Raw genomic sequence first — 72,089 nt, 5'->3', positions numbered from 1 at the left:
AGTGTCGCAAGTGTTGTTTTCAGTCATAGAAGAGAATCTAATTGTTCTTGATAGTCGATTACACTGTTACTCTTGTATTTGATTTGAATTAGTAGTTTTTCAAGTGTTGAAAGCAAGTTTTCAATTCCAAATCACAAAGTGTCGTCATTGTCTTCATTTTGTCTTGAAAAGAAGCTTGTTAGTATTGTCGCTTTAAAAAATAATTCACATTTACGCTTAGCTTTCTTTTTATCATTCACACATTAAGAAGGCTGAAAACAAATACATGCATGTGCATTTGCATTTAGACTGTTTGTTGGTTTGATTTAGGACAGTGCATATAGTGTGTGCTCTCTACATTATGTTGAAAGAATATCATCTCTCCTTCTTTAGTAGCTAGGATTTTCATTGCAAAAAGAAGATTAAACGATTGTTTATCATCTTAGATTGCATTTAGGAATTTTATATCTACATCACGCGGTGAACCTGAAAGGAAAATTTCTTAAGCAAGATCAACTGTAAAATGAATTTAATGAATCTAAAAACGCTTTGGTACCTAACGCACAACATTTGGAAGTCTAGGCTAGAGACGTATTCCGGCGTCGTAAAGCCTGGTAACTGTTGTTTTCATTGCTAGTTGGGTGATTCCTCCACTTTGAGACGGTAACTGCCAGTACGGACTTCTGCTCCCCCATACCGTCGAGTATATATTGGGAGACCACAATAGGCTTTATCCTTTATCCATAGGAAGCCATGTCTGTCGCCCTATCGATCGCAATGCACTGAACACAACATTCAGGAAGATTGACTGACGTACCGTAAAAAGTATTCTGCAGTTTTGCGATTGGTTTGGTAATCCCTCTGTCTAGATTTCCAGAGTAGTCTCTTTCATTTCTTTTCAGACTCCTTAAAGGAAAAGGTACATCTGAGCACTTGTCACTTCAAGCTCATTAAAAATCAAAGGTGACTAGAGCCATCTTTTGTTTTTTCTTGACTCTTAAAAATTGAAAAAACAAGTTGTGTCAAAGCGTCTAAAATTTATTTTAATCGGAATAAACATCACCTTTCCTACGTTGGTCTTAGGTTGAGAAAAATGGAGTCCACCAACCAAGGATTTACCCTTGGAGGAAATCCTAGTCCTTTCTCCTCTTGGGGAGATGTTGATGCACCCCATATGGCCACATTGTCGCTTCCAGGATTGACAATCGGCTTGCCCATATGGCTCTTCTCGACCTTTGTCATTCAGAACATCGTGATTCTGGAACAATCAAGTCAACAACTAAATGATACCAGAGTTACCCCCCAACCTTCTACTTCGTCCAATTCTCCCTCTCCTCCTTCCTCTTCGCTTGATGAAGCTGGTAAAGCCAAAAATCAAGTAACTGAGAAGAAGAAGGAGAAGAAGAAGAAAGAGAAGAAGAAGAAAGAGCCAAAGGCGAAAAGGGGCAACCAGGCATCGTCTAGCGAAAATCCACACACTGCACCATCTAGGCCTAAATCACCTTGTGTCATCTGCAAAGGAGACCACTATCATCGAGATTGTCCTTGCATCCCTCGGATCTTAAGGGACTGGTCTCCTCGTTTGCACAATCCGGTGTCATCAACCTCTGACGATCATGTTGAGAATACACCGTCAACTAGTGAAAGTGAAGCCCCTGGACAAAAAGGAAAATGTAAATTTCCTTGTAAACTGTGTGAAGGCGATCACGCTGTCCACCGTTGTCCCTTCTTAGATGAGGCTAAAAGAGTTTTGGACGACCGTTTGGTTTCACCATTATGGCTTCCTCCTGGATATAAGAAACTCTTGCCGAGTCCGTCACTAGTTGAAAATCCGACTGACATGCCATTATGGTCGGCTGAACCTTCTATCATTGAAGATGAATCCTCTGAATCCACTCCAGACGAAAGTCAAAAGGTCGAGGCAGCAGTTGACCCGGTCTTGCCTTTAGAAGGTCCATCTTCAGATGATATAGTCACCGGAGAGAACAAGAATGACACCGTTCAAATTCTCTTCGTAAACATAGACTCCGATGAACATGGGGGCAGTCTACCTATTCCTTTACCGCAGGAAGGAAGTTCGTCAGAGTCGTATCCGGCCGTCTATTCGGTCCCACCTCCAAGCAACCTAGTTGTTTCCTTCGATTGGAATCTACTAGGCAGACCCCATTTACCGGCTAGCGTACCATTTCGAATCATTAATTAAATATATAGAATGGTCATGGCTGGTACCATCATAGATGAAGGGGCTTCTGTGAGTATCCTTTGCTCAACTGCTTGGAAAGCGCTTGGTTCACCATCGCTTTTGCCTGAGATGAGAAATCTAACAAGCTTTGACAAAGGAACCAGTCGACCGTTAGGGATCCTTCCCAATGTGCCGATAACATTGAGAATGAAAACCGTTCACATGAACGTAATGGTCATCCAAGGACCCCTGGATTATAATATACTCCTTGGAAGCGACTATATTTATTGCATGGAATCCATTGTCTCCTCACTATTTAGAGTAATGTGTTTTCCGCATGAAGGAAGAGTGGTCAAGCTCGTAGACCAGCTTTCATTCCCCGGTTCACACATAGAAAATAGTCAAATACCATCCCTGAATGGTCTTTTCATGCAAGGAATTTCTCATCAATCCCCAGTCCGTCCACCTAATGAGCGCAAGTGATTCAGAGGACATGACTGAAACCCAGGGGGCATGCTCCTTGGCCTGTTTCGACAGGAAAACCTTGGGTATAGGGTAGGTTTCCGCAAAGGATATATGACTGGTTTATGAGATTAGACTGGAATAAGATTCCTTCGTCAAAGTTATGTGCATGGATCCAGTTGCGCCGCTTACCTTTGTCTATTTCGGTAGACATCGCCGAGGAAGTGTTTTGTCTGAAGTGCAGATAGAACAGTCTTTGGTAACCTAGAAATTTTTCGCTATACCCGGCGGCATGCAAACCTTTTTGCGTGCAAGCGAAGAGTGACCATTTCTTTTTTAAATGTCTAGGTCCTCTAACCCTTTAAGCTCGTAGGATTGGTCGTTTCCTAACTTGCATAAAGAAAGGATGCGGGGCAAAGATTTGAAAAAATGCCATTTTAAATGAGACATCCTTATTATACAACTGGATCGAGCAGTTTTAATGCAAAATTCAAGCTTGTTAAAAAATAAACATAAGCAGTGAGCAAATGTTTCCCCCAGAGTTTAAGTTCATTCATTAAAAAATGAACCAATTTCCGGTAAATAACCATCGTGAATGCATTATCATCAGCCTTTAAAGCCTTGGTCGTGTTCTCATCATCACCTCCACTCTGTATTGGCCGATTATTCACCTCCATTTGATTGTTTACCCTTTTTGAGGAACGACTGTGAAGAGTGATCCTGTTAGCCATCCTTGTGACACTGCCGTGATTGGAAAATTCCAAACCTTACCTGGAATTAGTTGCTACCCGAATTTATCACTCGTTCATTGAAAAACGAGTCTCCTTTAAGCTCTTTTCATCTGACTCGTAAAATATGAAAAGATTGCCGAGAAATTGGCCTCTCTAGATCATTAAAGTCACCGGAAGTGCTATCCCTCCTTTAGATTTTAATGTTTTTGGACCTGAGGGATTATTACACAAAAAGATCGAGCGCTTGTTTTGTTCGGCTTGTTCAAATTACTGAAAATTCATCCCTTTTGTATTATTTTATACTTTTTCAGACTCAAGGGATTATATGACAAAAAAGGATTGTTGGAGTTTTCTTTACGTCCCTTTCAGACTCTGTAAAATTGAAAAGGACCGATTTATCTTTGGCGTTAAACTCGTTAAAACCGAATAGCGACAAACTTGTCCATACAAACAAGAACGAGTTTCACTATCACTAGGCTCGTTGAAACATAGCGATGGGTTTGCCCGAAGGGAAAATTATAGAACAAGCATATGTTATCCTCCTCAATCTTGAAAAAAATAAAGAGGTACTGGTCAGCAATGACTGGGGAAAAATTGGGAACAAAACTTGAAGAAACTTTATTGGTAGCAAGTTGCTCTTGAACATGACACTTTCACTCCGCATCCGAGTCAGGTTGGGTTGTTTCATTCACTGGTTATATCACCATTGGTTCATCACACCATCCACAATTGGGGTTAACGCTACCAATCCATCATGTCGGTGTCGCCGATATGTTCAAGAGAAGTCGCTCAGAGAATTCACCTGTGTCTCATCCGCTGCAATACATTTATGCTCCATTCTTTCATGACTTCCACCCTGAACCTTGTATCATCAGATAATTTTCACCTCCATTAAAATCATTTGCTCCATTCCGTGTCATAGATGTGGGATTCACTAAGGCCCTCCTATGACGGATCGCTTCTTATCGACATCAGCTCATTATCGAGGAAGTCAATCTAGGAACAACCCTTTCAGTACTTTAAAGCTTGCATGCCTCAATGGCAAGTTTCTCACTTCCGGCGACAGGTTTACATCAATGGTCTTCAACCGAAAGATTTTGCGTAGTGTTTGACGCCAAGTCCCTTATTCACACCACGTGAATTGTATTGTAGTACCTTGAGGGTCATCATCATTATCGGTGATGTTATCTCAAAATCAGGCCCTGGAAGGCTGCATACCAGGAAGACTTCAAGTAACTATTTCAAACCTACTTTAGGCTGAGGCTTAGCCTCCCCAACTTGAGAGGGCTCTCTCAAAGGATTAAAGGTTTTTGATTATGATAAAGATGGCTAACTCTTGTAAAACAACTAAGAAATGAAAATGGTGGAAACACAACTAACAAGTATCCATTAGGCTTATGGAGTCATATATGATTCAGTATTAACAGCAAGGTTGGCTTTGCATAGAAGTCAAGGCATTCAGATTTCAACACACCAAACACATAGAAGGCAGTTTATGAGTATATGAAGGAAATTAGAGCACTGCAAGCGATTTCTAAGTAATCAGATACTCATAACATTGTAGATAACACGAAAATATAACAAAAGAAACTCATTACATTGTACTCTTTATGATTCTTGAGAAGCATAAGCCAGTACTGTATTACCAAAAAAAAAACAGAGTCTTTACATAAGCCAAATATTATAGCTTTTAGTTATAAATTTCCAACCCTTATTACATTGCTCTTTCTCCTATATATAGAGCTCTTCTACCTAACTGAGATTCCTCCTCAAACATGATGGGAATTCGAAATCTACTTCTAACGACACCTATTCAGATTTTAACTGCCTATTAAACGTAACAAACTGCTACTAGACTTTCTAGAGATCTAAATCAAATAGGAGTCTAACTCCATATTATGCTAATAATATCCTTAATTACAATCATTCTCGTTCTTTGACAATTTGTCTTTTTTTTAGTTTGGCTGTGGTGGATGTTTAAAGCTCCATAATGGTCCCCAATGTCACATCTTCTCCATTGCCCCTAAAAAATAGGAAACTGCCCCTGTTTATCGGCCTTTGGTTTTCCTCAAAGATGTTCAAATCCAATGAACAATGCCCTTCATTGTTGATTATACAAAATATATCAGAATGCCACGTCCTTGATGTGCTATCAACCTTTTCCATGTGTGAAGACAAAAGCTCCTCCAAATTGTCTGACATATCTTGGACTGTAGTAAATGTGATCACTTTATAACATAAAGTTTAGAGTTGGATTCAAATATATGTTTCCTCCACCTGTCTTGACCTTGTTGAAAGTTGATACCTTTAGATGATCCCTTGAAGATATTCCTTTTTCAAAAAATTTCCCTTTGTATTTCAAAATTAGCTGACTGAGTTTAGATTATGTAGCTTCACCAGTTTCGTAGCGCGCTAAGAAACTGCTGTGCATTAGTCATCTTCTTCATCATTTTCGTAGCGCGCTACGAAACTACTGTGTAATTCCAAAAACACAGTTTCAACCCAAAATTTTGCTATTTTGAGCCTCTTGCTATTTAAACATCCTTTCAACTGCTCCAAGGCTTTTCAAAACTGAATGGAAATGTATGATTCTTCGAGAAAGATTATAACAAGCAAAACCATCAAAATTTGAAACATAGCCCTACTTGATGTGTGACTCACTTAAGCAAATTCTTTCTGCTGGCTTAACTATATATTTAAGTCTTCAATTTGTTTCTTCATGACTCTGATCCTAGCTCTCAGGTTTGAATTGACCTTTCTGATGAATTGTGCTTCCTTTATGGCAGGGAGAGTCCAGCTACAGAATTGAACATTAAAATCAACCACCTCGGGTATTTGAAATGTTTTTTCCTCCCACCGAGCTTGCATTTGGTTAAAATAAGCCTCCTTGATTGCAAATTTCCTAGAAGCTTTCTTCAGTCTAGCAATTTCAAAGTTTGCCAATTCTAACCTCCTTTTCAACTCTTCCACATTATCTTCTTCTTGAACGGTAACTGCTTTTTCTTTATCTTTTCCTTCATGAGGCTGTGTCACCTCCCCTGTTTCATCTGCTCTTGACAGTACCTCCTGTATTTATTTAAACTTCCTCGTTATGGGTCTTCTGGGCTTGCAGACAAATTGATCAACCTGATCATCAAACTTGATTTTTTTCGAGGCTTTGACTCTCTTAGCCTTGTCTTTTCCTGACTCTATCACATCTACTTGAACTAGGGGAGATTCTTCAATATCAATGGCTTGCAGTAAGTCATTTAAGTCTCCCTTTGAAACAGGGCTTTCTTCAATAATCAGTTACTTGCCTTTTTCCTTGGCTACCTGGCTCCTAGTCCTTCTTCTTTGAAGTCATTCACCTGTGCTTGATTCATGTGCACTTTCTTTGACCTGAGTTTTCTCTTTAAGGGGCTTCTGGGGTGTATCCCGGATAGTCAGTGGCCTGGTGGATTCTCTTACTTGTTTCCTATCCTTCAACTTTGAAAACATCATGGATCTTGTTTCTGCCTGATGACCAGTTGTTGTTGGAAGATATTTTGCAGCTTGAGGACTAAGACCAGTCTCGTTCTTAAAACCAGACATGAATATGAATGTGGGCCAGTCCCGACCTACTCTATGGAGTTCATGTAGAACAATCAACTTAATTAAACTATGGTGAAACAATGAGGTCTAATAGGCTTCTTTCTTTAGCTGCACCTTATCACACATTTTACTTAAGCTACGGAATAAGTAAAAAGGTAGATCAATGGATATCTTTCCTGTGAAATGTAGCAGAAGCTTGAAATGATATGAATACACCTTGTTATATCTGCCTTCACAAGTAAGGTACCTCTATATACAGGTAAGCAGATTGGCATATGAGTCTTTGACATAATTTCTAGGCACAGACTTGTTTAAATATGAATCAATGTATTCTGGCTTCAGAAACTCTTTGCAGGGAGTCATATCAAATTTTAAATTCTTAAACCAAGTTTCTTGTCCCCTTGGAATCTCAGTAACTGTGGATATTACCTCTGGTGAGACTTGCAATTTGAGCATCCCAACCTTTGAATTCAGCCCTGTGAAATTCAAAGCAAATTCCTTGGTGGTTTGTGCATGACCTCCCTGTAGTTTCTCACAAAAATTCCAACATCCAACCTGCTTGAATGCATGCTCAACTTCTTTGTGTTTCAAGATAATGTCTACACCTTCAGGTTCGTTTCTCAAACATCTGCCTGATCTGTGGTCTTTTCTTTCTGCCAATCCCTCCATGAAGGTTTAGTGTAATGGAGGTTGGAAATGCTAGCGCTGCTCAAACTTCAATCTCTGCCTCGCTTGAATGGCTGCCTCGCTTGATAACTGCCTCTCTTGATAACAATGCATTCAAATTGAAAACTTGCAGACTTTTTCCTCATGTAACGAATCCAATCATCATTAAGACTGTGAATACCTGGCTTTTCTTGGAACTTGGAATCCGTGTGTACCAATGTACCTAGCGGCTGTAATGATGGAGATAAGCAGTTGGACATGATATGTGGAGTGTATAAGCTGACAGTGAATGATGCAACCATAACTGAACTTGATAGATTTGAAAGTTAGGAAAGTTTCACTGCGGATTGCACGAATCTCTGATTTTGTAGCGCAGTCAGTGTAAATTTTGAATCATGCACTACGAAATCACCTAAAACATGTTGCGCTGCGAAACTGCTAAAAAGGATTTATGCACTGCGAAAACACTTCAAAATGATTACATGCGCTACGAAATCACCTAAAGAGATTTGTGGCACATAGTAACCTTTAAACAAAACTGACATATGGTTATGAAACTGGTGATGAATGAGAATCACTGGTGATGAATGAGAATGCATAGTTGACTCAAGACTCCTAAGACTCAGACTCTAAGGCAAACAAAAATCAAACTTAGACTAGCACCGACCTTTACCATCAAACCAATGTGAGAAATTTTGTCATTAGAATTCTTAAGTGATAATAGGTGATTCCTCTCGCGCCTATTAACAGCTTACATCATTGGCTGGTAATCAGGTAATGTCTTTCCATGTTCGACTCCAGAACATCTCTCACATGGATCGACTTGTACTTTGAGTGAAGATCGAACGAGATTGAAGACCACGGATCTAGTTTCATCCATCCGGGTTGCGACATATATTCAGGAAAATAAAGACATAAAATGTACATCATTGCTACACAGATAATCATCCAATCTAAGGGATGATGGCTCTACCAAAATCATCAGTCTGCACACAGACGATTGTCTGTCTTATGTACATGAAAATGAATTTATAAAGCTGAGCATGGGAATGCCCGCCTCAGCTAGATCATGAAAATATTATGAAGATAATGAATTGTATTGTATCTTATTACAGGTCGCCTTCCAGCTCAAAATAACTTTGGATCCTTATGATAAAGAATTTCACCCGACATCAAAAGATTAACGACCTCATGCTTTAGGGGGCAACTGTTATAGACATTTTTGGGCACTGCAACCCCAATCATAAATGTCCATAATCCAAGGGCTCCTAAGTCCCTAAAAGTGTTGTTCCAACCCCTAAAAGAACAAGGTCAACTGATTACATCATCTCCCAGAAGTTATCCATGAAAAACTACTGAGAACTAGTCAAAGTTGGACCATCTCACTTGCTCCATGGTTAAAGTGCGCTGCATCCCACCTAAATGCACATGGGAGGTGCGATGCATATTGAAAATCCCTTCTATGGGGTGTGATGGGCGAGAGTGGACAAATGGCAGAGTCAATTTGCGAGGTGGAAGATCATGGAATCTTCCATAAGCTTCTCCTGTGACACTTGCCTCTATGCATTCGCCCAGGGATGAGTAAGAGATCATCAATCTCCAAGTGGAATCAAGAACTATCAGAGAGAGGACACTAATCAAAGCTCAGAAGCTGACTCACCCCCCTTGCAAACATCTATATATGGATCCCTCATCCTAGAGATCCAGAGGCTGGAATTTTGTATCTTGTAAGGAAGTGCTGCTGGTTTCTTGGTGTAAAATCATAGTGTTGGGTGATCTAAGATTTTTATGAGGTGAAGAAGGGCTTTCTTGCTGAGAGGATGACGCTGGGTCAGAACAATTGGTTGTAATCCTCTTTGATATTCTTGATATTAATAAAGCTATTCAAGTTTTCCTCCACATTCTTGTATGATTGATGATATATTCTTTTGTGTGGCCAATATATATCTGGTCCTATATTGTTTATGATAGTAGATCTCTATTCTTGTATAGTGTTATGCCGCTTTGATTCTACAGGTGCTCTTTGAAGCTGGGTAGACGAGGAAGCGAGTGGCAAAGATCTATCAGAAGGGAGAGGAATCAAGCTAGGAACCAAGTGCAAGACAGAGGTTGGTCTCCTTTGTTCCCCTCTTATCTGCTTCTCATAAAGGAAAACGAAAGTGGTTTTAGTTTGTTTGTTTCTAAGGTAGCTACCAGCCTTAGTGGGACTAGCAGCTCTGCATAGACACTAGATTTCCTGATAACAACAGCTAAGTGTGTGGACCCCTGATGCTGAGTGCGTAGGGTGGAGTCGAGTCTGTAACCAAGGAAGAAGAATAATAAAGAGAAGTTTGATTCCAAATCTTGTGTATCTATTTTGAGTTATTATATGGTTGATATCTTTTGCAATTATACTATTTTATTTATCACGTAGACTGGTATGAATGGTGAACACTATTAAGTATAACTAAACACATGCAGATAAGATAAGTGATCAACTAATATCGGGTTAATAATAAGGAATTTGGTACTAATGTGGATCGAATCCCGAGTAGGGCTGCGCAAAGACAGTATCACCGACTACGAGGTATTGATAAGTGTGCGTAGTGACATGCACGCAGGGTCAAACCACAGACCACTAAAAATCATCAAACATCTCTAGGGTGCGGAAACCTAGTTCTAGCATCCTCTCATACTACATCCGGTGAGACCTCACCCCGAACCTCACGGGCTGTTGCCGAAAGGGCGAATAGTACCGGGATTTGTTTGGCTAAATCACCTATGAACCTGGATCAGTCCCTTACAAGCCAACAAAGATCAATATTATTTTTATCATGGTCATGACTGTGTATCTTGGAAAGTGTCTCACTTCCTACATGTCATGAAAAGTAACATCTTTCTTAGATTTTTTTAACATATTCTTAAATATCTTGATCAACTACACAAATATCATCATTGATTTGTTGTTTTTATTTCTTGGTCTCACCTGCATTTTCTTTGTATTTGTCTTTGTTGTCTTTGTTTTCCTTATATATTAAATTTGTAAATTGTTGTTTTATTAACGTTTCAAGATTTTCTATATATACTAATAGTACTTTATTGATTATAATTGTATAGTATCGGCCCCCTAGGGAATTGCTGGATGAGGAAGAGGTCGTTAGAGTGCAAGTGCCTGTTTAAGAACATGGATTGATTAATATTGAGGATCAAGCTAATGATCATATAGAAGAAGATAATGATGATGATAACATAGTTGAAGAAGATGGGACAAATAGATTGATCCAAGAGACATTTAATAATGTTGGAATGGATGATGATGACAACCTGTATGATGACCGTTATTTTGATTTCCCTATACCAAGGAGGGAAACTAAACCTCTTTATGAAAGCTCAAAAACATCTCTTCTCTCTGCTGTATTATTGTTGGTCAACTTAAAGGTGGTGAATGGTTTGGCAAACACATGTGTGACACAACTCCTAAGTTATGTAATATATTTTGTGACATTTAGCACTATATATATACATGATAAATAAATTATTTTTCCTTTTTTTTTTAATGTTAGAACATTGATCTGCATCATTTCATTTTTTTGTAACATTTGGATGCAATATGTACGATTAATATTATTTAGTACATTAACCACTACTACTTTTTCATGTTGTAGATTATTAGGTGAAATTTGGTTACCATTGTCAAACTTTTTACCTCATACATACCGAGATTTACATGCCATTATGAATGATATTGGAATGGAGTATGAAGTTATTCATGCATACCCTAATGATGATATTATCTATTATAAATAACATGCGTTAAAATATAAATTCCTAAATTGTGATGAGAGTATATATCAAATCGATAAAGCAACAAAAATGGTTCCTTGAAAGGTTCTTTGTTATATTACCATAATTCCACATCTACGACAATTGTTGAAGTGAAAATGTGTAGCAAAACTTATGGATTACCATGCAACAAATATAACTGAATATGGTGCTCTTAGAATTCTTGTAAGTAGATCTGCATTTAGGAATATAGAGGAAAAGTGGCTACACTTTAAAAAAGAACCTCATAATATTAGGCTTTCATTAACAGCTGATAGTGTCAATACATTTGGAGAGCCTAGATCTATGTACTCGGTGTGGCCCGTTTTTATTATCAAGAATAACATTCCTCCAGGGATGTCAATAAAGAAGGAGCACATAATGTTAACAATGATTGTTCTAGGTATGTATAATTCATGCAGAATAAATTTTTTAGTTGCAATAACATCTCATTTATATTGTTTGTTTCATAATTATGTTTTATACTTTTTTGTTAATTTAGTCATACATGTTGAAGTATGCCTGATTATAATTATGTCTTATAAAGAAATTTATTTACTCATATATGTAGTAATTATGTATTTTATGTTAAATCAACTAGTTAAGTACCAAGTCAAAGGTATGAATCTATATATCGAGCCTCTTATCTATGAGTTAGTAGAGTTATGGAATGTTGTCACTATTTATGAGATCTCTAGGCTAGTAGTTGCACAAAGGGAATTTAAATTCCATGCAATGCTTGTATGGGCAATTCATGATGCCCGAGAGATAATACATTTATGTTGTATATTATAATATTAACTTGCACTTTATTAGTGTTTAATTTTATGAATTTCATTTCAAGTATGTTTTTTAACTAGCTCAACCTTCATTGTATATACTTAATATAATTTATATAAAAATTATTCCATTTCGTATAGGTATTCAAACAAAGGGTAAATTTTCTTGTCCATTTTATGGTCCTAAGATGAAATCTTGTCATTCATGAAGCTTATGAAAGGAGGTGTTTTATGAGTATAGGTACTTTCTTTCTAAGAACCATTGGTACCGAAGTATCGAAAAAATAATTTTTCAATGGGAAAGAAGATATTGGAGTAAGACCACGGAGAATGGCACCTCATGCATGGATGTTCCAAAATAATCGTCTCTCAAGGTATCGATCAAATTGTCTATGTATCAATCTAAATGATATTTTTGGATTATTTTATCTTTTTATGACATTTTATTCATTGTACTAATTCATAAGATATATTGTTGTTATAATATCTTTAACTATGATTCACATTATAGGTCATCAAGGAATTAATAATAGGGAACTTCCAAGAAGAAGGAAAAGTTATCCTGAGTAATTCAATACTGTCCCCTACTTTGAGCACCTAGAAATTATTCATTTGTTTGATAAAATTCACATTGGGAAGAATGTAACAAAGACAATATGGTGAATCTTAGATGAAAGGGGAGATAAAGAAAAAAATGTCAATATTTGTAATGATATTAATGAGGTCTACCATGAGTTAGAAAGTGAAATTCATTCAAATAGCGATGTAGACAACCAAAATATAAGAAGCCTTCCATGGTTATTGATAGAGGAGCAAAGAAATCATGTTAAAGAGATTATTGAAAAAAATAAATTTCCAACTGGATTTTCTTCAAACATAAAGAATATCCTAGCAAAGAAAGGTGGATTAGGTGGCATAAAAAATCATGAATGAAATATGTTCATTAAGGTCATTATTATTGTGTATATATATTTTAGACACTGGTGCGTGAAACATCTTTTTAATTAGTATTTTTTTCGTACTAATTTGGGACTAAAATAATGATCGATCATTATTTTTGTTATGGTATGTTCTACCTATATCTCTCGCAGAAAACTTTAGCAACAAGTTCAAACAAGTTATATATGATCTTGGAAAATACATGAGGTAAGTGGAGATTTATGTGCAAAGTGTAATTCGTTGAATAAGTTGTTGTGTTGCATGTTCTTTATTGTATGTGCTTTCCTTGTCATCATGTACTATATTATACTTTTTTTGTTAAAACGTTTGATTTTATCACCTCATATGTAGATGGTTGTGATCCAAATAAATCTATGAGGAAGATATAAAGTATTCAAGAAAACAAATTCCTCATCTATTGTGTGAAATGCAAAAATTTCTACCTCTCGCATTTTTCAATGCATAAGAACACTACCTCGTAAACCAAGTCGAGGAGATTGAAAAGTGTGGACCTATACACACAGGGTCAATGTGGATGGTTGGGGTGCACTTTAAATCATTGAAGGCTTTGGTTGGACAAAGAGCATGTCCTAAGGGTTCTATGGTAGAGGGATATATGGTATATCAAACCATGGTTTATATTTGTCAATATAGTGATGAAATAGGAAAAAGTATTAATGTATTGGATCACATTTGGGATGTCAACTCTGTGGATGATTTTGAAGGGTAGAACCTATTGGGGAAAGGTAGAATGAGCAAAGTGAGATGTAAGTAGATAGTGGAGATTTATAACACATTTGAATTTTTTGTTTTTATGTATATCATAATTAAATTTTATTCTTTCGCCAAATCTATTATTATGAAGGTATAACATGGTAACTAATTACGTATATGTGAATTGTTTTATTTTAATACAACCAGTTGAGGGTGGGATGCAATAGATTTACACATTCTAAGCAATAAAGATTGGATGAAGGTATGGATTGAACAATGGAAACAAGATAATAATGGTAGGTTCTCATGGTATGATGTGTCTACATTGGTCAAAGAAGCTCAACGTAGTGGAGATACCAATATTACATAGAGGGAAATTGATTTAGAATATGGTTTAAAAGATTATCATGCAAGCATATTCACCCATACTACTTAGGTTTTTTTATAATTATATTGATGCATATGGTGTGTTTTTTCTTCATTTTCAAAATTTGCAAGTATAAATATGCATTCTTATCAATTGATAATGCATTTTTTGTGTGTTTGACGTATTGTAGTTAAAACACCAAAACAAAAGGTGGTGTAATGGTCGCAAATTTCACAACAAAAGGTTGGATGAAAAGATAAAAACTTATGATAATGATATAACTACAATATTTCGAGTTATTGATGTTTCCTCTAAAGGTGATAGACCTCTAGAACTCTCTCAAAATTGATATTATGCGTATATGCATGATATAACTGAGTGTGACTTTGAATCCATCAAAATAATTGTGTTCGATGTCAAATTGTTTAGGCTATGATATAAGGAATGTATATAAAAATGTTAAGAAGTACAAGGAATGTATTTATATGTTTTCAGTTGGTTTGTTCTCTTTCGTTCACCTTAGATTTTTATTTTCCTAGTTTTTATGTTTGAATGTTAGAGTGTTTCTTTCAAATATATTATAGTGGAGAGATTGGGTATAGGGGAATTGAAAGTGATGTGGGTGGACGATGGGAGGGGGGCATAGGGGCCATATGAGCTTCCACTTTTGCGTGGTTGGCCTTGTTAAGTAGAGAATATATTATTCTTGAAATGAAGAGGAGCTCATTTGTGTTTATACGATCGTTTCCGATTTTGACTTTGGTTCGTTAAGCAGACATACCGGGTGGTGGGTAAACCAAATGACATGACAGTTGGGAAGACATGAAAATTAAGGTCGACCCATGACTGTCGATGAACTGATTTCCCACCATGGTGTCTCATAATGATTTTTAGAAAATTGACTAAATCAATGTTTAGTTCTTAAAAGTGAGTTTATAATTGATTGATTATCTAGCATGGACTTGCTAACAAATGAATAGTTCTTTTACCATTGATGGGATAATGATTTTTTTTCATTGATTTGCATAGCATGGAAAATGTCCGTGCCCTGGGTGTCACTACCCAAAGGAGAGCCATGCGGGGGTCACGTGTTGGGCACACTAGGGCACCCATGCGGCAAGTTGGTTGGTCGACCCAGCTTGGCAAGGGGTGTCATCAGAAAAGAAGTAATGTAAGCCCTCAAATCTCAATGAATAGAGTTCCCACAAGGGGGTCTCATAATGATTCTTAGAAATTGACTAAATTAATGTTTGGGTGTTAAAAGTCAGTTTATAATTGATATATCATGCAACATGGAAATAAAAAATGATAATATTTTATTTTCATTACTGAGCTAATGATTTTTGTTCACTGATTTTTATAGTAGGGTGAATGCCCACACATTGGGTGCACCTGCAACAAGGCGAGGTGCCCGGGAGCCCATGGGGGCGTTGCGTGTTGGGCATGCTAGGACATCCGTGTGATGAGTTGGTGGGTCAACCCAACTTTGAATGGGGTGCCTGCACAATAAAAAGGAATGTTGGCCCATGGTTTTCCATGAACCGATTTTCCACAAGGGTATCTCATAATGATTTCTAGAAAATTCACTAAATGAATTTTTAGGTTTGAAAAGATAGTTTATAATTGATTGATTATGTAGCATGGTACTAAAAAACTAATAATATTGTTTTGTGATAATTGATGAGCTAATGATTTTTGTTCACTAATTTGTATAGAAGGGAGAATGCTCATGCCCTGGGCGTGACTGCAAGAAATCGAGGCGCACGATCGATAGGGGAACCCGTGTGAGTAGTTGGTGGGTCAACCAAACTTGGAAAGGGGCACCCACCTGCAAAAAAGAAGTAATTTCGACACATGAATTCCAATGAACATAGTTCCCACAAGTGGTTCTCATAATGATTTTTCGAAAATTGACTAAATTAATGTTTGGGTGTTAAAATTCGGTTTATAATTAATTGATCATGCAATATGGAAATAACAAAGGATAATATTTTTTTGTCATTGAAGAGCTAATGATTTTTGTTCACTTATTCACATAACAAAATATTTAATTTTGGCCCATGACTACCCATGAATTGAGTTCCGACAAAGGGGTCTCATAATGATTTTTCGAAAATTATGCAGCATGGTGCTAACAAATGATAATATATTTTTGTTATCATTGATGACCTAATGATTTAAGTTCACTTATTTACACATCAAGGTGAACACCTACACTCTGGGCATGTGTTATAGACAATTTTGTGCCTTGCATGAATTGTCAATAATCCAAGGGATCCAAAGTCCCTAAACATGATGTTCCTACCCCTAGAGGAACAAGGTCAGCAAACCAACAGCTCTCAGATCAGTTCTCCACCTGAAAACACTCAAAAACAAGCAATCCTGAAATCAAAGCAGGTGCTCCACTAGGCTTCTGCGCTGAAACTCAACTCCTCCATGGTGTACCTGCGTTGCAAAGCAAGTGGAACAAAGGCCACCTGCGCTGAGCGAGATGGGACAAGTGGCACACTGAGTCATTGCTCTGAATCTTCCAAAAATGACACTTGGATCAGGGATTTCGCCTTGTGATGAGTCAGAGGCTCTGTTTCTCCAAGTGGAAGCAAGGTTCTCCAAGTGGACTCAAGAACTGAAGATCAACTGAAGAGAGAGAGGACACAAGGCAGCTACACATCAGTTGCAAGCTGACTCATCCTTTCTCAATTCATCTATATATTGAGCTCTCTCCTATGAGCTCAGGAGGCTGGAATTTTGTGCAAAGTAATTATATGCTGTTGGTTTCACTATAGAGCTATTGGGTGATAGCTTGAAGGAGGTGAAGAGGAGAAATTCTTTCTGCTGGGAGGTGTTGCTGGATTGGGGCCTTCAATGGTTGTAACCTTCTCAGAACTTTACTTCTTCATTAATAAAAGCTATTGAGGTTCTTCTATATGCATTTGTTTCAATGATGTGTTGTGATAATTGTATATTTGATTTATGCTAATCCTTGAATCAGTTATGATTGCATGCTTCTTGTAGTTTCCTTCTTTGTTATTTTGCAGGATCTCATTGTAGCTGGGCCAGTAAAAGAGCAAGGAGTTGGGAGCAAGCAGCGAAGAGAAGAGTTTGGATTCGACATTAAGCGCAAGGCAACGGTTAGTGCATTTCCTCACTCTCTCTTGCTTTCGTAAAGAAGTAAACCTTAAGTAGTTTTCTTTACAGTTGTTGCTGAGGTACTATCACCCTTAGAGTGGGATAGGGTCATCCGAATCGGATACTTTTCCCTACAACAAACTGGCGACTCCGCTGGGGATCGTATCTATTTGATTGTTTGTAGTATTTTGCTATTCATTTCCTGAACAAAAGAGTACCAAATCGAAAAGCTTTTGACTATATCAAAAGCGAAGTAGAGGGCAGCTACTCTGGCTCATTTCTGAGCATGTTCATGATTTGAAGAGCTGATCTAAAAGGATCCTTGTAAGCTCTTAGTGATAGCTTTTCATCCTCCTAATCATCCCTTTGTGTGTGCTTGACTGATTGCTTCTGATTTGAGCAAAAACTGTGCATTTTTTAGAAAATTGTGACCCGGAAACTGTGAAAACTCAACTTTCGTTTTCCAAAGCAGGTAGTACACAGGCTACCTGCTTTGCAACGCAGGTCCCGAAGGGGCTACCTGCGCTGAGAGCCAGACTGGCTGAGCAGCACCTGCGTTGGCCCAATTTTGCCTTGAGCAGTTGGGGTTTCCTCCCTTTTTCTTGTCTGTTTTCACTATAGATTTTGCAGCCAGTTACCAGTCTTGTACCTGTTCTGAAACCAACCTTACTTGCCATCATTCTGCCTCTGTTATATAACGAAATTGTATTTGTTCTTTTGTATTTCTTACTTCATTTACAATTTCCCATAACGAAGAGTAAACTAGTCTTGCTTTGGCCTCTTAGATCTGAACCTGTGTTAGGCATTTTGCTGGTCTAAAGAGTTAGCTTGTTGGCTGTCCATAGCTGATTAGTCTTTTTACTTTCGTCATTATGGTTTGATTTCATGTATTTCCAGTGATTAAAACAAGTAAATCTTAAGGTGTCTTTTGATTTTGGACAAGCTTGTTTACTTTCGCTTTAAATCGAAATCAAAGTTATATAACAACTTTCTTTTTGTAACCCATCAACATTAAGAAAGGGAAAAGAAAATACATGCATTGTGCATTTTGCATTTGACTGTTTGCATGATGATTTAGGAAATTTTGCATTAGTGTGTGCTCTATGATCTGTGTGAAAAGATTTGCCTTTCTTTTCCCTCAGTAGTTAAGATTTTCAAAGTTGAAAGATTGAAAAGTTTGCTTCTCATCTTAGACTGCATTCAGGAATTTGTTACATACATCTCGTGGTGATCCTTAAAGGCAAACTGCTAAGCAAGATCAACATTAAAATAAATTCAATTTACATAACAACGCTTTGAAACATAACGCAAACACATAGAGGTCTAGGTAGAGACGTGTTCCGGCGTCGTTAAACATAGTGACTGTCGATCTCTACGAAGGTGGGTGATTCCTCCTGAGAGTCGGTGGCACTAATACGGACTTGTGCTCCCACGTACCGTCACGTATATATTGGGAGACCCCTATAGGAACAAAGCCTTTATCCATAGGAAGCCGTGTCGGCCGCCCTACTGATCGCGATGCAGTGAACACAGCATTCACGAAGATCGACCACCCGTACCGTAAAACGTATTCTGTGGTTTCGCGAAAAGTTTGGCACACCCTCTGCCTAGAACTCCAGAGAAGTTTCTTTTGGCCTTTTTCAAACTCTATAACTGAAAAAGTCCATCCGAGCATTTGTCACTTCGGGCTCGTTAAAACATCAAAGGAGACTAGAGTCATCTTTAGCTTTTTCTCGACTCTTAAAACATGAAAAAGCAAAGTTGTGTCTAAAAGCGTCGTTAATAAAATTTATTCTAATCGGAACATAATCACCTGTTATTCCCACGTTGATCTTTCAGTTGAAAAGTATGGAGCCCACCAACCAAGGAAGTCACCTTGGCGGAAGTCCCAATCCCTTCTCCTCTTAGGGAGATGTTGGTGCGCCTCATATGGCCACATTGTCACTTCCAGGATTGACAATTGGCCTACCTGTATGGCTCTTTTCAACTAATGTAGTTCAGATCGCCACTAATCCTGAGCAGTTGAATCAACAGTCAGACCAGTCTAGAGCTACCCACCAGCCTTCCACTTCTTACAATTCTTCCTTTGTTCCTTCATCTTCGCAAGGTAGAGCCAGCAAAAGTCAGCCTCCCACGGAGAAGAAGGAAAAGAAGAAGAGAGAAAAGAAGCAGAAGGGGCCTATGGCGAAGGCGACTGGGGGCAAGCAAAAGACATCTGACAAAAATCCACACACTGCACCGACCGGGCCTAAATCGCCATGTGTCATTTGCAAAGGGACCCACTTCCATCGTGATTGTCCTTGTATTCCCCGGATACTAAGGGACTGGTCCCCCAGGTTGAACAATCCGGTAGCATCAACCTCTGATAGTCATGTTGATTGCAGTCCGTCAACTAGCGAGAGTGAAGGACGAAAAGGGAGACCAAGATCACCTTGTATGTTGTGTGAAGGCAATCACGCCATCCACCGATGTCCATTCTTAGATGAGGCGAAGAGAGTTTTGGAAGATCGTCCGGTATCACCGTTACGACTTCCTCCTGGATACCAAAAACTCGTGCCTAATCCCTCGATAGTTGAAAATCCAGCTAGCCCGCTCAAGTGGTCAGCTGAAGTGTCAGTCATTGAGAGTGAACCTGCTGAATCCAGACCAGACGAAAGTCTAAAGGTCGAAATGGCAGTTGACCCGGTTCTCCCTTCAGAGGTTTCATCCTCAAATGACTCCGTCATTGAAGACCCATCTTCAAATGACACCCTCACTGAAGAGGATAGGGATGACACCGTCCATATTCTTTTCATCAACACAGACTCTGATGAGCATCAGGGCAATGCGCCCATTCCTTTATCGCAGGAAGGAACATCGTCAGGGTCGTATCCGGCCGTGTATTCAGTCCCACCACCAAGCAACCTAGTTGTATCCTTTGATTGGAATCAACTAGGCAGACCCTGGTTACCAGCCAGTATCCCATTCAGAATCATCGTCCAAATCTACAGAATGGTGATGGCTGGAACTATCATTGATGAAGGGGCATCTGTGAGTATCCATTCCTCTATTGCTTGGAAAGCACTGGGTTCCCCGGCGCTTTTACCTGAGATGAGAAATCTATCGGGTTTTGATAAAGGAACCAGTCGCCCATTAGGGATTCTCCCCAATGTTCCAGTTACATTGAAGGGGAAGACAGTTCATATGAATGTCATGGTCGTCCAGGGACCCTTGGTTTATAACCTACTCCTTGAACGAGACTATATATATTGCATGGAGGCGATAGTGTCCTCACTCTTTAGAGTTATGTGTTTTCCGCACGAAGGAAGAATGGTCAAGCTCGTAGACCAACTTTCATTTCCAGGATCACGCATCGCAAATAGTCAAATACCATCCCTTAACGGTTTATTCACTCAAGGAATGCCTCCACCCCCAGTTCTACTTCCCGATGAATGCGAGTGATTCGGAAGAAAGAACTGGGACCCAGGGGGCATGCACCCTGGCCTGCCTTGGGCAGAGAAAACCTTGGGTATAAAGTTAATTTCCGCAGAAGAATGGGACTAGTCCGTACCCCGTCCGAAGGAAGGAAGAGAGGGTTGTTCTAGGATAAAGTTCTTTTGTCAAAGTTATGTGAGCAAAATAATTGGCTCCCTTTGTCTAGAAATTAGGCTCTCCTGAGGAAGGAGATCCATTTGTGGCGGCAAGTAGCCACCATCTTTGAAGTCAAGCCTCACCCATTAAAACATATGTTTTGAAGGATAAGTAGGGGCAGTCTCCAAAGAAAGAGATGAAATTGTTGCAACAAGTAGTCACCATCCTTAGCAACCTAATAATAGACATCGCCGGAAAAAGAGTTTAGTTTGCGGCAGCGAACAAAACCATTTTTCGGATAATAAGTAAGAGGCAAACCTCCCTCCGTAACGCCAATGTTTTATCTGTTGCGATCTTGCAAAAATCAAAAAGTGAACTGATGGGAAGACAAGTACCGTCGGCACCGAAAAATAACGAGAAGACAAGTATCGTTAAAAATATAGCAAGACGACAAGTAGAAAAACAGAGGTGGGACAGAGGAGGGGTAGCCTTGAAATTATACTTTATACCTGGGGGCATGCGAACCTTTTAGAGTGCAAGCACGGGACGACTATTTATTTTTTTTAATTTTTAGATCCTCCCTTTAAACCTGTAGGTCTAACCCGTTAAACTCGTAGGATTAGTCGTTTTCAGCTTGCATAAAGAAAGGATGTGGGGCAAAAGTTAAAACTTGCCAAATAGGAGCATAGCTTCGTGAGATAAAGCTCCTTAAAAAATAGCTATCTCACCTGAGGCGTTTCTTGTATTAAGACTGGTATAATCGAGCAGTTTTAGCAATGTTCATGCTCGTTAAAAAATAAACGCAAGATCCGAGCAGTTTTAATACATAGTTCATGCTCGTTAAAAAATAAACATAAGTTGTGAGCAATCTTCCCCTAGAGTTCAAGCTCACCCAGAAAAAATGAACCGGTAAATAACCTTGAGAAATGTAACCTTTGACTGCCATATTAAAAGCCATTGGTTGTGTTTATATGCCATCACCTCCATCCGTTCATTTGGCCAATCGTTCATCTACATATGTTTGTTTACCCATTTTGAGGAACAACTGCGAAGAGTGATTTCACTTAGCCATCCTTGTGACATTGCCGTGATTGGAATATTCCAACCTGTACCTGGAATCTGCTGCTATCCCTGTTTATCACTCGTTCCTCAAAAGACGAGTCTTCTTTGAGCTCTTTTCACTGACTCGTAAAATGTGAAAAGTTTGCCGAGTTTTGGCCTTCCAGCTCGTTAAATGACCGGAAGAGCTATCCCTCCTCTAGATTTTAATATTTTTGGACCTGAGGGATTATTGCACAAAAAGATCGAGCGCTTGTTTTGTTTGGCTCGTTAAAGCAATCGAAAATTCATCCCTTCTGTATTGTTTTATACCTTTTCGGACTTAAGGGATTAGATGACGAAAAAGGAATTCTGGAGTTGACTTTATGTACCTTTTCAGACTCTCTAAAAATGAAAAGGACCGAGTTATCCTTGTCGTTAGACTCGTTAAATTCATTAAATAGCGACAAACTTGTCTTTAGACGAGAACGAGTTTCCCTATCGCTAGGCTCGTTAAAACATAGCGATGGGATTGCCCGAAGGGCAGGTTATAGAACAAGCATATGTTATCCTTCTCAAGCTTGATAAAAATAAAGAGGTACTGGTCAGCAATGACTGGGAAAAAATTGGGAGAACCTCACAGCTTTAATGGTAGCAAGTCGCTCTTGAACATGACACTTTGTCCTCCGTATCACATCGGGTTGGGTTGTTTCATTCACCGGTCTCATCACCATGGTCCTCGCCACACCATCCACATTTGGGGTAATGCTACCAATCCATCAGATCAGTGTCGTTATATGTTCAAGAGATGTTGTTCTGCAGAGAGTCAACCGTGTCCCATCCACTGCCATACATTGTCCTTCATCCATTTCATGACCGCCACCCTGAATCATACATCACAGTTTGTTTTCACCTCATCACAATCACTAGCTCCGTTCCGTGTCACTGATGTGGGATTCATTAAGGCCCTCCTTTGACGGATCGCTCCTTGTCGACATCAGCTCATTATCCAAGGAGTTGATCTAGGAACAACCCCTTCAGTACTTTGAAGCTTGCATGCCTCAATGGCAAGTTTCTCACTTCCGGCGACAGGTATACATCAATGACCTTGGACCAGAAGATTTTGCATGGTGGTCGACACCAAGTCCTTTATTCCCACCATGTGGATTGTACTGCCGTACCTTGAGGGTCATCATCCTTATCGGTGATTCCTCTCGCGCTTGTTAACGGTTTACATCATTGACCGGTAATCAAGCGATGTCTTCCCATGTTCGACTTCAAGAAATTCTCACATGGATCGACTTGTACATCGAGTGAAGATCGGAAGAGATTGAAGACCCCGGATCTAGTTTCATCCATCCGGGCTGCGATATATATTCAGGATATAAAGACATTTGATATGTACATCATTACAGCAGATGATCATCCTTCTCAAAGGATGATAATTTCAGCAGAGAATTATCAGTCTATCATCAGACGATCGTCTGTTCTATGTACCAAAATGTATTTATAAAAGCTGAGCATGGGAATGCCCGCCTCAGCTAGATCATGAAAAAGTATGAAAAATAATGTATTGTATTGTATCTTATTACAGGACACTTCTCAGCAGATTGAATGAACTTCGGATCCTCCTAATAAAGCATTTCACCCGATAAACGACCTCATACTTTAGGGGGCATCTGTTATAGACAATTTTGTGCCTTGCATGAATTGTCAATAATCCAAGGGATCCAAAGTCCCTAAACATGATGTTCCTACCCCTAGAGGAACAAGGTCAGCAAGCCAACAGCTCTCAGATCAGTTCTCCACCTGAAAACACTCAAAAACAAGCAATCCTGAAATCAAAGCAGGTGCTCCACTAGGCTTCTGCGCTGAAACTCAACTCCTCCATGGTGTACCTGCGTTGCAAAGCAAGTGGAACAAAGGCCACCTGCGCTGAGTGAGATGGGACAAGTGGCACACTAAGTCATTGCTCTGGAATCTTCCAAAAATGACACTTGGATCAGGGATTTCGCCTTGTGATGAGTTAGAGGCTCTGTTTCTCCAAGTGGAAGCAAGGTTCTCCAAGTGGACTCAAGAACTGAAGATCAACTGAAGAGAGAGAGGACACAAGGCAGCTACACATCAGTTGTAAGCTGACTCATCCTTTCTCAATTCATCTATATATTGAGCTCTCTCCTATGAGCTCAGGAGGCTGGAATTTTGTGCAAAGTAATTATATGCTGTTGGTTTCACTATAGAGCTATTGGGTGATTGCTTGAAGGAGGTGAAGAGGAGAAATTCTTTCTGCTGGGAGGTGTTGCTGGATTGGGGCCTTCAATGGTTGTAACCTTCTCAGAACTTTACTTCTTCATTAATAAAAGCTATTGAGGTTCTTCTATATGCATTTGTTTCAATGATGTGTTGTGATAATTGTATATTTGATTTATGCTAATCCTTGAATCAGTTATGATTGCATGCTTCTTGTAGTTTCCTTCTTTGTTATTTTGCAGGATCTCATTGTAGCTGGGCCAGCAAAAGAGCAAGGAGTTGGGAGCAAGCAGCGAAGAGAAGAGTTTGGATTCGACATTAAGCGCAAGGCAACGGTTAGTGCATTTCCTCACTCTCTCTTGCTTTCGTAAAGAAGTAAACCTTAAGTAGTTTTCTTTACAGTTGTTGCTGAGGTACTATCACCCTTAGAGTGGGATAGGGTCATCCGAATCGGATACTTTTCCCTACAACAGCATGCCCACATTAAGGTGGGGTGCGTCGGTGCCCAAGGGGGCGTTGTGTGCAAGGCAGGCCAGGGCGCCTGCCTAGCAGGGGAACCCATGTGATGAGATGGTGGGTCGACCCAAAGTGGAAATGGGTTCCCACAAAAAACAAGTGATGTGGGCCTATGATTTCCAAAGTATAGAGTTCCCACAAGGGGGTCTCATAATGATTTTTAGAAAATTGACTAAATTAATGTTTAGGTGTTAAAAATCGGTTTATAATTAATTGATCATGCAACATAGAGATAAACAATTATAATTTTTTGTTGTCATTAATGAGGTAATGAGTTTTCATTATTAATTTTCATAGCAAAGTGAATGCATGTGGGTTGGGCAAGCCCACACAAAGGCAAAGCCCCCGGTGTAAGGGCCTGTGGTTCCTAGGCATGCCCACCCGACGTGCGACCAAGTTTGGTGATGAACGAAGGTTGGGAAAAAGTATGAAGTATGAGCTCTTGACTTATGTGCGACAGACATATGCGAAATGCGCACAAGGAAGGAAGGGCAAGTCATGTTTATAAGGCATGGGAGCATTGGCATGCACCCATGGGCCGACCTCATACATTGTAATGGAAATGCATTGAAGTGTTAGCCAACCAACACTTAAACAAGTGTTCGAACTATGCGTGAGGGCGTTGGCAGGTCCGTTGGGCAGCTAAGACTTGCCCAACGCACCATATATATTATGTGCGATGAAGGTTCATTTATCAATTGCTCAAGAAATCAAGTCTTCCATGAAGAAGTGCGAGTTAAAGGGCCACAATAAGAGGAAAACGTTCAGGTTGTATGCGCCCAAGTCTTGGGCAGTTCGTTTAGTGCAGCACGAGTCTTGAACGAAGGCAAGAGGCGCCGGTGCACGAGTGAAGGCGTCGGGCAGCCGTGGTTAGCATGGGTTCTTGGGTATCTCAGGTGAGCGCCCGCCCGTCGTGTAAAGGCAAACACGGAGGTGGAAGAGAGGTTACCCGGGTGAGGTCGCCCGCCCACCATGCGAAGGTAAATGAAAGGTGACTCGGGTGAGGTCACCCACCCATCGACAAGGTTTGGTTGTGAAGTTTGGTTGGCAGCTTGTGTGAGGGCGCGCCCACCCAACTTGGGCAAGGAAATCTTGGTTATCACACGAAGGTGTGAGATGTTGTAAAATTGGCTAAGTATGAAGCTTGGTGTTTCCAAGTATACTTGTAAAGAATTGTAACTTTGTAAAGTTGTATAATATATTATTCGAGCATACTCATTGTTTAGGGAGTTGCCCCACCCATTATACAGTGCAATTGTATTCTCATGTATAATTTTTGATGATAATGAATGTGTATGGGTGTTCATTAGTATAAAGGAAACATTAATAATACTTGGTTGTGAAGCACAAACTAAGTAGGATAAGTGGTTAGGCATAGTCCACAAACATAAGTATTGGTGAAAAGAAATTGTTCGGTGGTGCCGCACCTCACCAAGCACAGTTGAAAGACTACCGCTGGCCTGGGGGAGTGACAGTTGGTATCAGAGTAGCTGATTCAAGTATTGAATGTTGAAGTTGCTACACAACTACACTGAAGTGCAGTTAGTATCAGAGCTCAATTGGAGTTGGTGATATTGAAGCTGATTTAGGGTTGAAGAAGCTTGACAGTTGATGATAGTGGAAGCAGGTACTTGCACGTGAAGGAAGCTATTTCACATACAAGTGGAATGGGCTGGTTCAGGTTGCAGGCAACTTGGTGAAACTGTTGGATGGTTGAAACTAGATCGCAAAAAAGGAAACTGTTAGTAATGGCAGGTGAATCTCAGGTTGGGTCTAGTCATGGTGCGAAGGATGCTACTATGGCATTCATTGAAAAAGTGTTGGAAAGGATGGAGGACTTAGAGGCTTACTGGACTAAGAAGATGGAATTAGTTGCGAAGGATCAAGATGCCAATTCAAAGATGAAGGAAGAGCTCCATGAACTCCGAACACAACACGAGTACACCGATATTATGTGTACACAACTTGAAGTAAGGGTCAAGGAGATTGAAGAGGCAAGAGACCGAGGCTTGGCAGAGATCGTGGACTTGCAGAAATCTCTTTATGAAGCCAGAGATGAGATCGTGGTGTCGAAGAAGGCCATGAGGCATAGCTCAGGTGGAGGAGTGCCTCATGTGAAAGTCAAAGAACCAGAATCTTATGATGGTACAAGGAGTGCAAAAACTCTTGGCAACTTTATATGGGACATGGAGCAATACTTTCAACGATTGGGTCTATCTGATGATGAGATGAAGGTGAAGGTAGCTGCTCAGTTCTTGACGAAGGATGCTAAGATGTGGTGGCGAAGGAGGATGGATCAGATTGGCAATGGCAGTGCTGGTGACATAACTTCAAGGGATGAGATGAAGAAAGCTTTGCAGACCCATTTTAGTCCTCAGGATGAAACTTGGGAAGAAAGGATGAAGATTAATTTCATAAAGCAGATAGGGAACCTTCAGACATATCAGTGGGAGTTTGCAAGTGCGGTTCTAGAACTTCCTGACATGGCAGAGAGGGACAAGGTGTTCAACTTCATTATTGGATTGAAACCTTAGGCACACAATGAAGTGAAAAGGCAGAAGATTAAAACACTTGAGGAAGCTTTTGTTGCTGTGGATAGGTTGGTGGAGCATTATGATGAGACTTATGATGATAGGAAGAAGAAGTCTGATAAACCGAAAGAGAAGAAGAAGGATGATGCCTCGAAATTACATGATAAGTCGAAGACGAAGAAAGCCTTGAAGTGTTGGGTATGTGCTGAACCACATATCGTGAAGAATTGTCCTTCTAGACCCAAAGTGGTTGCAATTGCACAATCTAATGTGAAGAATGAAGAAGCTTCGTTGGGGATGATGCAGATAGTTGGTGCTGTTGTTGCTACAAAGGTGATCTCTCAGAGGGATCCTGAGAGGAACAAGTTGGAGTATGTTCTGATGAAGGTTGAGGGTGCTGATATACTCACTATGGTGGATAGTGGGGCTACTCACAACTTCATGGGTGAAGATACCATGAGAAGGATTGGGCTGAAATTTGTACCTGTTAAGGCACAAATGAAGACAATTGATTCTCCTCCTGATTGTGTTCTTGGTGTAGCTGAAAAGGTGGACACCACACTAGGTGAGTGGACAGGGAAAGTCAACTTCACTATAGTGTGGATAGATGATTATGAAGCTATGCTAGGAATGGAATTCTTGAAACAATTTGATGCTATGATTGTTCCACATTTGAAGAGGCTGTAAATTTACAATGGAAGGGAAGATGTACCCATTGGTGTACCAACCATTGGAGTGATAGAGCCTGATTGTAAGTTGGCAGTGATGCAAATGGAGGATGAGAAGCGAATGGAGGATATGAGTAAGCGATTGTCTATGGTTGATACAAAGGTTACTGAGAATTCATTGGTCATCAGGACACTTTCTGATAGTATCTTGGATTTGCCAAGAAGGCTAGAAGTGGTCAAGGATGATGATGATGATGATGAGGATTATGTGAGGTTGAATGTCTGGGAGGAGGATCGGGTCACTTATCTAAAGTGGATGGAGATAGAAAATCTTGACAGATGGATTGAGATGATTAGTGAGGCAGAGCCTTTAGGCTCTACTCCCTCCACATCTTCTTAGATGATGAAGAAGGTGGGGTTCATTGTTAGCTGCTCATGGCAGTGAGTCCTTAAAACAGGTTGAGCAAGTATGGTAGATGGTGCAGGGATGGCTTGGCATCAAGCATCATGACATGTTGCATATGGGATGGAGTTTCCATGGACCGGAGCATGGGTAAGATTCTTGGTGAGTCCAGGATGTGGCAGAATCCAAGATAGATTGGTAAAGGCATAAGGATGTTCACTCTCATGGCTTGAGCGTGACAGTTGGATTAGCTACCCAACTAGTTCAAACATGGGGTCCGAAAGTGCACGGAGAGATGTTGTAATCAGGCAGACAAGGAGGATAGTTCACAGGATGGGACGACACATGATGGAGATGGTAGTTATACATATGTTGCAGGGATGTTTGCAGTATGTGGAGGAGTTGACATCATGGACCGAGGATGAGACAGTTGTTGATGTTGATCTTGGTGGATGGTTACCAGGATGGTATGTTGTCGAGGACGACAACGATTTTAGGTGGAGGAGGATGTAAGGGCCTGTGGTTCCTAGGCACGCCCACCCGATGTGCGACCAAGTTCAGTGATGAACGAAGGTTGGGAAACTGTGTGAAGTATGAGCTCTTAACTTATGTGCGACGGACATATGCGAAATGTGCACAAGGAAGGAAGGGCGAGTCATGTTTATAAGGTGTGGGAGCATTGGCACGCACCCACGGGCCAAACTCATATATTGTAATGGAAATGTGTTGAAGTGTTGGCTGACCAACACTTAGACAAGCATTCAAATGATGCGTGAGGGCGTTGGCAGGTCGGCTGGATAGCCAAGACTTGCCCAACGCACCGTATATATTGTGTACGATGAAGGTTCATTTGACAATCACTCAAGCAATCAAGTCTTCGACGAAGAAGTGTGAGTTAAAGGGACACAACAAGAGGAAAAGGTGCAGGTCATATGCGCCCAAGTCTTGGGCAGTTCGTTTAGTGCAACACGAGTCTTGAACGAAGGTGAGAGGCTCCAGTGCACGGGTGAAGGCGTCGAGTGCCCGCGGTTGGCACGGGTTCTGGGTGGCTAGGGTGAGCGCCCACCCGTCGTGTAAAGGCAAACGCAGAGGTGGAAGAGAGGTGACTCAGGTGAGGTGGCCCGCCCACTGTGCAGAGGTAAATGAAGGGTGACTCGGGTGAGGTCGCCCGCCCATCGACAGGGTTCGGTTGTGAAGTTTGGTTGGCAGCTCGTGTGAGGGCGCGCCTGCCCGACTTGGGCAAGGAAATCTTGGTTATCACACGGAGGTGTGAGATGTTGTAAAATTGGCTAAGTATGAAACTTGGTGTTTCCAAGTATACTTGTAAAGCATTGTAACTTTGTAAAGTTGTATAATATATTATTCGGGCAGACTCATTGTTCAGGGAGTTGCCCCTCCCTTTATACTGTGCAATTGTGTTCTCATGTATAATTGCTGATGGTAATGAATGTGTATGGGTGTTCATTGGTATAAAGGAAACATTAATAATACTTGGTTGCGAAACACAAACTAAGTAGGATAAGTGATTAGGCGTAGTCCACGAACATAAGTATTGGTGAAGATAAAGTGTTCGGTGGTGTTGCACCTCGCCAAGCACGGTTGAAAGACTACTGCCGGCCTGGGGGAATGACACCGGGGCTCCCATGGGGGTGTCACGTGCTGGGCATGCAAGGGTGCTCGCCTAGCGAGGGCTCCCATGTGATGAGTTGGTGGGTCAACTTGACTTAGAAAGGGGCACCTGCACAAAAGAAGTAATGTTGGCCCAATACTAACCATGAATTCAGTTCCCACAAATGGTTCTCATAATGATATTTAGAAAATTGTCTAAATTAATGTTTGGGTGTTAAAAGTTGGTGTATAATTGCGGGATCATGTAGCATGGAAAAAAAAAATCATAAGATTTTGTTGTCACTGATGAAATAATGATTTGTATTCACTAATTTTCACAATAGGGTGAATGCTTACATCGTGGGCACACTTGCACAAAGGTGGGGTGCCTGTATGCCCATGTGGGCATCACATGTTAGCCATGCTACTAGGGTTTCCACGTAGAAGGGGCACACATATGACGAGTTTGTGGGTCAACCCGATATGAAAAAGCTTTCCTGCACAAAATAAGTAATGTCAACCCATGATTTCCCATGAACAGAGTTACCACAAGGGGATCTCATAATGATTTTTAGAAAATTAACTAAATAAATGTTAAAAGAAATTTTATTATTGGTTGATTATCCAACATCGTACTAATGAATGGTAATATTTTTTTGTGATCATTGATGTGCTAATGATTTTTGTTCACTCATTTTCATAGCAGGTCGAATACACTTGCTCTAGGCCCATGGGGGTGTCACGTGCTAGGCACACCAGGCACCTACCTGCTAGGGGTGCCTATGTGACGAGTTGGTAGGTTGACCTGACTTGGAAAGTGGAACCTGCAGAAAATAATTAATGCCAGCCCATTGCTACCCATGAACAAAGTTCCCACAAGGGGGTCTCATAATAATTTTTAGAAAATTGACTCAATTAATATTTGGGTGTTAAAAATCAGTTTATAATTGATTGATCATGCAACATAGAAATAATGAATGATAATATTTTGTTTTCATTGATGAGATAATTATTTGTGTTCACTTAATATTTGCATCACATGGAAAATGCCTGCATGAAAGTGGGACACCCATGTACCCATGGGGGCGTTGCATACTCGGCACGCCAGCACGCCCGCCCGGTGGGGCTTCCCGTGCAATGAGTTGGTGTGATGACCTAACTTCACAAGGTGTGCCGACACAAAAGAAATAATGTTGTCCCATGACTGCATATGAAATGAGTTCCCACAAGGGGGTCTCCTAATGACTTTTAGAAAATTAACTAAATTAATATTTAGGTGTTAGAAGTCGATTTATAATTGATTGATTATGAAACATGGTACTAACAAATGATAATATTTTGTTTTGGTCATTGAATAGATAATTATTTGTGTTCACTAATTTACATAGTAGGGAGAACGTCCGTGCCCTGGGCGCACTCGCATGAAGATCGGGCATGCGAGTGCCCATGGGGGCATCACATGCTGGGTAGGCCAGGGAACCTACCCGGCAGGAGCGCCCGTGCGATGAATTAGTCATTCGACCCAACTTAGAAAACGATGCCCACACAAAATAAGTAATGTTAGCCAGTGGGTATCCATGAACAAAGTTCTGACAAGGGGGTCTTATAATGAGTTTTATAAAATTTACTAAATTAATGTTTGGGTGTTAAAAGTCATTTTATAATTGATTGATCATGCAACATGGAAATAAAAAATGATAATATTTTTTTGTTATTGATGAGATAATGATGTGTGTTCACTGATTTAGACAACACAATGAATGCTCGCACGTTGAGCTCACCCAGACGAAGGTGGATCACCTAGGTGACCATGGGGGCATCGATTGTTGGGCACACTAGGGGGCCCATGTGACGAGTTGGTTGTTCCACCCGACTTGGCAAGGGGCATCGATACAAAAGAAGTAATGTCGACCCATGACTGCCCATGAACTGAATTCCCAAAAGGGGCTCTCATAATGATTTTTCGAAAATTGACAAAATTAATGTTTGGGTGTTAAATGTGGGTTTATAACTGCTTGATCATGCAGTATGGAAATAAAAAATAATTATATTTTGTTATCATTGATGAGCTAATGATTTATGCTCACTCATTTGTACAACATTGTGAACGCTTGCGTCGTAGGGGCACTCCCATGAAGGCGAGGCACTCGGGTGCCCATGGGGGTGTCACATATTGGGCATGTCGCTAGGGTGACCAGGTTGGGGTGTCGCCTGCTGAACACGCAGCCAGGGCACCCGAGTGAGGAGTTGGTGGGTCGACCCAAGTTGGCATGGGGCACCCACACAAAAGAAGTCATGTCGACCCATGAACTAAGTTCCCATAAGGGGATCTCACAATTATTTTTAGAAATTTAACTAAATTAATGTTTAGGTGTTAAAACTCGATTTATAATTGATTGATTATGCATCATGGTACTAAAGAATGATAATAATTTGGTGTGATCATTGATGAGCTAATTGTTTTTGTTCACTAATTTGCATAGCATGGTGAATGCCCACATCGTGGGCATGCCTGTGCAAAGTTGGGGTGCACGACATCATGTACTAGGCATGCTAGGGCACCTGCCCAACAGGGGCACCCATGCGACGATTTGGTGTCTCAGCCCGACTTAGCAAGGGGAACACACACAAAAGAAGTAATGTCTACCCATGACTTGCAATGAACAGAGTTCTGAAAAAGGGGTCTCATAATGAATTTTAGAAAATTGACTAAATCAATGTTTGGGATTTAAAAGATGGTTTATAACTGATTAATTATGTAGCATGGTACTAACAATTTATAATATTTTTTGTCATTGATGAGTTAATGGTTTGTGTTCACTAATTTGCATAGCAGGGTGAATATGCATGCCTTGGGTATCCCCGCACAAAGGTGAGGCGCATAGGTGACCATGGGGGCGTTGCGTGTTGGGCACATTAAGGCCCTGCCTACCCGTGCCTTGGGCACGCCCGCACAAAGGCGAGGCACGTAGGTGACCATGGGGGCGTTGCATGTTGGGCACATCAGGGCCCCGCCTAATAGGGCTGCCTGTGCGACGAGTTGGCAGGTTGGCCTGGCTTGGCAAGGGGTGCCTACACAAAGGAAGTAATGTCGGCCCATACATGCATCATTTCACATGACTTGAGAATGAGGCCAAAGTTGAAATTGTGGAAGGTCAATTCCAATATATGACCCTAATAGATAAATTATACGAGGAAATTTACAAGATTTCACATGACATAACTATTAAACATTTTAACAAAAAGATATTTATCTTAGTCAATTTTAACATAAATCTAATTAAATCCATTAAATTGCAAATCTATTTTAAAATACAAAAGTTAAAAAAAATTACAACTCAATTAAGCTGAAATATAAATGGATCTCGTTGGCCATTTATTAGGATGGATCTAAACTCATATTTTAAAAGTTTTAACATTGATTAGTATTTCGATGAAAGCGATGGATTTAACCCCATATTTTAAAATTTTTAACATTGATTACTAACTAGATGAAAACTGATGGAATGGATAAGAGTATCCTATTAGTAATAGACCTACCTGGCTCTTCCATCGAAAATGAAAGCTATACATCCTTGCTTTGCTTAAAAGATGAAGAAATGAGTAAAATAAATATTACATTTTAACATAGTTACACAGGTACCACTCCTAGGCATTGGAGAGCACGTACCTGAAGCTCCCCCACTCCTCGGAGATTAAGAGCTGGTCGGAAATGCTCCAAAACTGTCGGGAGCTTCAACGTGTACTTTGGAGCTTTTCGGGAGTTTCACTGTAACCAATTTTTTACGTTTTGGGAGATTCACTGCAATGAATAAGTGCAAACTTATGTGTATTTGACGTTGTCAGCTTGGGTGCTGCTTAAACTAATGGAACTGTACGAAGGGAAGGTTATGCCGCTGGGTTTAGATCTGGATATGGATCTAGAACTAAGAGAAACAACCCGTTTATGGAAAGCCATTCTATTCAAATGAAGATGAGGCACCTAGCCAATCTTGATCTTTGTTATTGGAAAGCTATTCATTCTCCTCATATATGCGGATGGCAGATGATTATAAAAACATTTAGGAAGATTGTGGACAACTCGGAAAACCATCATTATCAACTTGGAAATTTATAATTTTATTATACACTCTCTTTAAAATAACATTGGTTTTAAAGTCTAGTGTTTTAATTGTTTTTAGTTATTATTAATATATATTTTATATATATATATATATATATATATATATATATATATATATAATATTGGTGAGGTTACATCAAGGGCTAAGAATTGAACCAATGACTTAACATATAACGTTGCATGAAATCACCTAATAATCGAGTAATAACAACCTTTTCTCCGGTTTGGAGTTTTGCACGTTTCTTCACTTGGAAGGAATTTGATTGACAAGTTTTGAATGAAAATAAATAAATTATTTTATTTTTATTTTTAATATATATTAAATTTTAATATATTATATTATTACTGCTCCCAACTTGAAGTTTCTTGTAAATGTGAGCAAAACTTCTACCTGTGCCGGATACTCTTCCCGCGAAATACCGACTTACCTGAAACTTCTGCAACATAGCATTTTAATGTTTTAAAGGACTCGTAATCCTAAAGGAGTGGTGGTATCTTGGTAGGTAGGTAGCTCTTGTATTCAAAATAAAACCTACACGAGCCTAGGCTATGTTTATCCGCTGAAAAAGACGCGTGAAAAAATATTATACTTGAGAAGTTCTAACGGTGATTGGTATTCGAATAGAAACATGTCCTGCGACAACATAGTGCAGAAACACCTGTTTCGCCGTCCGTGTGTGCGTTAGGGTTAGGGTACCGTCCGGACACGGCTGGGAAGATAAGCCGAGCGGTGGGATATTTTTCATCTGCTGCCAGCTCAACGGTTCCTTGATTTTTCTCCAAAGATATGGTCACTCAATCTTCCTTACGGCATGCGGTCCTATATCACAAACCGCTGGTACCCTTGCCTCATCGCCATCACAGTGCGATGAAAATATGCAGAAGCAGCCCTTAAAACAAAATACATCACTGTGAGTCTGTGACTATTACTATCGTACCACTTGGTACCGTAGATATGTGGTTCGAGGAAATTGTGACCGGACATTTTCCTGCATTTTTCACTTTGGCATTGAATATAATTTCGCCCCATTTTCTAGCCTATCAACTACCTTCGCGAAGAAGTTGACGTTATGTCCATGAACGGTGGGGACGAGCATTTTCACTATGCCTGTATCGCCGATTTTATCGCGTCGTTTTAATAAGAAGTATCTGCTAAAGTCCACACGAAGACGTGAAATCAAATATTTTAGATAATTTCGATGTTACAGACATATATAATACTTTTCTACCGGTTTCCTTTTCTCGGGGATATTGTGACATTTTTTGTGCTGACGGATCTTTTTGTAATTTCCAATCAGTGAATCTCGATTATGAATGAAGCATGGTAACGTATGATGTGTCAATGGTCCTAGCTGCCTCAAGATATCAATTTCTTTAGGAACCGTATGTGTCGTTTTTTAAAAGTTCTTACAACACTACCATGCTGAATGTAATATGTCCATTCTATTTCGCAAATAAAATCATATGTGACTTTGGATTAAAACATCAATGTTGTGGGCGTGCTATTTTCAAAAAGTACTATAAAGAGAGATTATTATTTTGAATGTAAAATAAATAAATAATATTCATGATTCAAACATTTCACATATAGAATTATTTAGGTGAAGTGTTTGTGCTCTTTTTTAATTGAATTTAAGTGATACCAATTTTTTTGCTATAATATTTATTTTTATTTATTTTTATTTATTTTTTTTAAACATATATATTCCATGTGTATAGACTTAAAAACTTAAATTTATTATTTCAACATTACTTTTCAGTGGATTTTGAGTAAAAGGCATCATGAAATATGTTTGGGAAGAGCATCAAGAGATATGTTTGGGAAGGGCATGTTACTCGAAAAGGGATAACCATATTAAAGGACAACCTCAATCATGTATTTTCTTGACATGCATAATTTTTCTTGCTTAAACTTGACCTTCACTCATTTGCATTGGCCTACACATTTTCTCCTTCCACCACTCATGTTGGCTCACCACTAAGGATTAGAGATCTTCATCAAACATAGATGGAAGAACAATGTAAGTCTTATCAAGCTATACACATATATTGTTGGATAATGATATGATCTTGAGTGATTGTTGATTGTGTTGCCTACCAAGGTAGGGTTTACAACTTGTTGTAGTAACTCTAATTCATTTCTTTGTCATACCATACCATCTAGGACATGGTTTTCTTATTGAAGGTTGTAAATTTCTATCAGGAGGTTATGTTACTAAATGGCATCTTTAGGTACTATTCCATATCCTTCTTATTTATAACACTTCCCACTCATACTTTTCACATCCATTCATTTCATGAAAAGGGAGTTGTTCCCTTTCATGATTTAGCTTTTTGTGGATAATTATTAAATGGTCTATAAAAGAATGAAATCATTGGAAAGCACAATGGTAAAAAAATGTCTATGGTTTTCTATGTAATATCTAAGGGGAAAAGAGATGAAGAGAAAATGTTAAAAAAGGGATCATAAGTTCACCTAACTATGTGGACCTAACAACGTCCCTAGATTTTCTATGAACATCTAAATGAAAAGGACATGTTCAATGAATTGAATACCTAATTACTTCAAATAGCGTAGTATATTAGATGATGTTGATGAATGGAAGCTTAGTGCATGAGGCTTAGTATTAAGAAAAATATACTAAAATAATCCTAGCTTCAAGGCTATACATTGAAATGATAAAATACGTATGCCAAATTTGACCTTGAGGGTTAGGTCATGAAGTGTTCATTTCCATCCCCTACCATATGTTAATTATTTTAGCATAGCTTTGAAGATTCCCATGAAGCTAGATCTAACCTAATATTTAACACATGTGTATTGGGTTTTAATTGTCCTACATGGTATGCTTAGGTAAAATAAAAAAAAAACTAATCATTGTTATGTTCTACAAGGAAGGCCAACTATGTTGACATCATGTAAGTATTCAAGAAAATATCTTATCACTAGTCTAAATAAAAATTCCATTGGAAAATAAGGATACCACATTAGCTATCTTCCTTGGACACCTTAGCTCATTCTAATAAACATTGAAGAATGATGAAGTTAAAAAATTATCCCATCTTCTAATTTCACATGATTACCAAATCCATGATTTTGGGAAAAAAGGCTCCAATGGCCCATGGTTTGTATTGCAAACCCTTTTAAAGGGAAATTTTAAATCTTTTGTACTATGGATGAGGGTTTGAGAATATGGTTGAGCACTCACAGTTTTGAGCCTAGTTTTGTATTACATTGTAAATAATGAGTGATTTGATTCTATATAAAGAGGGAATATTGCCATTCAAATTTGTTAGGGTGTAATGATCCTAAACATGAATCTAAGTGATATACAAAGCATGCAAACAATCCAACAATTAGAAAAACGAAATATACATTAAGCACCCATGGAAACACTGAAAATAGAGAACTGTTGAGCTATTTTATTACGTCTTTACGAGCAAAATACAATAGTAAAATAGAATGGTGCACCGAGGTTTGTCTCGATGGACAAGCTTGACAAAACCCAGGTGAGAAAACATTGAACTAAAGGCTACTATAACTGTTGCACCAAGCTGAACTATGTTGTCGTGGAAAACTACTTTGTCTACTGACTTCGAAGTGTTGGAATCACTGCTTCACGTGCTCAGAAAATTTTGAGATTTAAGCTCCTTTCTCCTTGGCCTAAACCCAGAAAAACCCACGAAAGAATTGGCCAAATGTTGACCTCAAAATTTAGGGCCAAATTCCCCTTATCTCCTCTAGCTACTAGGTGAGTTGGGAGCCCTGTTTGACCCCTTACATATGCCCAGAAAATTTTGTAAAATCAGGAATGTGATCCTTGCCCAAAACCCAAAAAGGGTTTCCCTTGTTTCCAACCATCAAAAATTGGCCTTTCACAGCTTGACCCTCCTCCAATTTTAAATTTTGTTGCTATGATTGATCCCATCAATCTCTACTCTCCCAACTCCAGCAATCATCCTCAAATGGCCCTCCAAGTGATCTCCTACTTCTCCCAGCTAGCTCCAACTCTACAATTCCTTCCTCCAACTCCCACGTGAGCCTAGTGGCGGCTCTCTGTGCAAGACCCAGGTAACTGTAAATCGAATTGCTGGGATCCTAGCTCTGTTGGTTGCAAAACTCACAAGAAAGGTTGGCCCTTTGTTGCTCTCCCAATCCTATAACTCTCTCGGCAAATTATTGATCATTGATAGCTCCAGACTCCCCCTGCATATTCTCTGGCTAGACAGAAATACGTATTCCCTGTTATGGTTGAATGGTAGTGATGTACACACTCCCAAACTCTTGAAAAACTTATGGAACTGCCTCTCTAGGGCAGGCACGGATGGTCCCCTGAGGTAGAGGTTGAATCTCCCGCTTGAGATATTCATGGCTAAAGAACAGAGTGAATAGTCAAGTAATTTTGATTGCAAGGTGTAAGAGTGAAAGAGCTCTCTCCTCCTTTTATCTTTGTGGGCCTTCCTTGCCTCATGTGGGTCCCTCTATCCAACACTTTGAATTCCATCTGAGCCATTCAAATGGCCTAGTTCGAATTCCCACGTGGGTGGCCCCCACCTTCCACTAGCAACCAAATTAAGTCAAATTTCCTCCTAAGTCCCTAAGTCGAAAATGCTGGGTTCTTTCCCTTACCCAAAATTATGCAAAAATGAGTGGAAACACCCTTGTTAGTAATGTCTTTGACAAGGGACATGACAGTCCTCCTCTCCCAAATGTTGCTTTCCTCAAGAAACCTCAAAGTTGGGTGCTCCAAAATGTGCTCACCCTCCCAGGTGGCATCCTCATCCGACAAGCTCCTCTAATGCACCAAAAATCGCATGTCCTCAAGTAATGCCTAAGAAAGCATCCTCTCTAACTGCTGCTCCCAACTATCACTGCAAAATGTTTCAGGGTCCTAGATGTGCCACTGGATTATGCTTGAACTCTGCACTGTCTTGATATAAAAGAATCCTTCAATACCAGGATCCTAGGCAATCCTGTCCAACATGAAGCTGCCCTCGTTCCATTCACTATCCTACCTGGTGAAAGTACTGAAAGTCCCCTTTTCCATTAGTGACTCGCTAAAGCCCAATGAAATATTTGTATGACCTCCCCCTGTAGTATTTGATGCATCCCTAAAGGTTATTGAGTTGTGAAGAGCTATGATGCCCCAGTTTCCTACTAGTCCCAGAGTGGTGCCACCAGATGGTGTTGCACTACTATGACTATGTCATACTCCCCATTGTGCACAGTTAGTATCCTCCTCTCTTGGAACTCAATGGTAGAGTAATGAAACAGGTGACACACATCCTTCTTGGGTATCTCCATAGCACCAAAGCCTACCCATCCAAATCTAACTTTGAAACTATGCAGCAACAGAGAATGTCTGCCTCCCCATATGATGAAACTTGAACCCGCATGTGTCATCCCATGAGTGAACTATATCACCTTCTGCCACGACTCTGCTCATCATGAGTGATCTATTGATCAACTGAATCCCTGCATCCCATAGCAGACCTGCTGCAGCATAGCCCTGCCAATAGATGGAATCTCTCTGGCCCTCATCTCTAGTCCTTGCATGTGATCACTATATAGGCTCCATATATCACGGGCTAATCTGCCCTATGTCTGCCACTCTGTAGTAACGATGATCATTGGGAGCCATGTGTGCCAAAGAGTTACCCCCTGAATGCAACTAAGAGATTGGTATATGATATTCATAATCAACCCAGGGTATGTGGACCCCTCATGTCCCTGCCAACCATCTGCCCTGGGTCTACCATCTACCCTCTCGATAATGTGCCAATACAATGTCTAGAGGTCAAAAACATAATGAAAAGTTGCCTCAATCATACACGGTATCCTCTGCTCATGCATGGTCTTGACATGCCCTGTGGAAAGAGTGACATATGTATCCCCTGTGACCTGCTCCCTAGGCATAGGCTCACTGATGAATGTTATTCCACCCCTGGAGATGATTAGCTCATCCCCCAACCTGTGGTTGCAACTTGTGCACCAACCCAGTGCCATCCCAATATCTTGGGTGAGCTCCCTGTCCCCATCTTCTCACGCCCATAGCATCAAAGAAAGACAACCAAGTTATCAGCTCCTGTAAGTGATGTATAAGAGGGACACGCATATGAATCCCCATGGATACCATCGAGTATTGCTCATCTACGTCCCCGTCGATCTTGGGTGAAGTACACCCAAATGTATTCCTGGTGTCTCCATCTGTAAGTCTCATTGGAGGTAACCCTCGAAGACCTTGTTGTGCAATTCCATATGCCCCTGCATCCCACCGAATATCCCTGTAGTCCTCAACCTCACATTGTACCATGCAGCCTATCCGTGTACACCACTGGATACCCCGTGCTACTGTTGTACTATCTTGTACTGTCCCATATCCTTCGTATGTCACTGTATCTAGCTCTCTCCACATGTACTTGATTCGAGGTGAGTCTCTCAATGCAAACCAACATGCTACATCAAAAAACCACGCATCTCCATGCTCCTCTACAGGCCACTGCTTATTACTACGTACCTCTATACAACACTGGATGCTAGGTTTTAAAATTGGGTCTGTACGCATTAGGTCGCATCCGTATGCATAAGACTGGACTCTGCAGCATATCCTTGTGCGCCCCTAGGTACCACTGCCTACTGTCATACCACCCTATATCAAATGCAATCCTGCATGTGCCAATGCATCCACCATTCTACTAGTATTACCTCCATGATGTGGGCTATATCTCCCCATCTTCTTTGAAAGACCTGAGTGGTCTCACTCGTCACATGCCAGTGGGAATGGCACTATTATGCCTCTCCTCAGTATACCATGTGTCCAATATTCCAATGAGATAGCATCGTCTCCATGTAATGCCTTGTCTGGTGATCTACCGATGCCACCTCCTCCTACCAGCTCCTACCATAGTAAGCCAATCACCTTATGACTCCATGCACAATCAATATGCCAAGACAACTCATGAAATTGGTCTACTCCCTTGTTCAACCATCTTGTCACTAGTGTTGTCCTAGGTTCTAATGGAGATCTGAAAATGTGTGTGTGCCCAAATGTTAGATCCATCACATGGCTACTATTGTCACCTAACGACTCTATGATGTGATAGGAAATGCCTCCTAGATCCCAATAACAGTCTAGCCCTCGAATCCCTATGGTTATCCATGGCCTCTACTGAAATGTGCCCATGGATGTATCTAATCACCTAGTCTGCTCCATCGGGTACCATCTTAGTACTTCTCACCACCCAATCACAAAAGAGGGATCGAATGTACAATCCCATGTGGAAGAAACAAGCCCTCCAAGCTTATGCAGTGTCATACTCATCTCATGTCGCTCAGTCCTTCTAACCTAACCATCCCCTAGGGTATGTCTAGATAACATTGCCTCCTTCAATCCAATGCATAAGGGTGGGCTAATAATGTTGTAGATCTTGTCTATGTGCTTCTGAAACAAACTATGCTAAAATCCCAACATGCAGTCTCTATGCTGCTCCTCATCAATGGCTAGCCCAAAGGATGGTTGGATATCCTCCTCCATCATGGACTCAACATGAGCCTCCAACTGATCCTTCATAGACAATCCAACACGCAAGACATGCTCGCCAATCAACTGCAAGTGGTTGTCGTTTGGTAACTCTGGCATAGATCTAGATGCCTATGTACCTATCGGCTTCTCATTAATGGTGGAGATGTCTCTGGGCACCTCATCAACCTGTGGTGCTCTACTATCACGTGAGTACTAAGTCACAACCCCGGATACCTCATTAATGGATACCTCAACAACGGATGGTACCTCCTCAATGCTTGACACCTCCCTGTCTCTTAGCACCTTGTCAATGGAAGGCCCTACAAGTGTGTGCTCTATTCTCTTCTCCATGGTGCCAGCCAGAGCTATCAAAGGAATCTCCAACAAGGCTGACTCCTGCATCACACCAGACACATTGACATGCTCCTCATGCTCTAGTGTGTCTAAAAAAATATCCTCCTTAGGCTCCTGATATCTAAAGCCAGATCTCCACTAGCAAAAGTGCACCTGGTCTCACCCTCTAACTGTCCCTGTCTTGTCTACTCCTTTTGAGGAGATTTGATGCCCTGATTATGTCGAATTTCCCCACATATTGTAGATGGTTGCACCCCCACAACCTACACATCACTAATGTCTCTGATGTAAGGATGAGAATGGATTTGGTCTGACACCTGCCTTAATTGGGCCAATCTCTCATCATTCCAATGGATTCCACCCCATAATTCCTGCATAATAAATCTTCTTTTAGCCATAAGTTGTTTTTTGTTTAACCCGTCACTGTGCATACATGCTCAAATCTTCCATGATCTAGATGGCTACCCCACAACTAGCCAAGATCATGGCTCTAATACCACTGTAATGATCCTAAAAAGGAATCTAAGTGATATACAAAGTATGCAAACAATCCAGTCAAAAGAATGAAAAATACATTAAGCACCCATGGAAACAATAGAAATAAGGAACTACTGAGCCATTTTATTACCTTTTCAGGAGAAAAATACAATAGTAAAATATAATGGTGCAGCTGGGCTTGTCTCAATGGACAAGCTTGACAAAACCCAGGTCAGAAAATGCTGAATTGAAGGCTGCTACAATTGTTGCACTAAACTAAATTCCATTACCCCAGAAAGTGTCTCTGTCTTCTGACCTCGAAGGGCTCGAATCACTACTTCCCATGCTTAGAAAATTATGAGATTTCAGTTCCTTGCTCCTTGGCCTAAAGCCAAAAATGTCCATGAAGGAATTGGCCAAATTTTGACCTCAGAGTTTTGGCCCAAATTCCCCTTAGCTCCTCTAGCTATTGGCTGAGTTGGGACCTGTATTTGACCCCTTATAACTGCCTAGAAAAGTCTATAAAATCAAGAGTGTGATCCTTGCCCAAAACCTAGAAAAACCCAGAAAGGGTTTCCCTTGGTTTCAAACTTCAAAAATTGACCTTTCATATCTTGACCCCATGATTTTGAATTCTGTTGCTGTGACTGATCCTGTCAATCTTTTCTCTCCCAAATCTATAAATCCTCTTCAAATGGCTCTCCAAATGATCTCCTACTTCTCCTGGCAAGCTCCAACTCTACAATTCCTTCCTCCAACTCCCACATGATCCAAGTGGTGGCTCTCTGCGTAGGCCCCGGGTAACTGTAAATCAAACAACTAGGATCCTAGCTCTGTTGGCTCCAAAACTCACAATAAAGGATACCCTTTTTCTCTCTCCCAATCCTGTAACTCTCCTGGCAAATGCTTGATCACGGATAGCTCCAAACTCGCCCTACGTATTCTCTAGTTAGCTAGAAATACACACTCCCTATTGTGGTTGAATGGTAGTGTTGTACACACTCCAAAAAATTCTAAAATACTTATGGAACTGCCTCTCTAGGGTGGGCATAGATGGTCCCCCAAAGTAAAGGTTAAATCTCCCGCTTGAGAGATTCGTGGCTAAACAGCCAGTTGACTCAGCTAAACAGCACAATGAACAGTCAAGAAAATTTGATTGCAAGGTGTAAGAATGAATCCAAATGAGAGCTCTCCCCTCCTTTTATATTTGTGGGCCTTCATTGCCTCATGTGGGCCCCTCCATCCATCACTTTTAATTCCCTCCAAACCATTCAAATGGCCTAGCTTGAATTCCCACATGGGTGGCCCCTGCATTCCACTAGCAATCAAAGTAAGTCGAATTTCCTCCTAAGTCCCTAATTCAAAAATGATAGGTTGTTTCCCTTAGCCAAAATTGTGAAAATATGTGTGGAAACACCCTGTTACAATGTGTTTGAGAAGGGACATGAGTTGTGTTTTATTTCTCTATGAATGCTAGTCATTTTTGAAGAAATAGAATAGGTTATTTTCTAACATGTTCATTGACTTGCACAAAGTTGTAGCTAAGAATGAAGAAGGGCATCAAGTTCCATTAAACGGATAATTTCTAGTGAGGTCTCCACATAATTCTCCTTCAACCATCAACGCTAATTAAGTTTTTAATTAAGGACATATGTCACTGGATCTTCCATTTTCCATTCCTCTTTTTCGATATCACCTGTTTTTCACTTAGATGTGATCCTAAATAGAACCTCCACTAGCCAAATATTAAGAACCCTAATGATCCCTAAGTATTTATTAATAGGTAGTCCTCTACATACTCATTCACAAGACCTCATGTTTGATCCTAGCATCACTTTAAAAGAGACATTTCAACCCCATCAGCCTTAAATCCATCGATATTTCATTTCTTCAACCAATAATTGAATTTATATTTCATATAAGGTATGTTCGGTCTGGGCCTAGACATTTCATCACTACACTACTCAATTGAGTCTTGTGCTTATTTGAAAAATCCTATGAGACACTTATAATATGTAGTAACTACCTTGAGATCTCCTACACTATATAAGCTCATAAATATGCTATATTTAATTATTAATCTTTTTTCTCTAAGCTAAGAAATTTTCATATGTTTTAGAAGGCATGTTAAATAGAGTTCAATTCAAAACTTTAGATATCCATCCACTCCTAACCAACATTTTATTAAGATATTATAATTGAAGCATCCATATTAGATCGTCTAGAATGCCATCGCTCATTTCTTACTTTTTATGGCAGCCTTTGCATTCTCTTAACACTTATAGCTCATATGTGGACTCACGTTCATGTATGTTTCATGTATTGACCTCATGAGTTACCTTGGAGTACTCCAAAAACGTCTCTTGGCCATATCCTCATGCCACAAAATCTTAGTTCATGTTCTTGTTGATCATCTCTCAAAATCAATATTTTGGAATCCCCATTTTTGGGCATGATTAGGGACCAAAACCATAATACTCATAGGTCATACACAAGTTGTTTATTTAAAACACATGTTTCTTCATTTTATGTAATCCCACAAATGTATTTCTCTCTCTTGGATTTTGAACTTTGAGTTTAAAAAAGGGATAGGACCCATTCCCTTGTGAAAATAATTCCGTGTCATTTCAATTCTTTTTTCTCCTCCTAGTTTTCCTATGAACTCATCCCCATTTTATCATTACATGATGTCCATTAATTCCAAATCATTGACATAAGCATATCAAATTTAGCATATCTCAATTTCATTTTTCAATGCATGAAATGTGAATTTAACATTCACTAGGTGATGAGGATGATTGTATTTATTTCCACCCTTGCATGATGATTGAGTGTCCTCATCGTTGTTGAAGGTTGGTCATAGCCTCATCCTATCATCGTTATATCTAATCACATGTTATTTGTTTCTTCTTGGTGTCTTGCGAAAAACAATGTTATTATTTATGACACACTATCAACTTACTATGAGAAATATGAGAAATTTCATCACACCAAGAATGTTTCAAACTTGATCTAGGTGTAAATCAATAAACATGTTGGAAATTCTAACTAGGTTCGACCTTCATAATGACCTCTGTAATCATGAAAGTTATATGTTCTGTATATCAAGAAAGAGAAAGAAAGAAAAATAAATTATATTTTATTCATAGCATGGGTTTCATGCTCTAGTTAGGTCAAAAGCATGTTCTTCGTGCTTCTAGGTAATTCTAGGCATTTCTTGGTTAAAAAATAATTTATGTCATGTATTAGAGTCCCATTTAGACATATTGTAACAAAACATAATATTTATTTTGACTCAAGAAAATCCATTTATTCCTCCAAGACCAAGTCGGCCTAGTCATGGTGAAGTTGGCCTAAAGGAGGGTTATTCAACCCGTCAAGAAGACTATAAATAAGAGGAGCTCAAATCATTTTTAATACACAATATTCAAAATTTTGATCTACAATAACAAATATAGATAAAGAGCTAGAAGGATGAAGAAGAGGAGATATCAAAGCCTCTTGGATTTTCTCTCTTTTTGGTCACATGTGCAAAGTTTCTAGGGTTTTCTATGTAGCTTCTAGTTGCAGGAGGTTGAAATTGCAAGGCCAAAATTTTGAAGTGAAGTTACAAGGCCAAATTCTAGAGCAAAGTTGTAGAAGGTCAATGTTTTGAATCTTCCTTGAAGAGAACTTGTTGGGGGGTTGACTTGGTTCTTGGGAGGATTTTGGGATTTGGTATTTGGGTTTTGGAAGTCTCATTTCGAAGATATTTTATAAGGAGAGAAGTATTATTTCTAGGTTTTCCCTTGGAGGGATTTTTTCTTGGCTTGGAGCCTATATCTTGTGTACTTTCTCTCTTTGTGATGTTAATTGTTTTGGTAATTTCTTGATGAACAAGAACTAACGAAATATTAAATGGCATGTTGGAAACTAGACCACTACTGAGGGGTGGGGGGGTGAATCAGCTGTGATGGCATTTATAAAAAAAAATCTTTAATTAATTAAACTCAAACCATGCATAAGTCGAAACACGTAAGTAAATATTAGAGCATCAACCACAAATAAAACCATGGAATCATTAAACACAAATTTGGTGGAAACCCATTCTCCAAGAAAAAAGCACCCTTGTTGCTACTGCTGCTCTACGTCAAATTTTATTAATCAAATAAATCATTTTAGATCAGCATAGTTGGCTATATCTAGCAAGGAATTTCCTCACTCTAAATTGACTTTGTGACCACCCATCCACTAGAGACCTCTATCCCCAACAAGCCTCGCAGAACACCCAATGGACTATGAGAATATTCTTCACTCTACTAAAGCTACCGGACATCATTAGCAAGGAACACCCATCCCTTCTTCACCAAGCTATCTAAATATGTTGATAAACTAGAGCCACATTTCACAATATTTCGAACTGGACTCCTTCACAAAACAATAACAACTTTTTTTCTTCAAATAAACTCTCAATGAATCAACACCAACGATGCGTAAAATACTTTTCAAAATGCATAAGAAAAACCTTTCTCTATAATAATCAATTTTCTTGCAAACAAATACTACATACAATTAATTGCTATCATTTTTCAAAATAACTGCAACCAATCGTTAGTTTATCTCCTCACTCTCTACATAATATGTTATCTGAAATAAGCATTGGTTATTTGTTGCAACACCTGCAAACTGCTTCATAAATTTTTCATCACACAATTCACACAACTTTCACACAATATTCTTCTCTCACACACACTCTTCCTCACTCACTCAACCATTACCAAAAAGAAAAAGAAAAACAACTCAATACCTTTTCCTTTTTCCTTTTCTTTTGGCATATGACAAATTATCCTCAATTATCTCCAAACCAATACCACAGGAAAATACCATAGTTATGTTAATACCTAGGACACATGTACCATGGTAATCTTCAAATCAATACCACAGGTAAACACCATGGTTATGTGAATATCACGGACACATGTACCATGGTAATCTCCAAGTCAATACCATGGGTAAATTCCATAGTTATCCCAATACAATAGAACCCTATACCATGGTAATATCCAAGTCAATACCCATGGTAAATACCATGGTAATTCCAATACAAAGACTATCTGCACCAAGGTAATATCACATGCCAACCTACTTGACACACATACCAATACTATGGTAATGCTAATACCAAGAATACATGTAACATCTTAATACTCTACTCATGAAATATGAAAGATGTGTAACGAATCCAAAGAAAATGCTCAAACAGAACTAAAAAAAACTCAACTCCAAAACATATGACATAAACCAAGCCAAATCACCTACAACACATGTAGCAGCATCTCCAACACATGCAAAACTATCTCAGCACATGTAGAAGTGACTCCAATGCTTTCATCACTTATAGAAGCATACGTAACACCTGTAGTAGCAATCCAACCACCTGTAGCAACAACATCTTACTCAGCCTCCAAATCACCTCCATTAATGCATGCCACAACCAAGTTGACATTAATGCATGCCACAACCAAGTTGACATTAATGCCAACAAGATGACCATCAAGCCAGACATTGTTCACACATCAAGAGGAGGACTAATGATCATCAGGTAGAAATCAGGCGTACGATTAACAACACCAAGACTCTCTTGGCATCAATGCAAACACTACAATGCCAAAAAAATCCCTCTTTGGCATTGATTTCAACCTCAATCCAACATATCAGTTGGATATCCATACACTCTCCAAAATTGAAGCTGCATCTGTGAAGCTGAAATCAACAATCTAAAATATCTCCCCCTTTGACATAAATGGAAAAGGGACATACCCACATAGAAAACAATGCCAATAATGCACTAGATGAGAGAAGTGCTCCCCCTTTCATACTCAACACCATGTCAATCCACACCAAAGAAGCCAGTTGCCAACATGTCTTTTCCAATTCTTTGTCGTCTCTCAAATTGAACATGATCCCCCTAAGAATGTAATGGAGTTGTAATCACACACTCTTTTGCTATTGTAGAAACAAAGATGCCCACTACAATAAGCCTCCTTTCCAATTGCAAGAGACTAGTCCTCATGAACCACGACTCCAACTGACTTTGGACAATATATACAATGAATTAAAACGCATATACAATGTTACATGGAGAATACATGGTTGTGACAAATATATAAGTCTGACATATGAATCCTCTATAAATTATCCTATCACCAACCAAGACTTCTATGGCCCCAACTTTACATCATGCACCCAATGTAGTGGGGCTACATCAATCATATACAAAATAATACATGACTTGGACTTCCATTGACCCATATATAGCTAATGACAAGACATACTAGACACCATGGGTCTCTCCATGAGCAATGTGCCAACAAGATGAAGCAACAAAGGTACATGGCATTTACATCTACATAAAAATTTTCTCTCATCTATGCATAACCCAATACAATAATATAACATGAAGTACATGGCCTCTATGAAAAGATGTATGCTCCATACAACAATGCCAATAAAAATGCAAAATATGGCATGTGCAACAAATACAAGTTCTCCATGAGAAATGATATAATCTCTCAATGTGTAGCACTAAAAATAGAAGAATCAACAACATCATGTGCTAGTGCATCACCACTCAACACCTTGGCCATCAACATCTCAATAATGAAGATCATGGAACAAAATCGTGATAACCACTAGAAACGACCACCACACTCCACGTGCATCAACAACAAAATAAATTGATAGCAGCATCACACATCCTTAGTATTAATGTAATAAGCATCAATGAAGCTCAACAATACACAGCATATGGTATCATCAACATAAATATCAAGAAGAAAATCAATAAGAGGTAGCAACAATGCTTGTAGCATATGGACCAATACATGTAGTTCAACTTAGCAACAATAGTAAAGAACTAATCTATGCACCAACAACAACAATAAAATATTTTACAATCTAACACCATCAACAAGATAAGCTCATATTCTCCTGAACATAGGTGAACAATATATCATGAATGAGGCCTAACCAGTAAATCATCACTATACATCATCAGCAACAACATAACATCAAGAAATAAAGTATTGTGAGCAACACATAGTTTCATCCTGTCCATAAATACACAATATCTCATCCATAAACATGCATTAAAATATCATCAGCGGCAACGGTCATCCTCCTCATGTCTCATCCATCCAAAAAAACTAGAGCAGTAATATAATACATCTAGAATAGAAAACATGAGCAATAAAGTGCATTCTCTAGATTAACTATCTCCAACACCTCATCTAATCTCCATGGAAGCTTTGTATAGAAAAATATGACATAAATCATATTTAGCAATATGAGCACTATCAGTGTACCAACTATGTCATGCAAGCAACCATCTTGCAAAAAATCAATGCCAAAAATATGAACAACATGCTCCTCTGTAGATAACACAATGTCAATACTATGCAGATCCATTAGGAAGCACAAATTCTCCCCCTGAATGTGTGATCCTCCACCTCACCTAGACAATGCACATAAGAAAAACCATATAACTACCACATGATAAAAAATATCAATAGGAAAATGATATGCAACTGATCCAAGACTAACTACAACGCACATGAGGTTGATATGAATTATGACAAGCTAGAAGTGAGAATATATCATAAATAAAAATCAATATTTCAAACCTATTTAACTCCCCCTTAACATATGCATCTCCAAAAATGCATATTTTTATTCATTAACACTTTTTGATATGGATGTATAATTAAGGTTTTGCATGCAACTCATGATGCAACCATTTGCTCACCCATAGACCAAGAAGACCTCAATTTTTTATGGAAGTTCCTTGTTGCTATTTTCCTCTCCAAACTTTCATCTCTTGATTTTCCATTTTCTTGTGTGGTTGGCATTACATATTTGCCTCTCTCTGATTGGATATCCTGTAATACATGGGTAGATTGCAATCCTTGGCCTTATGGCCAATATAGTAACACTCAAAACATATTATGTGACCAAGGAATAGAGGAATGTGTTGATATCTTCTATTGATATAATTTATATTCCTTGCAGGTGCCATGCAGTAAATAGCCCTATGACCAAACTCATTGCATGAGAAACAATAACCATAAAATGCACTATTATACCTAAATGATGGAGATATTCTTTGCATGCTCACTTGAGGTTGCTTCTCCTTGGGCTTCTCCTTTTTTACGGGAGGGTTTTATCTCTCCATAACTACAAATTGTTGCTATGTGTCCATGAACTTCATAGTTATAACACTTCCCAATTCTATTTTTCGTCTTTGGTAATCTTCGCTTGTTCTTTTGCTTCTTCTTTTTTTTCCGGAGAAAAAAGCGAACTTTTTATATATAAAATAGATAAAAAGTTACAAGCAGATGCAAAGCATTCAGTTGCAGTGAGGGAAAATGCGGAGCATTCCCTTACTGCCGAGTAAGCAGCCACATGGGCACGAGTGCTTTCGCACCCCACGCAACGTTAGAAGACTAACGTGCACAAAGAATAAGAAAAGAGAAAAGAGGGGAGAGAGAAAGAAAGGGCAAAAACCATTCCGGCAGGAAGAAAAACTCTCGCATCAAGTTTTTCTCCCCTTCTTCTTTTCAACCTTGCGCCACTCACCTTGAGTGGGCTCGATCGAAGCAATGACTAGCTGAGTTTCTGCATTCTGTAGGCCTGTTTCTTTGTCTGAGTCTGATGTATCTGAGTGATGATGTCGTTTGTTGCCTCCCATGCTTTGGTCCATGCTTGTCATCTCTGTCTGATTTAGGTGGATCGTTGTGTTCTTATTTGCTGATGTAGTGAAGTTCCCGGCGCCTGAGGACAAATGTTCCTGATTGTTTGCCGTAGGGGTGGCAACCGCGACATTCTCCCCGATAGGATCATCATGTTGTTCAGGTGGGGGGATGAGCTCCTCCTCCTCCTCTATTTCTTCTTCTGGATTCACTGTGCTTTGCCAACCTCTTGGTTTGTGTACTTGTTTCTTGTTCCTTCTGTTTTCTCTTTTGTTTTGCGGGCAGTTATCACGTAAATGCCCTGTTTGTTGACAGCCTCGACATCTGAAGGCCGTGTTTTCATAATCAAGGGACTGTTTCCACTGAGAGTTGTTATGGATCAAAGTTATATTGTCAGGAAGCCCTTGACTAAGATCAACCTCCACGCAGATTCTGGCGAAAGTATGAATGCCTCTTTCTATTCTGTCCACGTCTTGCTTGATATATGAGCCTATGGCATTCCCTATCGCTGCAAAGACATCAGGAAACCAGAAATGTAAAGGAAGGTTGTGGAGCCTGACCCAAACCGGCATTTTGGAAACCACCATAGAAGAGGGGTCAAAACCCGGAAACCAGGGGGTCATGAAGAGACCAGCATTGCCCCAGAACCATGGCCCCTCATGGAGGGCAAAATCTTTTTCCTTAACCGAGTCGAACTTTACAATAAAGAAACCCTTGGAGCACAAATGGATGTCACAATTTGGGGTCCATGTGGAGAAGATCCATTGTCTTAAAGCATCTGTTTTAGGCCAAAACCCATTGAATCTGCATATGATAGCCAATGAAGAAAGATCAGAATGAAAATTTTTTACCTCAGGCATGTCGATTTGCAGAACAGGATTCTGTAATCTTTGCTCCACAATGTAGGGACCAGGAAGATCTGGTGTTGGTGGTGGTTTGTTTCTGATTCCCCCCTTCCCTTTGACCGCATCTTTAAAAGAGCCAATGCCTTTAGGGCCTGGGCCAGAGCTTCCCCCTCTCAGCCTTGTGCTAAGAATGATAGTTGAGTCTCGGCCAATGCCATAGTGCTGAACTGTATACTTATCCTGCAGGATTTTACCTGCATGTATCAAGCTTAGCAGGTTTGTTGAAATGCCTGTGTCTGCTTGTATTTCATCCTTTAAATTTTTTATCAATATTCCTGTCCAGATTTGCTTGCAAATGGATTTTCCTGACAGGGATCTGATGAAGATTGGGACTCTGCTCGAACTATGAATAGTGCCTTCGATCTGCTGCCTGGGGGCACTCTGAGCTCCGATATAGACTAAATCGCGTGGATCTGCGCCAAACCTGCACAGATTGGGCCCGTGTGTTGTCAAAGGGAGCGGATCTGCATCCTGCAGTCCCTCCCTACCGATTCTCCACGCAATCTCTGTTAAACAACGCCCAGCCTCTAGACTCCACACGCCAGGCAGGTCTCTTTGTTCAGGGCTGCAGATTGAAACCTCAATCTTTCGCAGGAGGAAACCCTCCTCGAATCTCCACGCAGCAGAGGGAAACTCCGTTAACGCCTTCACCCCGTCTCGCTGCAGACTGTTTTCAAAGCCACGCGGATCTGAGAGGATTTGGACCATTCGCCTCCGTGAGATCGACCCTTTCTCTGCAAGAGCTTGCAGAAGTGACGACCTCCCAACAACAGTTGTCGTTTCCTCAGTCCCTGGTTCGCCTTCGGCCCTTGAGGCAAGCTTTGGATCCGATGCGGCGGCAAGCAGATCTCTGTTCAAAACCCTAACCATCGCCATTTTCTCCTGTCGCTCCTTGTTCTTTTGCTTCTTGCATGGCTTATGTTTCGTATTGTTTTTATGCAACTAGCTTCTCCAACAATTTTTTATTTTCTTGTAGATTCTTGAGCACTGGCTTTGAACCTTTCTAATTATTCTCTTAAAGATTTTTCTTCAGCTTTCAAATTTTGGCACTCATCCTCCAACGCCTTGTACTACTTCCTCATTTCATTTTCGATTTTTCTTCCTTCTTCTAACTGAAATTTTCGACCTGAATTTCTTCTTTGAGTGCACACTCCATTTCATCAAAAAGTTGCAGCAACATCTATTGATCTTTATTTTCAGTCATGAGCCTTTTAATTTCTTCTTCTAGGGCCATTACCTTGGATTTCTCATCATATTTACAATTGATCTCTTCTTTGTGTTCCTATTTATTGATTCTCATTCTATAACTTCTATGTTCCTCTTCTTCTTGTGAGGAGCATTGGTTTTTTACTACAATAAAAGTAGAAACCTCTGCACTTTTCTCTATCTATGGAAAACGCAATTTTCCTCCAAGATAGAAATTTTGGAACCTATCCAACATCTCTTTTGCAGTCTCACAATGCTTCACATATAAATTATTAGATCTTGGAATTCCATGCAAAATAATGTATTTATATTTACCATTCAATTCATCTTTAACTCCACATTCAACTCATAGAAAAATATTTTCATCAAGAGATAAAAAAATATGACTCCAAATTCATCTTCCAAGTTACAAATTTACCTACGTGAAGCATTGGAATTCCTTGTTGATCTGTTTCAAAAAATTTACAAAAAATCTACCAAAAACTCTAAGATCCACTCTTCAATGATCAAGCTTCACTAGAGATCCCCACTCCGATACTAATTGTTGGAAACTAGATCACTACTAAAAGCAGGGTGTGAATCAATAGTGATGGAATTTATAAACTTTTTCTTCAATTAATTAAAATTCAAACCATGCATAAGATGAAACACATAAGCAAATATTATAGAATCAAGCACAAGTAAAACCATGCAATAATTCAACACAAAAGACAAAAATATTTCTGGTTGAAAACCATTCTCCAGGTAGAAAACCAACCTTGTTTCTATTGCTGCTCTGCTTTAAATTTTATTAATCAAACAAATCACTTTACATCATCATAGTTGGATATGTCCAACATGGAAGTTTATCACTCTAAATCAACTTTATGAAAACCCATCCACTAGAGACCTCTATCTCCAACAATCCTCGCCCAACACCCATTGGACTATCAGAATATTATTTCCTCTACTGAAGCTACTGAACTCCGTCGACAAGGAACACTAATCCCTTCTTCACCAAGTTATCTTGATCTATTGATTGACTAGAGCCACATTTCAAAATATTTGAATATGGACTCCTTCACAAAACAAAAATAGCTTTCTTTCTCAAATGAACTCTCAATGAATCAACATCAACGATGCATAAAATAATCTACAAAATTCATCAGTAAAAATTTTTCTACAATAATCAATACGTTCATAAGGAAATACTATTTACAAGTAACTACTACCAATCTCGAAAAGAACTATAACCAATTATTAGTTTATCTACTCTCTCTGCATAATATGTAGGCTGAAATTAGCATGGGTTATTTGCTTCAACACCTGCAAACTAGTTCAAAAATTTTGCATCACACAATTCACACAACATGCACACAATATTCTTCTCTCACACACTCTTCCTCACTCACACAACATTACCAAAATCAAAAAATAAAATAAAATTGAATACTTTTTCCTTCTTTTTTTTGGTGTATGCCAAATTGTCCTCAATTATCTCCAAACTAATACCACAAGAAAATACAATGGTTATGTCAATACCTAGGACACTTGTACCATGGTAATCTTCAAATCAATACCACAGGTAAATACCATGGTTATGACAATATCACAGACACTTGTACCATAGAAATATCCAACTCAATACTATGGGTAAACACTATGGTTATGCCAATACCATAGACCCCTATACCATGGTAATATCGAAGTAAATACCATAGCTAAATACCATGGTTATTCCAATAACAAGACTATTTTCACCAAGGTAATACCACATGCCAACCTACTCGACACACATATGAATACATGGTAATGCTAATACCAAGAATACATGTAACATGGTAATTCTCTACACATGAAATATGCAAGATGTGCAAGGAAACCAAAGAAAATGATCGAACATAACTGAAAACAACACAGCTCCAAAACATATGACATAAACCAAGCCAAATCACCTCCAACACATGTAGAAGCATCTCCAACACGTGCAACAATGTCTCAACACATATAGAAGCAACTCAAATGATTCCATCACATGTAGAAGCATATTTAACACTTGTAGTAGAAATCCAACCACTTGCAGTAGAAACATCTTACTCGGCCTCCAAATCACCTCCATGAAGTTATGCCACAATCAAGTTGACACCAATATCATCCAACAATACCATCAAGACAAACACTCTTCACACATCATGAGGGGGACTAATCATGATCAAGTAGAAATAAGGCATATGATGAACAAGACCAAGACCTTGTTGACATCAATGCCAACATTACAATGCCAATAAGGCCAACTAACATCACAAGTAATTATCAAGTAAGGAAAGACAAACATGATATAAATATCCTTGATTTTCCAACATGGTATCAGAGCTAAGGTGTAAGAAGAATATTGAAGATCACATCTTAGTTGGCAATATGAGGAATGGTTTCAACTTTCTTGGGAACATCACTACGACTATCAATGAAAGGATTTTTGTAACATACCTCGTCAAAAATTCATGTAAAAAAATATAAGACCAAGGTGATAGGACATGTATTCCGAGATGAATGGTGGAAAAAACATCCTTGTGGGTGTTCATTTCAGTTATTATGGCTAAAGGAAATTGTGAAAGGGAATGGCAAAGGATTTGAAAAGGAAAAGTGGCATTAATTGGAATTTTATTTATGAAAATAAAGGAAATTAGCAAAAAAGGAAGGTGAAAGTTCATAGGTTGCACATGAGGATGAAATTGAAGGAAAATAATGGAAAATGAAGAAAAGAGAGGCCTCATTGATAAAAAGGCTTCTGAGGATTAGTTCACAATGTTTTGACATATTTTAGGTGGAGATCTCTCTCCATTCTCTCTCGCAGACTTAGAACATTCTTGGAGCACTCTAGCATTGGATCAAGGAAAGAAAAGGAAGGAAAAAGAAGGAAAATGGAATAAAATATCAAGCAGGGAAGAGAAGGATGAAGAGGCTACAACGGGATTACTTGTAGGTATTGGTTTGCATGTGTGATTTCCTTGCTATATTTGGCATGCATGACACATGCATGTGTGTATTTTGTTCTCTTGCTATCATTGGCATTGGTTTTTCTAGGTGTGACAATGATTTTCATCCTTTCCTTTCCATTTCAAGATAGCCATGATGTGATGGGTTCTCTTTTATTTGTTTAAGATGGATTTCCAGATGGTTTTGACACTAAGTGAGGTGGTCTCTAAAGAAGAACACAAGGCCTAGCAATACATGTCCTAGAGAAGGTGGGATTGCAATAAAGGCATATTTTGTGTACCTTGGTGGGCCTAAGAATCCTCAACCAGTGAATGACAAGATATATGATAAATAATAGAGGTGTGTGCCATTGATCAAGCCTAAGAAGCCTTGATTGGTGAATGACAGGATATATGATAAATCCTAGAGGGAGGAGTCTCGATTAGGCCTAGGAATCCTCAACTGGTGAATTGCAGGATATATGGTAAATCCTAGAGACTATGAGATAGGAAAAGTCCTTACTATATAGGTGAAGATATCTGGAGGCATCCATGCTTGTTTAGGTCCTAGCGATCTAGTGGGGATTGCGGTAAACCCTGAGGAAACCTGGTTGGTTTATTGTGATTCCCACATTCATTCTTGAAATATGGCATGGAGGTGATTGGTTGAAAGAAAGATTTGGTTCAACCCAATCTATGGTTGGGTGGTATATGGAAGTCCTTGGCCTGGTTAGCTTTTGCATATGATAATAATAGCTATTTCCCTCTTCTTTTCTATATGTAAATGTACTTATTGATATGTGGTTTTTATGGTTGTGTTACCATTGTTATTCTTTTGGTTACATGTTGATTATAAGCATGGTTTATGACAGAGTTTGGTTATGCCTCTCATCATGTTTTGATTAGTAAATGAATGAACAATGAATGTATGACCTAATATATGTTATTAGAGCTATTATGAGAAGGAACTAGACCTTCTTGGTGATTTTTAGATAAATATCAAACCCCTATGTTTAGATGTGTATTTATGACCTGTAGATTTCATGTTCATGAAATGTTTGACGGAATGTCTCTCACAGATAGGCATTGTTAGATCACTTTCTTGTCTAAGATTTGTATGGAAGGATTTTTCCTTGTGTCATTCATGGTTTTGGAAAGTTTCATTAAGTTTTGAGAAAAGCTCTGGATCCTAGCCTAAAAATGTGGCTTAAATCCCGCATTCGCAGGCACAGAAATGGGTGAAAAAGACTGCAACCACTGCCTTGTATGCATCATGCATGTGACTCGAGGGTTTCAGTCCGAATCAAGAATTGATGTGCCAAAATATGGGACATTAGGGCACTTAAAAACGAGGTTCAATTTAGGGTCTAGGCCCCTGGATAGGTGGTTTAGTGCTTGCGGGTCCTATAAAACCTAATAGGGAAGTCATTAAGTGTTTTGGTTTCTCAATTCCACTTCCTTATGGTGACCTAAGATGTTGAATCATATCATAGTAACTCTTCATCACATGTTTACCTTGGTAGGTTAGTGACTTGGGTAAATGTGGGAGGAGGACATTATAGAGTGGTATGAGAGCATGGTTCAACACTTGGACTAGATGGGAAGAATGTGTTTGTCATGCATACATGTAGATTGTATATGTTCTTGTTATGTATGCATGGTAGTGGTCATTTTTGTAGTTGTGTTTTAATGTAGGAGTTGACGATGTTGTTGCTGGGATGATTTAGTCATGAATGCATGTCAGTTGTATATGCATTTGTTATGCATGTTAGTGTCTATATGTTTTTATGCATGCATTATCATGGTTCTAGTTATGCATGTATAATATCTCAAACATGCATTGTGAGGGAATTTTTATGTACTTTGTGTCATCATGATGTTGTTGGTTGTTATGATGATAATGTGTTTCCTAATATAGAGCAGGAGATGCAGATCATCAAAGTGAGGTTGCAACACTGGACTTCAGGGTAAGAGAAGATCGTCATATAGGTTTGTATGGTGGGTATGAAGGTATGTTGGTTAATGGTTGTTATAAGCATTAGGATCATGTACATTTCTGTTTGTTTATGGTCGTTTCAGTTAAATGTATGATAGATGTTATTTAATCAGTGCAGTTATATGCATATGCGTTGGATAGTCATGAATGATAGTCACTTCTTTTTGTATGCATTGTGGTCATATGCATAATGATTATGGTTATTACGTTAAGTTCTTGATGTTATATGTATCGTGATAACATAGATTATCTTGTGTGGTGAGCTCCAGTATTGTAGCAATAATGCTGCAACTCCTGGGGCTTCCTTCTTTACTTTTATCAACCCGGTAGTTCGTAACAAACTTGGAAGTGACGGTGTTGTATGCACAAGTACTAGCTCGTACTATAGGCTTTCACTTGATCAGCTGGCACAAGTTTGCTAGGAGCTTAAGCCAAATTATATGATTTCTCAGAAGAAGCTTTAACTATGATGAAAGGAAACTAACTCTACAAGGGCTACTCTACTTGCAAAAAGAGAAGGAAAACTGAAATGAAATGAAAACCCTAGCAAACCCTAGTTGTGTAAGAAAAGAGATGGAAACTATTGAAATGGGTGCCATTGATTACTAAAAAGGAAAGTTTCATTTATTCAAGCTATTTCTAAAGAGAAATGAGAAGAAATCATATTTTTTTGTACTTTTGAGTATTTTTATGTGGAATCGTTATGCTTATGATTTGATAGGTTGTGACTATGCAGGGTTTTAGTGGCAAAGGAAGATGGAGTTGGCCTTTACAGATGGTGAGGAAGGTGTGGATGGGTCCTAAGAAGCCCCTAGTACCCTTCTGAATACTTCCATTGTGATCAGACTTCAAAAAATCACTTGCAAGCAATTCTACAGGAGGTTGCATGGGATCTACAGGAGATTCTACAGGAGGATCTATAGGAGAAGGGCAAAAGTGGTTTTGGGAGATTTTAAGGTGGAAAAATTATGGGAAAAGGGAAATCAAGGCTAGATGAATGTGTTGAGGGGTCTAGAACTTTGTCAATGAATATTAGGAACAAAGGAGATGGTTGGATTTGTTTGAAGGGCAAGAAAGCAACTTTGTGAAAAAACACAGAAATTAGGGCAGACTGGTGAAATCTGGCGAATGAGTGGGGAAATCTTGAGAGATGAACTGCTACAGGCTATGTTATGGAGGAATGATAAGCTGGAATGTTCTATAAGAGAGCTGCACACTTACTTCTCAACACTAACCAAAGAAAGAACCGAAAAATAGAGTTTTGTCTATCTTAACCTAATTCTGACCTAAAACCAGAAAAATGTCGAACAATACTTTATGAACAGAAAATTATGCAAGAAAACCATGGTATATGAATATGAAATTATCTAAGCATGTGGATCGCAACTAATATCAACTCCTCCAACTCGAAATATCACACTAGCAATTGCATTGGAAGAGCAAAAACTGTGTTTTTGGTGGCAGCAGTAGTGCTTTGACCTCAAATCATGGTCCCAACGAGGGAGAAAGGAGATCAAGACCTACTGGTGGAATTTTTTGATCTTTTTTTTATTACTGTAGCAAACTACTTAAGTAACTTGAAGCAAAAACAACTATTCTAAGCATCAAAAGCAACCTAATTTAACAAAGCAAGATTAACCTAAACAACATAAATTATATTATGAATGCAAGAAAAAGCATATAAATACACAAAGGAGGTGCCAGGCACATGGGTTGGGCCCTAACCCAAGAGATTTATCCCTCTAGAAAAGATCAGTGTTGGTTCAAAACTTGGTTCATCTTCATTTATAAAAAAAATAACAGTTACATCACAAAATTGTCTTCAAAGAAAGAGCTCAAAAATGAGCTGAGTACAAAGCTGCACAAAAGTGCAAAAATATACTTTCAAATGGCTAACGTACTGAGGGTTGAAGCCTTCTTATTTATACAAGTGGGGACTCTAAACAATCCTCCTAAACTTAAGGAACTTGGCTACCTAGAACTAAAGATAACAACAGCCCTACTTGACTTTGTAGAAATTTACAGGGTAAGTTCCTCAGAAAGAATACCAAAAGGACACCACTCACAACCAGATCTCAAATCAATACACCAGTATTTTTGACGTGGTTAAAACCCTCAAAGTGCAAGGAGGGAAACAGTCCACGGCCTGTCCCAACGTGGGTACTACATGCAATTTATTAACCAAAGAATGAAAATTTAAATAAGCTTCTCTCATGCACGGATTCCCCGAACAATGAACCTCCATGCGCTTTAAATAGAACTCATGGACCAATCGGGTGTCAAGACACGGATCAAGTGTCGGTAATACCGAGGTGAGAGTGAACCGTCGGATCACTACATATCGTGACCGTCGGATTGTAAGTTACAAAATGTACAACGGTAAAGAAACACACTTTACCTAACTCTAACCTAACTCTATACTAGACCAAGTTGAACTTAACTATATCCTATGTGTCGGAATATCCTAACAGACTTGCTCGGCTGCCCCTTGGAATCATCAATGTGTGCCTTTGTACTCCGAGCTGTTGATGAAGAATTCAAGGAAGGGGTCATTAATGAAGGAGACACCCCTCCTATAAGTCCACATCCCTATTTCCTCGAGTTTGACTGTCATTTTGCTCATAAATTCCTGGTCCTTGTCCAAAATTGTCCAAAAAATCTGCAATAAACACTCATTAGAGTACATGGTAAAGCGACCATCTCCATTCACTCTATTGACATAAATATATTCGAAAACATGCACAAAACTATTGAGAATGGTGGATTAAATGCAAATAATAGGCACAATGAGCCCATATAGATACCTGTTTCTGGGGCTCATCATCATCCCCCTGCTGAATGGGTTGCTCATCCTATGAGCAACTAATCCAGTTCTTCATCTTTAATAGCTTTAACAACTTTCCTAACATCCCAATCCTCTGATGTGATGTCTTCCTGTCTATCATGGAAAACTATTTTCTTGTCCAATTCTTCCCATTGTTCCTATTCTTCCTCCTCCTTAACTCCTTCCAACAGTCCTAACAGTAGTGGAGGACTGAACTTAAGACCAATCCAATTGGCTTTCAAGTTTTGCATTGAGTGTTTGTATAGGGGTACTCTCCTCATGGCCTCCCTCATTCTGTTTGGGGAGTCATACTCCCTGATCCGTAAGCTATGTGGCAATGTATTCCACCTTCTCATGCATGCATGAAGGCAGTCATCACCAAATAATCTCTCCATATCTTCAAAATAAGCAATAACTTGTGCTTGCCTGTCAACATAATTAGGGAGAACTTGGGGATTGACTGCAAGGTGTTCATGGGCATAGACGAGAGCCAATGGTTCTACTGGTTCTGCCTTTATCATCACGGGCTCACTTAGCTCTTTTGCCACTATCTTTTGAATTTCCACTGATCTCTTTTCCTCATGGCTCATCCAGGAAGCCATAGCCATGAGCTATAGGTCTCCCAATGCAACATTTGGATCCCATAAGTTCATGTCAGGAAGTGCCATATTGTGTAGGTAAAATTCTGCTAGCTTGGCTTTATCTTCAGCTGAACTATGATCACATAAATCCATAAATGGACCATAATCTTGAAATGGGATTGTGCCCCTCTGGGCCAATGTTTTAATCTGGAATTGGAGCCATTGGTCTTTGAGATACAATGCATAGGATCTAGCTGGTTGTTTGCACTACAAGGCCTCCATTGCCCAGCTGGCCATGCAGGCTAGCTGGGCTTCCTTTTCCTGCAACTGCTTTTTCAAAATCAGCACTTCAATTGCTACCTAAGATTCTCTTTCTTGCTACTGGTTCATCAGCGTTTCACTATCTGTCTGTGGTTCTTCTTATTTTTGTTGTTTCTCTGCTGCCTCACTATCTACCTGGGGTCCCTCTTGTTGTTGCTGCCCTTCCAAGATTGGCAGCTTGTCTCCCCCCTTGAGGTTCCCGTTCCTGTAACTGATTTTTCAATAACTCATTTTCTTCTTGTAGTTAGGCTCTTCTAATGCTCTCTATGTGCCTTACCATGCCCAACTCTTTGCTCATCTCCCTTAACCTATTTTCCATGTGCCCTATATCTTCAATCCCTTTAGATTTGGCAATTTGCATCCAGGTGTGGGTCCTGACTCTCTCCTTTTCTAGTTCAAAGAGAAGAGGCACTACGAATTTTTGTGGGATGATCTTCCCAGCTTCTAGAAGATTATAATAGTAGCCTAAATTATGTTGAGGGCTTGGCTTAGCTATTTCTCTTTCCTTACCTTCCTCTTGTGATTGTTCTTCTGCCTTCTTTTTCAATGTTTCAATTTCTTTAAGCTTGGCCAGTGTCTCCTGTAGAGAAGTTTGTGCCTCCTATAGGACTACTTTGGAGTCCATCAATTTGATGCTTTCCTTCTAGGTGGAGGTCTTCAGACTCCCTCTGTCATGGGTGATAGATATTTTGGAGGGAGATTCCTCCCTTGTTACAATGGGTGCATCCTCAATGGTAATGGGTTCTTTTGATGGTGGTTGGGGCTTGCCCACCTTAATCCTGGTTCTCCTCCTGGCTTTGAAATACGTTGATGTTCACCTTTTTCTTTTTCCCTTTTTCTTATCTAGAGTGCTTAATGCAGCAAGCATAGCTACTGCTTCTCTTGCCAGCGTTTCAGGGGATATTTCCTCCTACTATTTCTCTTCTTCACCCTCTGCAATTTTTTCCGAGTCTGCTATTTTTTCTTTTGTCTTTGCTATCTCTGGTGGTGTATTCTCCTTTTCTTGTTGAGTCTGTACCTCTCCTGTGACAATCTTTTTCTAAGCTTTGTTAGGCTTCCTTTTCTTAGCTTTTGTTCTCTTCCTCTTCTCTACTTTTGATGTTGTTTTCTTTCCTACCTTACGTTCAACTGTGGTTTTGTCCAGCTTCTCCTCTTCTTCCGATTTTTCCTCTTTTTCTTCTTCTATTTCAATATTTTGTGGCTCCTCATGAATTTCCTTCTCAATTTTCTCTTTCTACTCCTCCTCTTCATTGTTGGATGGACTAAGTTCATCAGTAAGAGTTTTGATGTTGTCTCCTCTAGACATGTTCCGGAAAATTTCCCAAGCTATAGGGATGATGTATGTGTGTAGGGCATCTTCTACCAACAATTTGATGAGCCCATGGTGGGCCAATTGGTTTGGAACCCCTACATTCAACTTGGTGCCACATTCTATCAAAGATTGGAGGAGGAAATATGGGAGACTGAGTTTTCTAGCTGCAGGTAGGTCCATCCCATATCTCAATTCATGTAATAACCTGAAGTGATAACCATAAACTATACTGAATCTTCCTTCACAAGAGATATATTTCATGATCAGGTAGCTGACCTCACCCCATGGATGAGGTAAACTTGTCCTTCTAACCCCATTCTTATCCTCTACAGGATGTTCATTAGGCTGAAAAAATGTCTTTTTAGCAACCTATCCTAATGGTTTTTCTTCTTTTCTCTAGGGGAGCCCAAGTGGAAGACCTGTGATTCTGTTGATAAAATCTCGTGTAAGCTCTAGGGTCAGACCCACGAAACTGACTGTAGCATGTGTTTTGGAATGGGGTCTTAAGGACAGTAAAACTTCCCCGGTCACCTCTTCGTCATAACCATGAATTCTCTCAAAGAAAGACATCCAGTTTGCCCTGGTGAAGAGGGCCACCACTTCAGGGTGCTCATGCAATTTGTTGGAGTTCAAAGGCTCCTTTTTTATAAAACCTCCTGGCATGGTGTTTAGTGACTTCTGAAAATGCTCAAGTGAGGAAGAAGGCAACAACTTTCAAAACCGGAAACAGAGGGATAGCTGAGTTTTGTTTTTTTTCTGAAACCAGAGAGGGAATTTCTCGTGTTCTTCTTTTTTCACAACATCAATTTGCAATTTTTCCCTCCCTTCAAACTATTTTCAACCTGAATTTGCTTCTTGGCTTTTGGAAAAAAATCAATACTTTGACAGAACAGAGAATATATAACACAATGTTTTTTTTCACAGAGTAGACAGACTTGCAAATTCAATTTTTTCACAGGCTTGGTTTCTATGGTTGCATCCCTTTTTTTCAGAGAATACGTGAAAGGAAAGAAAAAAAAAGATTTTTGAGTGCAGAGAAAAAAATGGAGAGAGTGTATGGAATTCAGGAAAACACAGGCAAACTTTTAAGCTCACTTTCCATTCCTTTTTGAACCCAATACTTTGATCTAATCCACCACCTTGTATAGATATATCACATGCAGAGTGGGTTTCCGAGCCTACCTCTTTTCAAGCTCGAATTTGACAAAAATTCTGAATTTTTCCTCTGCAGAGCTACTCTCTGGCCTTCCTGTAGAAAGGCTCCTGTAGATGGTGTTCTTGCTCCTGTAGAATGCAACAGTGCTCCTGTAGAACCCGATAGGTGGGAGGGTTTTGAAAAACTAACAGAAAATGACTGGTTCGCTATTCTGAAGGTGGTAGGTGAGTGTTGTAGTCGAGAACTCATCGATGCAACTAAAAACAAAAGATGGTGGAGGCTTAGACCACACTGTACTTAAGCTAATGGCATAATCTGCGGTGACGAGGTGAGGTGGCAGGATGGGTACGTTAACCCCATCTGGACCATTGGTCCTACGCCAGTGTCATTATGGTTTTTCATGTCGCCTAACCGTTATCGCCTCCCTTATTCCCATTATACGTTGCCACCACTACTGGTTCTGAGTTTTTTCTTCCTGAGTTGATGGGCCACATGTGCTGACTACGTATCTGAACTGCGGTTTGAATTGGATGAGGCTCATTTGAACTCCACAAGGGTGTTTTGAACTAAACGAGGGTGGCCAGTTAGCTGGCCACCGATTCCATTTAATCGTGACCATCCCAATAGTTCATGCGGTTCCCAAATAATATTCATGTAATTGAGGAATAGGTTTAGCCACTTACCTATTAGTCACTGTTGTGCTATGCATGCTGGACTTTGGCACTTCATTTTCTCATTGTTGGTGCTGTTAGTGCTCTGCATGCTCAAACTTTGGCTTATTCTGGTGATTTTTTGATCAGGTTCTGCTCCTTGCATGTTTCATACATCTTGGTTGTGCTAGCCCTGCCTCTAGAGCTTGTTTTTTAAAGGGATTAGCTGCTACAAGAACCCTGTAGGATTTCCTGTAGTTGCTTCTCCCTCTAAAATTTCAGGCTGATGCTTGAGCAAGGGGTAAAAAGACAGCTGAAGAAGGTTTTGAATGAAAGGAATAATAGCTGGAAGGCATTAGGTAAGAACAAGTGAAGAACGTTGTTGCTTTATTTATCAGCATCATTTTTCTTTTTTTTAAAGAATGAAAGAAACAGAATTTCTGTATTTGTTTGTACAGGGATGGAATGGAGATTTAGGTGGATGGATGGTAGTAAGGAGGTCCATAGGCCTTCTAGACAAATTTCCGGCCCTCGGATTCTTCTCTGAACTTGATTTTGGGCTTTCTATAGTTTCTACGGGAGCCTCCTATAGAATGCACAGAGTTTCCTGTAGGATGCAAAATTTTTAGAACAAATGAGACTAAGGCCTAAGAAAAGACAATGGCGATGGAGGAATGAGTTATCAGGGTTGTATGCAGCTTGGCCGTGTGTTTTCTCTTGTGTAACCCTCTTGCAACCTGCAATGCATTAAAAAAAAGTTAAGTTTTTTTTTCTTTTTTTTTTTCCTTTTTTTTTCCTTTTTTGTGTTCTTTTTTTTATGAGACAGTTGGGGCACCTCCAGGAGGTTTTCACCCTCACTACCTGCCCTGGATGCCTCCAAGAGGTTTTCACCCAGAGATCTTTTATTCCTTTTTCTGTTTTTTCTCTGTTTTTTTTTTTGTTTTTTGCTGAGGGTGTGGGTGGAGTGGAGACAGGGACCTGCTCCACTACCAACACTATTTTACCCATATTCTCAATCAATTCCTGCTTGGAAAGGGGCTTCCTGTAGATCTTCAACCTATGCCCATTGACAAGCATGGGGATGGCTTCTTCATCAATGGTCCAGATCAGGACTGAACCATTGTCATTGCATTTTTCTACTGTGTATGGTCCCAACCATCTTGTCCTCAATTTTCCCTTGAAATATTTATATCTTGAATCATACAGCAGCACCCAATCTCCTTGCTGGAATTGTTTTTCTTTGAGGTGTCTATCATGCCATATTTTTCTCTGAAGTTGGACTACTGCCGAGTGGAGAAGGGCCTGCAATCTCTGTTCATCCAATCCATTTAGCTGAGGTAATCTTTCCTTTTGTGCATGGCTAAGATCTAGGTCCATCTGAGTTGCCATCCTTAATGTGTTATATTCAAATTCTATTGACAGCGGAGTTTTCTTCCCATATACCAGCTCATAGGGTGTGAATCTTGTAGTATTTTTCCAGGTGGTGTTATAGGCCCAGATGGCCTCAACCAATCAATCTGCCCAATCTTTTCTGCTGTTGCTCACTACCTTAGTTAAAATTCGTTCCAAGGCTCTGTTAGTGACTTCCACCTGTCCATTTGCTTGCAGATGATAAGGGGTGGAAGTTCTATGCTTAATATTGTGATGTGTGAGCAGATCTTCAACCAGATTGGAGGTAAACCAACTCCCTTGATATGTGACTAACTCTCTTGGATAGCCAAACTTGTAGAAGATATTTTCCCTCAAAAAATTAGCTACTTTTTCTTCTGTTGCTGCCTTGATCACCTTTTTTTCTACCCATTTTGTCAGATAATCAACACACACAATGATGTAAGATTTTTGTTTTGAAGGTGGGTTGATAGGACCCACAAAGTCCATGCCCTACTTCTCAAATGACTCGAAAGTCACTTGAGCTTGTAGGGGCATCTCATCCCTTGGAGTAGGTTTCCCCATCCTTTAACATCGGTCACATTGGTTGATATATCTCCTGACATATTGATGAAGAGTTGGCCAATAGTAACCTTCTTGCAGAATTTTGAAGGCAGTCCTTTTTGCTGCAAAGTGGCCCCCACAGGGCCCATCATGACAGGTTAGGAGGATATCAAAAACTTCCTTCTCCCTGACACATCGCCTCAAAATCTGATCTGGGCCAAGTTTAAAAAGATTGCCTCCAATCCAGGTGAATGGGGCACATTTCTTGACGATCTTGTTCTTCTCTTTTGAGGATAGGTGTGGCAGAAACTATGCTGAAACCAAATAATTTGCTATATCAGCAAACCATGGAGAGAGCACTGAAATAGAAAATAGGTGTTCATTTGAAATTTGATCATCCACGATTCCTTCTTCACCTGCAAGCAGATCTAGTATAAGCAGAAAATCAGCAACAACATTTTCCTTACCTATCTTATCAACAATGGTCAAATCAAATTGCTGCAATAAAAGTAACCATCTAATTATATGAGCATTTACATCCACTTTATTCATCAAATACCTAATTGTAACATGATCAGTGTGTACGAATGTTTGATAGCCAGTGATGTAGTGTCTGAACTTATTTAGGGAATGGACTACAGCTAGGAGCTCCTTTTCAGTTATAGTGTAGTTTAGTTCGGCCTTGGACAGGTTTTTACTAACAAAATATATGGTATAAAGTAGCTTCTCCTCAACTTTCCCTAAGGCTACTCCTATCACTTTGTTCGAGGCATCTACGTGAATGTGGAAAGGTAGGGCTCAGTTTAGACCTCTCAAAATTGGGGCAGTTACCAGCTTACCTTTCAAGGCATCCAGAGCCTCTTGACAGTTGTCAATCCATATGAACTCAGCATCTATTCCCAAAAGACCAAACAATGGAGAGGCTATCTTACTAAAATCCTTAATGAATCTTCTATAATACCCTGCTAAGCCTAGAAAACTTCGAACATCTCTTACCTTTTGAGGAGGTGGGACCCTTTCGATGATAGAAATCTTGTTCGGATCCACCTGTAATCCTTGTTGAGAAATTGTATGACCTAGAATTGTCCCTTCAGTCATTGGGAATTCACATTTTTTAGGACTCAGGGACAGGTTCATTTCAATACACTTGGCTATAACTTTCCCCAGGTTAGTCAAAACTTTCGAGAAGTTAGAACCATAAGGGGTAAAGTCATCCATATAGATTTCCACTGAATCATGAACCAGTTCAACAAAGATGCTCAGTACTACCCTCTGGAAAGTGGCGGGAGCATTGCACAACTTGAAAGGAAGGACCCAGTATGCAAAAGTACCCCAAGGACAAGTGAAAGTGCTCTTATCTTGGTCTTCCGGGTTGATTTGGATCTGGTTGTACCCGCTAAACCCATCTAGGAAGGAGAAGAACTTCTTCGCGGCCAGGCCATCTAACACTTGATCTATGAAAGGCAAAGGGAAATGGTCCTTCTTGGTGGCCTTGTCTAGTTCTAGATAATCTACACAGATTCTCCACTACCCATTTTTCTTTGGCACTAGCACCAAAGGAGAAACCCATTCACTGTCAGAGATGGGATAGATGAATCCTGGATCCAACAACTTTTGCAGTTCTTCTTTGACCATGTCCTAAGGTCTAGATTCATCCTCCTTTGAGGCTACCTGACTGGTTTACAATCTTCTTTAATGTAAATGTGATGAGTATATACTGAAGGGTGGATTTCCTTCATCACCTTATAGCTCCAAGCAAAAGCATCCAAGTGATCGTTTAATAAGCTACATAGTTCTTTCTCCTAAGAGGTGGATAGGAATGAGTTGATCTTCAAGGTTTTTTCTGGGCTGAATTCCACATTCTTAACTTAGAGAGAGGTCAGATCAGCGACACAGAGATCAACTAAAGGATTGGCTTGGGTTTTTTCCACTAGCTCTTCTAATGGCAACACACTGGGGGGTGGATTCTGAATCAAGTTCTCAATAAGGTCATCCTCGGTTTGTGGACCCCCCATGGTAGCCTCTACTGTACACAATGGTGCGGAATATACTTCATCCTCATCTTCCTTCTTCAACTAGAGAGGTAAATTGTGTTCTAGCAGAGGTTGGGCATGAGGATATAGGACTAGTTGTTTGGACATATGCCCGTTCTTGATTGTCATGTTCCCAGCTCGACAACTGATGTAGGCATCTGTAGTAGCCAAGTAAGGTCTTCCAGGATGAGAGGATACCCGATGAGCTTTGGCTTCAGCTGGAGCACCAAGAAATCAGCAGGATACTCCCAGGGGTCAATAGAGACCATTACATCTTCCACATTCCCCTCAGGGTTTACAGTGGAGCGGTCTACTAACTGCAATACTGTTGAGGACTTTCTCAGGAAACCCTGAAGGTTGAGTTTGAGCATAGTGTCCCTGGTCATCACATTAATGGCAACCCCTAGATCAATCAAGGTATGGGGGATTACAGTGCCATTGATGTGGACATCGACTACAGGACTCCCAGGGTCTAGATATTTCAAACAGATTACCTGCCCCGACATAAGGTCAGACAATTGTCCTATGACATTGATAGTTGGGGCATCTCTCTTGTGCTTGGCTGGGTGCCTAAAGCACTTCTCCTTGATCATCTTGTTGTATATAGGCACATCCTTTATGGCTTGGAGAAGTGGTATCTTTACACATAACTGTTTCAATACTCCCAGAAGTTCAATTTCTTCTGGGGTCAGTTGTGTGGTTCCAGTTAGTCTCTCAGGAAAGGGTGGAGTGACTTTCTGTTCACTTTCATGTTTTTTTCCTCATCCTCCTTAGGAGGAGGTTGGCCATCTAAGAGAACCTTCCCAAATCATAGGTTAATCTCTTGAATCTCCACAGCATAGGTCGGACATGGTGTTTCTTCGCTATATACCTACTTGGCCTATCTGTTGTTAGGGTTTGGGTTTGGTTGAGCAGGTATTTGGGGTTGTCTTAGTGTAGCAGGAGGTAATGGTTATGGTTGAGCAGGTGCTGGAGGTAAAAGAGTGGGAGGAAAGTTGTATTAGGGCCTCCATCCCTGATGAGGTGCATTCCACTGAGGCTATGGTTGGGCATAAGAGTGACACGAATGAGCAATTGGCAGAGCCTGGTATTGAGGAGGATACGACCAAGGAGGGGGTGTGGACCAGGAAGGATGAGAAAGGAGACCCGGAGAAGGCATGGAAGTGGCTTGATTGGGGTTGTAATAGTTCTGGGATGTCCCTTGCATTCCCTGTTGGTAAGGTTTGGGTCCATGTGGCCTCCTTTGATTCATGAAATAGAGTGGTTCAGTGGCTCCTTCAGCCCCCTAATATGCAGATTTGATTCTAGGCAAGGAAGAGCACTGATTCATAGGATGGTATTCTTCATAGACTAAACACACTTCTATAGAATGCAATGGACATTCATTCCTAAGATGCTTTCTAGTGCACCTGGGACAAAATATGGCCAAAGCCCTCTTGGCTTCCTCTTGTTTCCTTTTGATATGCAAGGTATCCATTTGCATGGCAAGAGTTTGCCTCACCTTGCTCTTGAAACCTTCCAGCTGATTCTCAAGTTCATTTCTAAGGGATCAACTAGAAGAGCATGTACTGGCTAAAGGTTGACTTCCCCTACCTCTCTTTCTAGCTGACCTGGAATGGTTTCTAAACACAGTATTTATCTCATCATAAGGTAGTTGGTAAATGTCTCCCCTAGCTAGCAAATGGAGTGTATCTAGAAGGTCTTTAGGGACTCCTCTGAGTAGAACCAACTTCAGAGATTTGGGGTTAAGTGTGCACCTGGCCCTTTTATAACTAAGTTGAAACCTTTCTTCAAATTCTTCTAAAGATTCATCACTTCCCATGGTCATTCGGAAGATTTCTTCCTTGGTATCCTTTGACCTACAATAGTCTCGGTATTTGTTGTTAAAGGCTTGTTGCATTTGAGCCCAAGTTGTGATACTATTTCTAGGTAACCCCATGAACCAGTGCAACGCTGCATCCTCGAGGGTAGAAGGAAATAGTTTCAACCTCTGCTCGTCTTCTGCATAGTCATAGGTTCGATAGAGAACATCAAATTCAAACAAGAAGGTATCAGGATCTTCGGTAGTCAATCGATGGAAGTGAGGTAAGGCTGAAGGGCTTATGTTTTTCATTTTTGTGTCCCCATTGGTCTCTTAGATAGGAAAGGCACCTTCTATTCTTTCCCCATTTCCTCTAACATTTTTGTTTTCAGCCATGGTCTCAGGAGGAATGGTTTCTTGCTCTTCTTCTATTACAGGATCTTCGTATATCTCTGGAGGTTCACCTATAAGTTCTTTTGGATCACTACCACAAAAGAAGAGAGAAGGGTGACTCAGTGATGTGGTGGGGGTGTTGGGTAAGAATTTTCTTGAATTGTCTCTGTTCCTACGAGGCATGAAAGGAAATCTCTTTTTTTGCGTGATTTTTGTTTCTTTTTCTTCTTTTTTCTTGTACCTGCAACACTAAAATGGATTAAACAACAAATTGCAACTAACTGAAATAAACCTTGCTAAAATAAAAATTGCAGAATTGAAATGAAAGCAGGAAATGCCTAATCTATGCTTGCTAAAATGAAATTGCAGGATTGAAATGAAAGCAGGAAATGTCTAATCTAAATTTGCTAAAATGAAATTGCAGAATTGAAATGAAAGTAGGAAACGTCTAATCTATGCTTGCTAAATTGAAATTGCAGAATTGAAATGAAAGAAGGAAATGTCTAATCTACTTTTGCAAAATTGAAATTGCAGAATGTAAATGAAACAACTACTTAGTAGAATGTTGCAGTAGAGAATAGAAGAAAACCAGTAATCACAAAATACTCTGACACTTCCCTGGCAACGGTGCCAAAAAGAGCGGTGAGCTCCAGTATTGCAACAATAATGCTGCAACTCCTGGGGCTTCCTTCTTTACTTTTGTCAACCCTCTAGTTTGTAACAAACTTGGAAATGACGTTGTTATATGCACAAGTACTAGCTGTTACTGCAAGCTGTCACTTAATTAGCTGGTGCATGTTTGTTAGGAGCTTAAGCCAACTTCTATGAGTTCTCAGAAGAAGATTTAACTATGATGAAAGGAAACTAACTCTACAGGGGCTATTCTACTTGCAGAAAGAGAAGGAAAACTGAAATGAAA

Source organism: Pinus tabuliformis, chromosome 1_1 (genome assembly GCF_031772625.1).
Source record: "Pinus tabuliformis cultivar Carrire ecotype Pingquan chromosome 1_1, CPIR1, whole genome shotgun sequence".
In the NCBI taxonomy this organism is placed as follows: domain Eukaryota; kingdom Viridiplantae; phylum Streptophyta; class Pinopsida; order Pinales; family Pinaceae; genus Pinus; species Pinus tabuliformis.
Note: the sequence above shows the minus strand (reverse complement) of the source record.